Source organism: Hippopotamus amphibius, chromosome 7, assembly GCF_030028045.1.
Source record: "Hippopotamus amphibius kiboko isolate mHipAmp2 chromosome 7, mHipAmp2.hap2, whole genome shotgun sequence".
Taxonomy (NCBI): domain Eukaryota; kingdom Metazoa; phylum Chordata; class Mammalia; order Artiodactyla; family Hippopotamidae; genus Hippopotamus; species Hippopotamus amphibius.
In genome coordinates this window covers 148735130-148804713 of record NC_080192.1, presented here as the reverse complement: position 1 = coordinate 148804713, position 69584 = coordinate 148735130, and the positions used below count along the sequence as shown (strand labels likewise).

The window sequence follows — 69584 nt, the reverse complement described above, 5'->3', positions numbered from 1 at the left end:
TTCTTCTGGGCGTGTCTGGGAAGGTGCTGGGCTGAGAGGAGGGTGGAGATCAGCAGGCTGCCCTCCGGACGTGCTGGGCCTCGTGCTGTCAGCTGAAGGCCTGAGTGAACAAGAGGGCTGACCCTCCCCTGAGCAGAGAGAACCCCTCGTGCCTGGGGGCCTGGAGCTGGGAGTGGGCTTTTCTCTGCCTCCAGACTCGGCTCTCGGGGTCTCCAGCCTGCCGACCCGCCCGGCCCATCTCGGGGCTCTCGGCCCCCACGGTCGTGGGATCCAAACCCTCACAGTCACTCTCTCTCGCTACGTGTGGACACATCCCCTTGGCTCTGTTTCTCTGGAGAACCTGCCAGGACAGACGCTGTGCCCGGCAGAGAAAAGGGCCCCGCTGGGGGAGAGGAAACGGACAGCACACCGCACTGCTCACCCTGGACTGGGTCTGACTCACTGTCCACGCGTGCACTTGGACGCCTGCCCAGGGCCCACTCTGCTCCGGAGCTGTGTCATCCGGGGTTAAGGCGGGCTTCGGAGAATCCAGGTGTGGGCTCTCTCTGCGAGGGGTGGGGTGTCGGGGCTGTACAGCTCGGGTGAGAAATGTGACACACAGAAGCCTTGAGTAAGCAGGGGTTTGTTATTAATGATCTTCAAGGAGCTCATGACATCCACAAGAAACTTCTACACAAAATCCCCCAAAGCCCCTGAAACGGGTGGTGAAGAGGAGGTCCCTTCCCTCCTGCTGGGCCTGTGGCTCAGCGCTGGGTGATGCCCTGAGGGGACCAGCAGGGTCAGGCCGCCACTTTACCTGTGAGACGTCTCTGCCCGGCTCCCCAGGGACACCTGGAAAACTCAGCCGTGGCCTCGGGAAGCCGGGGGGGAACAGCCAGAGCCTCACTGCTCAGTGGGGACAAGTGGGACTTGGGGCGGTTGGCCAAGCAGAGTCCCCATATCGAATGACAGATGCATTTCCCTCAAAGAGATGACAGAGGAAGCCGTCACGAGAGTGGCCGTTCAGGATTCAGTGTTTCTGTGGCGAGAGTTGGATGCTCCCAGTTAGGGGATCAACCGACAGGAAGCAGAGACCCCCCCCCAGGCTGTGTCAGAAGTCCGACTCTCAGAATTCGGTGGCCTGTAAATGGCAAGATCTACCGCGAGGTGAGACAGAGGAACTGGGTGAATCTTAAGGTGCCCTCGCGTGTGAACACCTCCCCTGGGCCTTGTGAGGCACCAAAAAGAGCTGAAATGGAAAGACGGAGCAAGAAGCAGGTTTTAGAGACGTTTGTGTATTTAAGTCCTTTTTGCTTTCATTTAAACTTTCACAAAAGCCACTGGTTTCTCTTTCAGCCAAAACTCTTTGAATATTCCCCCACATCAGCCTTCCCACTCGTGACTCGGCCGCGAACTCCCGCAGGCCGCGCGCCGAGATGCCAAGACGACATGCGTCCCGGTGGAGCAGCTCTTCTAAACGGGCCTGATGCGCGTGCAAATGCAGCACTCAGGTGCGCACCTGACACAGCCACTCCTGAATCTGTAATGTCCTGTCCACTGCTAAGTGCTCCCAGGGCTAGAACACCGGGGCCTCCCGTGGCCAGGTGGGGCGGGTCCCTCTTCTCCAAGGGAGGGGACAGCACACCTGAGGGGAGGCAGATGGGGGCTGGGAACTGGGTAGATGCCAAACACAGCATTTCCCCCCACGTTCATTCTTCCCCCAATGAAATGACAACTTTTAAGCAAAGTGCACACACATTCTAGAGAGGCAGCACCACGGAATCTGCCCCTTAAAATGCGGAGGGGCTGGCCCCGCAAATCCCTAAAAAATATGGGATGCCGTGTAAGAGATACCTCAAGCTGGTTAACAGAATACAAAAATGTGAATCCGTTTTCATTTCATTGGAAACGCTCTCTGATACTTTTCCTCATTTTCACTCAGCATGTTGCAAGAGTGTAAAACAAACACAAGTTAAAGAAATGGGGACATTTTCTCTTTGGGACTAAAAGCCTTTCCGCAGCAACTCAATTACAGATCCAAACGTAGTATTAACTTCTGGGGTCTCCTGTGCCACCCAGGCAACGAGAGAGACATTGGCATTTCTGGTCCCTATGCAATGGGGGTTCTTACCTCCATGGAGGAGGGTGTTATTGTCCTGTTTTAAAAAGTATTGTATCAAAGCTCAAGGAATTTAAATAACTCAATCGACTCACCCACAGCACCTATACTTTCTAATATTGGGGCAGGTGTGGGTGTAGGTGAGTCATCACGAAGCAACATCACGTGACGGGACGTCCAAGGTGAATCAGAACCCACGGAAGGTGAGTCAGGACCACAGGAGCTGGGCTAGGACCACGGAAGGTGAGTTAGGATCACAGCAAGTGGATTAGGACCACAGGAGGTGAGTTAGGACCACAGAGGTGAGCTAGGACCACAGGAGGTGAGTTAGGACCCACAAAAGGTGATTTAGGACCATGGAAGGTGAGTCAGGACCACGGGAGCTGGGCTAGGACCACGGAAGGTGAATTAGGACCACGGGAGGTGAGTTAGGACCCACAAAAGGTGAGTTAGGACCATGGAAGGTGAGTTAGGACCACAGGAGGTGAGTTAGGACCATGGAAAATGAGTTAGGACCACGGGAGGTGAGTTAGGGCCACAGGAGGTGAATTAGGACCATGCAAGGTGAGTTAGGACCACAGGAGGTGAGTTAGGACCACGGGAGGTGAGTTAGGACCACAGGCAGATGGACAGTTTTGTGCAGCAGCTGAGTGCTTTCATTTGGATGCGCTGATGGATGAAGTTTCCAGAACAGGTAAGTGTTGAACCGAGGGGATTGGGGGTTTGAAAAATCCCTTCCGGCCGTGGTTCTGTGAATGGGAGTTGATACGAGTCTTGGCCCCTTCACTTTCAGGATCTGAACCTCCCTCTGAAACAAACCTTCCAGACATCAGTACAGAGGCCCCATGAGGATCAGCTGTGGGTTAGATGGTGGCAGATGCATTAAAGCCGAGAGCCAGAGAGAAATCCCACCAACTCTGCCCAACCGAGAGCCCTGTGGTGACGTGTGCCGCTCCCCACCAGAGTACAACCAGTTATGAACCAGCCTGCTGGGGAACAACAGAACCTGCCCTCCCAAGATCCCTCCCCAGACAGCGGGTCCTCCTGACCCACGTGGTAGGCAGCGTCACATACTCCAGGGAAAACGTGGACTGATACAACGTCTATTCAAAAATACAGTTTCTTATAAAATAGAGTAACATCTTTGACCTGAAAAAGTCCTGTGAAGAGGTTTTATCAAACCACACTTTGTGGTAACTTCACACCAAGGGGAGATTCTACTCAAACAGGTCCCACTGTTGCTTTAAGAAGAAATGGCCACGTCAAAAAGATGTGTTCGCTTGCTCTTGTCTGCTGAGGAATAAATAGATGCACTTTCCTTCCACTGTGACTGCACCGAGCTTACAAAGGAGTAAGAAATTGGATCTTTTGCATGATGCTGAATGACCACATCCTTCCCTCGGAGCCCAGAGATCTGAGCACCCGACTCTGAGTCATCCCAGCTGAGCGCAGTCTCGCGTCTCCACTGCGCTGAGTCACGGCCACCGCTCCGGAAGCACTTCTCAGGATAGCCTGTCCAACAGGAGAGAAAAACTGTCGACGTCTTCAGTAACTATAACAGAGGCTCAAGTGACGCTTCCATCTGTAGCGCTGATTTGATGGGACGAGGTCCGATGCTCTCAGGGGGTTGTAGTTTTAATCCAAGAAGCCAAAATGCTCTGACTTTCTCATTGAGGCTGGTTAAGTGTGGGCTACTTAGCAAGTTACATTATCTGTTGAATGACAGCATTTCTCTCTTAGCTTCTGCTATGCTCATTTAAAACCACCTCAGTGAGGACAAAGATCATGCCTGCTCTGACGGTGTTGTGTCTCAAGGTGAAAGTATGGTGTGAACGTTTAATATTTATTTGTGAACAAACTAATGAATGAATTGACATGTAGTCAGTGTGCTCTTGGGGTGTCAACTCACTGATTTACCCAAATTCTGTTCTCTACATTCTTGTTCTAGTTAGTATTCCATGTTGTGACCAATGCTTCTGATAAAATAATGGTAACAACTGACACTTATTTAGCAACCCAGAGTGTACCAAGTGCTTTACACCATCACACTGTATCTGCATAAACCCCGTGAGACAGAGATCAGCATTATACTCACTTCTAATTGGTGAACTGAGGCTCCAGGAGCTTAAAGGTTTCAATGCAACCTATATAATTTAGTAGCATGTAATGTTCCTATTTTTTCTTGGTGCTACTCTGTTTAATACTATGTTTAAATACATGGTTTCAACAGGACAGCACTCCACACCTGTTAGAATGGCCAAAATCCAGACACTGACGCCAGGATGTGTGTGGACCAGCAGGAGCTCTCATCATTGCAGGTAGGGAAGCAAAATGGTGCAGCCACTTTGGAAGACAGCTGGGTGGTTTCTTACAAAATAAGCATACGCTTACCACAGAATCCAACAATCGTGCTCTGTGGTATTTACCCAAAGCTGCTGAAAAGTGATGTTCACACAGAAACCTGCACATGAGGTTTACTGCAGTTTTCGTCACAGCTGCCAAAACCTGGATGCAACCAAGATGTCCTTCAGTAGGTGAACGGATGGATAAACGGCTACATCCGGACGTCATAACGGAATGTTATTCAGCACTAACGAGAAATGAGCTATCTACCCAGGAAAGGCATGGAGGAACCGTAAATGTATCCAAGGGAAAGAAGCCAATCTGAAAGGGGTATGATTCCAACTCTACGACATTCTGGAAAAGACAGAACAGTGGAGACAGTGAAAAGATCCGTGGGCGCCAAGGGCTGAGGGCAGGGAGGAACGGGTAGAGCACAGAGGACGCTCGGGGCAGGACACTACCCTACGAGCTACGCCTGCCAGGATACATGCGTCCAGACCCACAGCACGTCACCGCCGAGCGCGAGCCCTGGGGTGACCCGCGGGCTCCGGGTGCCCACGTGTCGGGGCAGGAGCATCAGCGGCCGTGAGCGCACCTCCCGGGGAGGGCGCTGGCAGCCGGGGGGGCCGAGCTGGCGGGGCAGGGGCTGCATGGGACCTCTCTGTACCGCTCTCCTCACTGTCTGTGACTCTGAAACCGCTGTGGAAGCCGACGTCTAAGATAACGGTGCGCTGCACGAGAACGGATGACTTCCTACGCGTCACGCATGCACATACCTGTATCTTATCATTACATAAATCCATGACGGCGCGGACACACGCACACAGACGAGCGCAGCCGCCGGCGGAGACGCGACACCGCGGCGGAGCCCCTGAGGCCGCCGCCGGGCCCCCTTCCTCCGCGGCTCCGCCGCCACGCGCCGCCCGTCTGCTGCGGGGCGGCACGATCCCCGGGTACGTCTCCTTCAAAAGGAAACCCCGCGTCTCGCCAGCTGCGCGCCGGGGCGGGGGGCCAGCCGGCCGGCCCGCGGCTCCGAGGGGCGCGTCTCGGCGCCGCCACCGGAGCGCAGGCTGGGCTTCCGGGCCCGCGTCACGTGGCGTCGCGCCCGCGTCACGTGGCGTCACGCCCGATTCACGTAGCGTCACGTGGCGTCACGCCGGCGGACGCCCGTTTCCCGCGCTTGGCCCGCGGGCACGCTGCTGGCCCCCGGCGTCCGCCCGCCTGGGCGTGGGAAGCCGGGGCGGGGAGGTCGCCGGCGCGGGCGCGGCCGCTGGGCGGTCCCGGTCCCGGGAGCTGCGCGCCGGTTCCGCCCCGGGGAGGACAGCGCGGCCCGGCGGCGGCGGCGGCTGCGCGCGGCCCGCGGAGACGGAGACGGAGGCCCCGCGGGGGCGCCCCGACCGCCCTCCTCCCGCGACCGGAGGCGGGGCGGCGGCCTCGGCTTCCCCAGCTGGGCCTCACCTGTTCCGGCATCCTGGGCAGACAGCGCGCCTCCACGGGGCCTGCTCGTGGATGGCTTGGCTTTCCCTCCTGCTGCTCTGCTGGCCGCTTTTGATCTGGGGCACAGGGACACGCACGCCGGCATCCCCGCGGACCAGACGCGGCCTCACGCCCAGACCGTTGCTGGGATCAGGCCGGCCTCGGGGAGGAATAGACTGTGCAGGCTCTACCTGATTTCTGCCCCGGGGTCAGTGACCCAAGGTGCCTTGTTGAACACGTCTCTGCTGCTAACAAGGCCATCTTTCTTTTCTTTCCAGTTTTTTGATTGTAGCAGAATACACACAGAACTTACCATCTTGACCATGTTTAGGTGTACGGCTCCGTTGGTGGGAATATAAATGGTGTGACCACTTTGGAAAGCAGTGTGGAGGTTCCTTAAAAAGTTAAAAGCAGAGCTACCTTATGTTCCAGCAACCCCGCTCCTGGGTGGGTATCCAGAGGAAATAAAAACACTATCTTGAAGAGATACCTGCACCCGGTGTTCACCGCAGCATTGCTCCTAGCAGCCGAGATGGGATAACAACCCACGTGTCTGCGGTGGGTACGAACATGTTACGTACGTAAAACATTACATAGCGATGTTACCCACCCTTAAAAGTAGGGAAACCCTGCCACCTGCAGCAACATGTGTGGCCCCAGTTACGCTACGTGAAAAAAGCTAAGTGAAATTTCATAATCTCACCTCTAAGAGACCATCCTTACCTGCTTCCGTGGTGGAAAACGCATCACATATTCATTGACAAAGTGAAAGAACGGAATTTATAGGGACATTTAATTTAAATTCCACGAACGTCTCCTGTGCTTCTCTGAGTTTCTACCGAAGACAATGACGTCATCCATGCGTGTTAGCATTGCTAAGCAGTTCTTGTCACAGGCGCTCTGAGATGCCCTATTAGATTTTTTCTAGTTAATCAAACCCCAGCAGAGAGTCCAAAGGGTGCTTCTCCTGGTCCCCACCAGCCACGAGTCCCTTATAGCCACCCTCCCCCCCTCACCGAGAAAGTGACCTGGCAGGTGAGCATGGTTCAGTTCAGTCTCTAGGACTTCCCTGGTGGCACAGGGGTTAAGAATCCACCTGCCAATGCAGGGGGCCAGGGTTCGAGCCCTGGTCCGGGAAGATGCCACATGCTGTGGAGCTACTGAGCAACTAAGCCTTTGTGCCACAACTACTGAGCCCGTGCGCCACAACTACTGAAGCCCATGCACCTAGAGCCCGTGCTCCGCAACAAGAGAAGCCACTGCACTGAGAAGCCCATGCACCACAGCGAAGGGTAGTCCCGCTCACCCAATGAGAGAAAGCCTGTGCGCAGCAACCAAAACCCAATACAGCCAATAAATAAATAAAGTGATTAATTAAAAAAGTTTAGTCTCTCTTATCACAAGCATAGAATCAGCAGGACGGCAGGATTTACGAGTTGTTTACCGACGGGCCTTCCGTGTAGACCCTAGGTCATTAGTTCCTGACACAGCAGTCCTCCCTGGATTGTCTGACAATGGACTTGAGTGATTGTAACTTAAACTCTTCCCTGAGGCTTGAGCCTGTCCCATGAGGAGGGGAGCAGCCACCTCCCGTCCGCAGCTGTCACCTGGGCCAAGGGGCTCTGCTGCCGCCACTGCTAGCCGGCCGGACCCCCCAGGACGCGCCCAAGTCCTGCAGCCCCTCTGCCCTCCGTGGTGGGTGTGGACCTGCCTGTCTGGGTTCATTTCCTCTTAGTCTTCAGCAGCATCAGTGCTTCGCTTTCTCACAAGCAGATGCCCCGGGAGGGTGGCTGCGTGGGCCTGGACTCTTGTTCTGGACCCCCCAGGCCACCCTGTGTGACCACGTGGGGATCTTTCTTTCACTCTGCTGCACGCTTTCAAGCCCTGACCCGTTCTGGGGAGAGACTGTGGGTGCTGCGTTGGCCGTGCGTTATTTCTGCACGTTTCCTGTGCTACAGGGCAGTTCCCCCGGCAGCTGTGAATACGCTTCCCGTTCCTCATGGTGAGAGAGGCATGAAGGTGATATGAAACACACACATACACACACTCAGTACAGTCACACGCATGTACACACACAGAGTCACACACACACACAGCCACATAGCCACACACATACACACGCTCACACACACGCGTCCTGCAGCCTGGAACAGCTGTGTCCCTGAAATGCACGTGGACGACCCTGCAGTTGGGAATTCCCTGGGCCCTTTACCCCAGCCTCAGGCCAGAGCACCATCGCCTTCCTTTCTCAGATGCAAAAACCGATTGTTGTTTTATTCTAAGCATTTAACTGCCACTTTGGTCTCCTGGCCCCAAACAACACTGTGCACCCAACGTCTTCTATTCCAAGTGGCTCTTATAGCACTTTCCTCAGCAAAGGCATCCTTATCCTTGCTGTTCTTATGAAAGGAACACAATATCCAGTAGAAGTGTAAGAAAGGGCTTACTATCCCTAGATTTCCAAAAATTAAAATTAAAACAACAATCGTCTGCTCTTCCTTTTCCAGTCAAATTGGCCAGAACCAAAGACAGTGCAGTCCTCTGGCTGTGAAGACAGGGAAAGGACCCCTTTCTGCGTGTCCATCGATGGAATATCGGGGTGAGCTTTTAGAAAATGCGTGCTAATAATTTAAAAAATATGTACAACAGTGCAGAAAATTCTTGTAAGGAGCAAAATTAGGAGCAAGCATATGTGTATGTTTAAAGATAATTTTTGCAGTAGTGTTTATAAAAAAAATCCTGGAAACAAAATAAATCTCAATTAGTAAAAGAGTAGCAAAGGAAATCACGATAAATCCGCACAGTAGAATTCTATGAGAACCAAAAATCATAATTACAGGTTGACTTGGGAAAATGCTGACAATATACTGTTAGGTGAAAAAAAAAGTTTACAAAATAGTAAATACAACAGTATCTTATTTTTGAAAACTATAATACATACAAATTGACAGAATCTGGAAGAACTCAGGCTAAAATGTTAAGAACAATTATTTCTGGGTGATGAGATATGGATGATTTAATTCTGGTTTTGTTCACTTTTATTTACTTTCTTATAGTCTATAATGAATATAAATTACTTTTATAAGAAGAAAAAGTATTTTTCCCTTAAAGATCTAAACACACATTGCAGCATGGTGCACTAATTTTAACATATTGTATCCATTTTTCCGACATTAGAACAAATATCAGAACAATCTGAGTCCTCCCCTCAACATGAGAATTTTCTCCTATTTTGTCTAAAAGAATAAAGGTAGGCGTCACGTTTTAGGAGAGGCCAGTGTGCGTTAACTCCCCACTTCCTTTCGTATTTGAGTTTAGGTTCAGAGCGTCGCGCTGTAGCTCTGCAGCCTTCCCAGGGATTTGAATTTGCCAGAAACCAGGATTCCAGGTTCAATCGTCTTCCGTGAAGTGGGTTTCCAGCATCACCTCAAAATTTCCCCACGACGCGCAACGCTTGGCCTCTGCAGAGACGCCACTCTACCGTGTCCCGTGTCCCGCCTCCCTTCAGTCGCTGCGCCGTCTGCCTCCACAAGGATTAAATCACAGGCGCTGCTGCCACCACGGACCTTCCACACCCCCGAAAGGAGTGCAGGGCTGAGATCAGGCGTGAGGCACTCTGTGCTCTGGGAAACACTGGCAGAACAGGTCCTCAGATAGTTAGATATTTTTAGGAGATGATCGTATGAGCCCAGTTCTTGCATCTGCTTCTATATAGAAAAGCACTGCAGTCCTTCATGGTGACGTCCGCTCCTCGTGACCGGCAGTGCCTTCTGCAGAAAAACATGGGCTCGACTGCGTGTGCCGCCTTCACCAACATCACATGCGCACTGACCTTCCCTGCCTCTCTGGAGGGGGCTGTCTCCCAGGCTGGAGTCCTCATTTTGCCCCAAATAAAACTTAACTCACAACTCTCACATTGTGCATTTTTTTTCAGTCGACAGTTGGGTGTCTGTAGGGATTCACTCATTCCCTTTCAGTGGCCATTTTTTGAGCAATTTCGTGTCTAGGACGAGGCCACAGCTGCAGACACGGCCAAGAGGCAGTCCTGCCCCTGGAGGAGCTCCGCCTGGCGGGGAAGACAGACAATCACACGTCCTCAGGCTGCGATCCGTAGGCAGTTCGGGGGAGACGGAAAAACACCCACATCTGCCGGGAGCTGCGGGTGGAGGGCGGGGTGTCCAGGAGACGTCCGTGGGGTCCGGCACCTAGACGCGGGGGAGGGGCTGCTGTCCCAGGACCCCACGTCCTGGGGGCTCCAGGTGAGAAGAGGCGGCATCGCCCAGGGGGCAGGAGTCTGACTCCACTTTGCTGCACCTGCCGGCCCACGAGGGGAGACTCAGCCCTGGGGTCTGGGGGCCAGAGGCTCGGCCCCGACCCTGGGCAGAGGGCCTGTGGGACCCCACCCACAGAGGAGAGACCGCTGCTCACTCTTTTCTGTTTCTTTCTTTCCTTTCTTTCTTTCCCTCTCTCCCTTTCTTTCTTTCTTTCTTTCTTTCTTTCTTTCTTTCTTCCTTTCTTTCTTTCTCTTTCTTTCTTTCTTTCTTTCTTTCTTTCTTTCTCTTTCTTTCTTTCTTCTTTTTCTTTCTCCTTTTTCTTTCTTCCTTTTCTCTTTTCTTTTTTATTTTTTAAATAGGTTTCCCTCTGTGCCAAGAAAACTAGAGCCTGGGGTTCTGGAAATAATCACCATGGGCACTTTTAAGGTCTGCGCTTTGTCAAGCCTGTTACGTTTGCTTTCATGAAAACTATTAGAAATTTTGCATTTGATGAAAGGTTTAAAAAATCACTTTACATGGAAGCTTTTAAATTCACATAATATTTAGACGTGGAGCCTTTCCTGTAAATTATGGATGGAATGTGGGAAGATTATGGTCTTTTCGGTTTTATAGAATATTCTTCACTCTTTTGAAACAAGGGGAATTCAGAATCTTCCCTTTCAATAGTTTTCAGTATTCTGTGATTCCAGGTGCAGGCGATGAGGCAGATGAGGCTGTGCTTCTGCCCACGGGCCCCCGCGCCCCCAGGTCTCTGGCCTCAGATGCTGGAAGGTCAGGGCTGTGCTTTAGCGTAGTAAACCAAACATTGTTCCTGAATGTCTGCTCTGCCCAGATCCCTCTGGTGTCAAAGGTTGCCTTGCAATATATGCAGATCTGTAAAAATTGAGTTTTTATAAAACGTTTGGCAAAATGTGGATTTCTTGCAAAAGTTCTGGAAAGGTTACCACGACAAGGGAAAGGCATTCAACTCCCTTGCTGACTTGTTTTGTTTTGTTTATTTTTTGAGCATTTTGAAACTTGTTTGGGAGGATGGGTTCTGTTTGTTATGTCAGGACACACCCGTGAGAAGCTGGTCATTGGCTGGTGTCCTGCATCGGGGACGTGGAGAGGGTTGGGGTTCGTGGCACGCCTGTGACGGCAGAACCACCTCCAGCCAAGGTGTCTGGCGGAGGGGTGTCGGCCGTGGGCCGGTGGGCGGCGGGCCTGGCATCGTGGCTCCGTGGCCAGCAGCGCCCAGGCAGGTGACCTCTGTTGACAGGGCCCCTGCTGTCCCTCTAAGTCTTAAGGCTCAGCTTCCTTCGCTCTCTTTTAGGTGTTTGAATATTGTTGTCATGCAACGCCCTGTCCGCCTCTTGTCTGAAATGGTGCAGAAGCCGCAGGTGAGGAAGGCGGGGTCAGGACCCGTTTAAAATTGGAGCCACCAGGATGCAGCGAGGCCCTGAGCCCGCATGGGCAGGGGGTCGGTGAGGACGCGTCACCAGACCCCTGCAGACGGGTGGTGGCGCCACCAGGGAGGCCAGCCCTCACGCTGCGTCTGCTGTCAAGGGTGCAAAGGGACCTGGTCAGCTTCTTCCTGAAGGTTCTCACCTGGTGGAGACAGGCGTGTCTGCCGAACCTGGATGGGGGGGGAACCAGCCCCGACGCGGACACGTGGGTCTATGCGCCTCTCACATCCACACGGCACCTTCATAAGGACCTGACTGGCATTTTCTTCTCTCAATACCTCTGTTCTGTTTAAAAGTAAACGTTCTGGTTCACGGAGAGGAATATTAAATATAAACTCTGTGCGTTAAGTAGGTATTAATGTTTGCTACATATACACAGAGGCTCGGGCTGTGCTTTATTTACTGTAACTCTATTTGATTGTTCTCAACTCCAGTGGCTACTCGAGCAATTGGGTGTGTGGCCTGAAGAGACAGAAAAGCGTCTCTTCTCAGGGTCACGATTGTGCTAATGAAAGTGACCTCCCCCACCACCCGGTGATTTATCCCTTCATGAAGAACAAATTAGAACTGCCGAAGCCAAGCTACTAGCAAGTCAAAGCAAGGCGTTTATGTCTCTTTATCCCTTGGGGCCTGGATGCTCTCACGCCTGCTGAATGTCAGGCCTCCCGGCCAGGACTCTGACAGGCAGGTCCCCTCTCAGCCAGGAAGGCTGGAGCATCGCTGATTAGAGCTGGGGAAGAAAGCTGAAGGCGGGAAGCTCTGAGGAACTGCAGAAAGCAGCGAGCCCCTCTTTCTGCACTTCCTAATCTGTGTGTTTTCTTTGAAAGACGCCAAGAAAGACACAGCTGCATCCTCTTAAGACATTTACGTCCATGGAAATGAGGGGGCTTTCAAAGTTTAATTATGGAACGAGATGCAGACACATCTAAATAAGGGGAAATGAGTCTTCTAAAAAAGACCTTCTTTAAAAGGTTGTACAAATGCAAAAAAACTGTGTTCTTCAGACACAGGAAGGCTGAGGTCTGAGTCAGGTGCGTGTGGACCACAGCTCCTCATCGGTGATCCAGGAAGGAGGCAGGTCCTGACTGCCAGGTGGAGTCAGGTGCAAGTGCGACCATCGGTGTGGACTCCGGCGGTTACTGGACGTTGTAAACTACCCCCCCCCAACGTGCAGCTGCAGTACCACCTTCAAGCATCAGCAGAGGAATGAACAACAAAGTGTTTTAAAGGGCACTTGATAGAGTTGCCATCGCTCTGCTGCGTGTCAGTGGTTTTCTTGCCCCTGATTTCTCCCAGGGAGACTCTGGGCTCCATCACCACTGCCCTGGGCAGGAGAGGCCAGGCAGCCTTCCACACACCACCCTCCTCACGCCTCACCAGGCTCTGTCCAGGGGCAGCACACAGCCCGGAAGCACGCTGGACGCAGGGAGGTAGGTCCTTTCACAGTAAAGGCACGTGGGTAACCAATGCATTGACCCCACTCAGAGCACAGAGTCCCAGAAGCCAGGGTCCTCCGAGAGCCCCTTCCAGAGACTGAAGCTGCCCAGCAACCCCACGTGTGCCCACAGGGGCCACTCCTCCGAGTTCCTCGGGGGTGGGGCAGGGCCCTACTTGCTGTTAACCCCAGTTACCGGCCTCAGTCGGGCAGAGACAGGCGTGCGGCAACCGCTCGATAAACCCAGCAAGGGCTGCTTCATGCTCAGGACTGCACGTCGCGAGGCTACAGGGCTGTTGGCCGCCGGCCTGCTGGCCTGGCATCGTCCCGCCTCCACAGAGGCAGCAGCGGCATCTTTCTTCGCTGGCTGAGCAGGCAGGGCTGCAGGCGTCCTGGATCCTGAGGGAGGACCTCAGCAGGTGACCTCCTAAAGGAGGTGCAAATATCAGAGCAGGAACTGATGGAATTGAAAATATCTGTGATGATTCGTATATGCTAGAATTTATAAAATAAACATTTTTAGAAGAGGATTGGAAGATTGAAAAGGCTATTGGAAATTCTAGAATTAACATTTCAATAGCTGAAATCAATAACTCAATAAACTAGAAGTGGTAATTAGCGACGTAGATGTTTAAGAGGTAATACTCAGAACAAAGCTCAGCGAGAACCCAGGAGAGACTCCATACGAACAAGAAGCATCAGAGGTCGTGGAGCAAAGCGCAAGGCCTGCTGTGTTTGTGATCTGAGTTCCGGAAGGACCGGAGGGATGAATGGAGAGAAGAGAGCACTGAAAAGATGAAAATTCCTCCAAACTGATGAAAGACATCAAGCCCCAGATTCAAGAATCCTATAAATCCCCATCAGAATAAGCATCAAAGAACCAACAAAAAAGAAGGCCCATCAAAATAATATTCCAAAAAATAAAGATAAAAAGACAAGCAGAAGATCTTAAAAACAGCCTGGGAAAGAAAAGACCTATTCTATTTTATAAAAGCAGAAACTGCCACTGAGAGTTAGCTTTTTAATAGGACAAAGGAAACCAGAAGACCATAAGGGTGTCTTCAAAAATAATACAAGCAAATAAATGTGGGTACAAATTCCACAGGCAGTGAATACATATCTCGAAAATAAAGGATAGAATAGTAAACGTATTTAAAAATGGGGAGGGGTGTGGAATTGAAGGAGAATACGAAAAGTTAGAAAAAACTTGTCCGTTGTCTGAGAGACACTGAATCTGGTTGAAGGCTGTTACTTCAAATTAAATGCTGGGAAGGAGCGGGGAGAAACAGCCTTCCGAGTGAGAGGATCGGAGGGTGTTTGGTGAAAGCACTGGGGTGAAGCTAACACTGCAACAGAAACGCAAGCCTCTCTGTGGACCAGACGACACAGCTTCAGTGGGGAGGACAGAGAGAGATGGTCTCAAAGCCCGGTGGACACACAAGTACAGCACAGATCAGGGGGCAAAACTGAGATTAAAATACCAGGATCGTAAATGTCAAGGTGCTCAATGCACTTATTGTAAGATTTTAAATTGACTAACAGAGCAACATTCAGCCCTGCTTTGTATGTGAGACACTCCTGAACTGAAAGATTCAAAAGGCAGCAACGAAAGGAAGAGTGGGAGCAGAGCAGGCGTGTCAGTAGCAGCTGGTTCCAGCTTCAGGTTTTTCCACATCCCCAGAACCAGCCCGAGCCGGCCCGGGTACACCAGCACCTGCCACAGGCGTGGCCGCCTCAGGGGACTGGGTCCCTGTCTCTAAGGCCCCAGCGTCATCCCCCCGTCCTCCCATCCCTCGGGTCGTGTCTGCTTCCTGCGGCCACTGCCTCTGACAGCTCACCATCTGCTTTTCTACTTGTCGAATGTGATTGAGCCAATACCTTATATTACATTTTTCTCTCCTAAAATAAAAAAGGAAGCACAAGTCAGGAATAAGGTAAGATTGAGGAGGAAATTAGTGAATCACAACACAAAGAGCAGAAGAAATCAGAAACACATCTTTGTGAAAAATCAACAAAATACACAAAAATTACAAGCTAACAATCAAGAAAATAGGAGAAAGACAAATAAATTAGAAATGATAGCAGAAAAATAACCATAAATCAGAAGAAAATTTAAAATTCCAAGATAACACTTTGTGCAACTTTATACATACACAATGTAAAATTCAAAATTTCACCTTATAGTTTTACAAATTTGACCACAGTAGAGTCATAAAGTTGAAACCAATAGCCTCAAAAGAAATTGAGTTAATAAAGAACCGTCCTATAGAGAGCAAAACATCCAGATAATCTACCAGGCAAACCCCATAAAATGTTATAAACTTGATTATGCCAGTGCTACCTAAGTTATTTTTGGAGCACAGGAAAAAAGGAAAACCTCCAAATTGGTTTTATTAGGAGTAAAACATTGATTCCAAGAACAAAGAATGAAACAAAATGTCTACAAATCACTTTCATTTAGCAATAATGATGCAAAAAATTAAATAAAATATTTGCAAAAAAAAAGTAAATACACATTAAAAATACAATATTTCTTTAACACAATAACTTTGAATAGAGTGGTCCCCAAATTGCAGGGCTCTATCCAAGGGTTCCGAGGTCCTGAGACACTTTTAAGGGATTCTTGAGGCCAAACTATTTTCTACATAGTATTTGCATATGTTTTTTTCTACTGTGTTGATATTCACATTGATAGTGAAACAAAAACAAAAACAAGCAAAAACCAAGCACACACAAGTCAGCGTGGGTAGAATGGCAGGTGCCTTAGTGCCAAGGAGGCAGCGGCCCCACACCGTGCTGGACGTGGGAAGCCCTGTGGACCAGCTCAGGTGAGGGTGGCCCTGATGAGGCAGTTGCCTCGTTAAGTGTACGCCACAGACCTCGAGTGCAGTGTACGTGACACGGACAGAAGACATGCGTCTTTCACACTCTGGGATGTTGATGGGCAGGAAGGAAGAGGAGGGGAGGGGAGTCGGAGCCGAGGGAAGAGAGACTCCAGAGCCTTGAGGCGCACGGAGCAGGGACGGTGCCGGGCCCGGAACCGAGGGGGTGTGAGCCCCGGCTCTGCCCTTGGGTACCACTCGGCAAACACGGCACCAGTAAACCACAGGGCAGGACAGAAACGGGCAGTAGCTCTCAGTTTTTACCAAAAGTAGTTTAAAAGCTATTTTTCATCCTTGTTGCTGCTCATTAACTTGCGTAGTTTTAGTTCTGATGTTGTTGAGCCAACACTATTTAGCACCACGGGATGTTACTTTATAATAAATACCCGGTAAGTGGAGTGGCAACGTTACATACCCCAATGACCAAATTCAAAGTATTTTTATGGATTACAAAGGTTTATTTTTAGATGTTTGTGTTTTACACTTCCCTCTACCTCCTGAGGTCACAATTTTTACACAGGGAAGAGTTTTGTTTTTGTTTAATTTTGGTAACATACTGTCCTTACAGGATGCTGAGATGCAGGCGTGAGGTTCCACTGATGGGCTGGCCCTCTGGGGGACCTTCCACTCCAGCCAAACACCGGACTTTTATCAGAGGTTCTGTGCTGGCCGCTGAGTGGTGGGCGCTGCCAGCTGCACAGGAAGCTGGAGGCTGAGAAGCCGGTGCCCCCCACTCCCACTCTGTCCCGAGATGCCCTCTGAGCCGGCAACTGTCCTGGAGGAAAGGCAGCTCCCTTCGCTGACTGCAGGAAAGCACAAAGAGCTGAGGGTGCAGCGATGTAGCCCTTGCCTTTAGCAAACTTTCTTCCTTCCTACAAATTAAAATAAATAGATAAATGAAGAATTAAATCCTGTGAAGTTCCCGTGCTCAGGGAAACAGAATTTCCAAGAAGTGTGTCCAAGGGGAAATAGCGTGTGTGTCCGTCACCTGGCCATGATGCTGCCCACTCCTTGGAAGGGAGAGAACTCACTGGAAGACAGAATCTGGAGAGTTGATAAATGGAGATACTCTGAGTCGAGGACATCTGCCCAGAGGTGCCCCAGGAGTCGGGTTTAGTGCCTCCGAAGAGTCTTAATCGAGTTATTAATGATCTGAAAAAGGTGGTTATCAGCCCACTAACTGGGATTTCAGCAGGGCTGGCATTCCGAGGAGTCAGGGGCCTGTGAAAAGGGCGAGGAAATAAATGGTTCAGGAAAATATAATCATTCAACCGTGAAATTACAAAGAAACTGTGGAAAAGCAAAACAGGAGCTCCCTGTAAAATAAATAGCTCTAGACAGCTTACGAAATGAATTGCTAGTTTATCTTAAAAACCTTGATCGTCATCAGAGATTTAAGCATCCGTGTTTACAAGGGGAAAACAAACAAGCAAACAGACATGAGTAGCTCTATTTGTTTTCCCTCCTGACTCAGAGAAAAATGAAAAGTACAGCAGATTACCTTTTCTAAACGTTAGTGCCATGGGGCTAGCCTGGCCGCCCAGAGCCTTCTAGACAGCTGCGTGTGGACCTTCCCAGCTCCCCAGCTCTTTGGGATACAGCCTTCCCTAAGTGACAACCGGGGCCTCACTGGCCAGTGCCCTGGGGACCAAACAGATGCCTGGGTTGAGGGTCTTCTACGCCTGCAGGAAAATACTGTTGAGACAGAAGGAAGGACCCAGTTTGGCTGGATTTTCCCTGTGGTCCCAGTGTAATTATTAGTAGTGTCCTATTTTACTCTCAAGGTTTTCCTTATTTGAGTGGAAATTATATTATTATCCTAAACTGGGAAGTCAGGGTTAAGACCCTGGACCCTAGACCAACTTCCCGGCTCCTTTGCCTACTCGCTGTGTAACGGGGGTGAGTTCTTTTCCCTCCCTGTGCCTTTCCCACGTCTGCACACTGGGTGAGACAGTGCCCTCCTGCCGGCCGCTGCGGGCACCACACCTCCCACCCCCGGCGCTGTGCAGTGAGTGCCCTGCAAACACTCTCATCCCGGGAGCAGATGAGCCCTGTGCCCCCCTTTGTCTCTGCCAGGGGCCCCCTCCTCCTGGGCAGCACCCCCTCCTATGGGAAACTGCTCCCATCCACGGAGACTCGTGGAGACTGTGCCCCACTGACCCCTCCCCGCCAGCTGCAGGGTCTGCCACGTGGACCCACGGGAACCTCCATGGCCTTTGACACGGACACGACCGGGGTGCCTGTGCCCCTCGGGCGTGCACACGCATCGAGAGGGAACCTCTCTCTCTTAGTTTGGTACTTAGTTTGGTGACACAAACGTGGAGATGGTGACAGAGAAAAGGGCTTTTGTTGGGAGAGAGCTGGGCCAGAGCAGAGCGAGAGGAGAGTCCCCGAATAGACCCTTTCCTTTCCAGCAAATAAAATAAAACCGCTTAATTATTCTGCCACCAGAAACCAAAAGAACATCCTGCAGGACCGTTTTTTTCCCAAGTTAGGAGAACAGCACTGTGGAGTAATATAGTCTCCAGAAATTGCATTTGTGGGATCGTTTGGAGGTGTCCGGAGAGAGAGGAAAAGATGGTCCCTGAGGACAAGCAGGAGTCCAGCTTTCCCACCGTCCACGCGTCAGGCCGGACAGGACGGGGTGGTGAGAGCAGCCACGTGATGTGCAGGTCAGAGGGCGACGGAGGGGGCTCCCCGGACGCCCGGAGCGTCACTGCCAGAGAACCAGCAGACTGGGTTCCACCTGCAGAGCCTGGAGGTTCTCGGGGGTTCCTGTTCTAAGGCTACGGGCACACAGGACACAACCTGCCTCCCTCATGTGGCCGTCACCCACTGTGCCATTAAAACAATTGTTGTGTTTTATTGTAAATGATTAAAACCTTGATGTAAACACACCACTGTGTATCCCCAGGCACCAACATAAACGCCACTGTGTATTCACGGTGCTTTCTCAAATCCTTCCATGTGCAAACATTTCCATTTCCACAGCATAAACGATCCAAGTGCAGGAGCAGCTAATCCCCTCTGTGAAGAGATGGTATACTTTCTTAAACGGTGGACGTCTTTTATTTGCTATTAGAGTAAGGCAAGATTGTAAAAAGCACTTCATCCCTTCGAAACGAAGAGCAGCGTTCGCTGCAAACAAAAACTCAATTTGCTTGGCCTCTCTCTGAGTCTCACAGCATTAATCTGCCTCTTTTCACAAGAATGTAGCCACCACGCATCATCAGCGCTACTTCGGTGTCCGTCTTGTCCCTGAACGGCTGCTAGCAAAACAGCGACCGCATCCTGCAGGTCATCAGGAACAGGCTTGCAGGTGGTACGGGGCACGGCAAGGGTCTGGTCCTTAACGGGCTGCTCAGTCCTCCCGGCGGCGCGGGAAGAGGGCTGGCTTCCTGGAGGACGTGCGACCCAGGCGTCACGCAGGCCGGGCCTTGCCTGTCCCTCACCGGAGCCACCCACAGAAGCTGTTGGGGGCTTGGGGCCTGTGTGCATCTGAGGCTAAAATGAAAATAAAATCTATGTTCTCTTCTGTGCTGCTCCCTTCTAAAGTCTCTCTTCATTAGATCTGGGATTTGCATCGATGGCCCCATGAAAGGTCATTTTCTTGTCCCAACCTTCACCATTGCTTATTCGCATTGTTTCAGACAAAAACAAACTAGAAATAAGTTGGAGGGGAAATGCATTATGATTCTTTAACAACATTACATAATAAGATCAATCCTGGGTTGTATTTTATTCATTTATACAGAGTCAACTCATCTATAAAGGTCAAATGACATTAACTCGATAGAGACATACCCGACAGGAATAGCTGATAAAATGATGTCTTTTCACAATTGGGCTAAGTCATATTTAAAGTGAAAGACGGTATTTTGCCTAGTTCTAATACTGGTAGCTTTGGGAATAAGAGCATGCCTGCAGACATGAAAAATACACACATTTTAAAAACATGAAATAAACCGAAGCTGGTGTTGGAGAGCGTTTCTGAGCCGTGCACTGTGTGGCCTTGGCGACAACGTCCTCATGAACACGGTCAGACCCCACGGTCGTTCCCACGGAGGAAACTGAGGCCAGAGACGCTGCCCCACTGCTCCGACTCACTGCTCCTCCAGACCCACGCCTGCCTCCCCCCGCTGCCCCTGCGGGAAACGCGGGCTCCGGGGAAGCGTCTGCTCCGTCCAGGATGGACGAGGACCCGCCCTGCAGGAGCCTGGGTGCTCGCCCGGGGCCGCGTGCCTCCCTCCAGCCCTCCCAGCGCAGTCGCTGGGCAGGGGCAAACGCTAGTCACTGCGGCCTCTGTTCTGGGAACGGGCCTCACTTCGCGGTGAAATCCCTCAGCCCCCTGCTCCACGCGGCCGGTGTCCACACCCGCCTGTCGTGGGCGGATGCCGGTGACACGGGAATGTCTGCGTCGCTGTCACGGGACCTGGGGGCTTTTGGTGTCGACTGAAGGGACGAGGGGGGCTTCCAGCAGGTTCCTCAGCCAAGGGCGCCCCTCCTCCTACAGGTCTTGGGGGTGGGGGAGTAACCCGAGCTTGTAAACAACAGGAATCCTGCTCAAGGCTAAATTCCTTGTTTGTTTCCTCTTCCCAGGAAGGGGCATTTATCAGATGGTACTTGGGTCTGTCTCTCCCTACCAATGACGCTGTCATCGGGGGAAGCAGCCTCCACCTCCCGAAGAAAGAGGTGGCGGGTTTGGAGGCTGGGGGCCTCCTGTCCCTGGACCGGCGTCAGGTGCGCCGTCTGAAGCACCCGACTCCCTCAGCATCCTCACCTGCAGATGGACAGAGGCGCCAGGATGGGGGAGGTCCCGGCCGAGTTCTCAGAGGGATGCAGGAGGCCCTGCTGTTCTCACAGCCATAGAGCTCACAGTTCCATCCCCTACGGCACAGTTACCTGTACTTGTGGTTTTCCCGTTGGCCTGGGGGTAGAAAGATGAGTTCTAGGATTTAGACAATAAATCCTGCCACAAGACTCCCACAATTCATTTTGTTTGTTTATTTTTTAATTTCATTCGGTGACTTTTACATGTTCACATCACAAATCCTAAATAGCACAGGAAATAGAATTGGGTTTGCACAAAAGCACAGAGAACAGTGGAAATCGAGTTTTCCCAAGCCCTCTAGAGTATTAATTACATTTAGTTATTTTCCAGCTAGACGCTGACGGTCGGTTAGTGATGAGAGAGACTAATCGTGCTGTCAGAGGTCCTGGTAATTGTGTTGCAGTGACGGGGTTACACCTGAAGTCCCACACGTCGCCTCACGTGAACCTGCCCCTCGGCCCCAGCAGTGCGTCCTGGGAGATGTCAGAGACGACGGCGGGGGGACCAGCGGGTGGCGGGGGCGGCGGCCCTGCCCCGCCTCCTTCTCTGTGCACCAGCCCCGGGTCGCAGAGCGCCTCCGGTGATCTCCCCACCACGCTCCACGCGGGACTCAGTGCCCCCCACCCTCGTGTGTCCAGGTTGGAGCTCTTGGCTGCCGTTACCCCGAAACGTTCCTTCCAGACGTCCCCGTATTGCATTCTGTGACCCTGCCGCACACCAGACTCCTCTCTTTCCTCACACCCACACGGAGCTTCCTAAGCCCTGGTAGCTCCCTCTCCGGAGCGGATTTCAGATCCACCCGCCTCCTCTCTCGGCCGCCTCCCAGGGCCAAGTCAGTATCGAACTCGGGGGAACCGTGCTGGAGCTGCGGGGCCTGGCGAGTCCCGCTGCCCGTCCACACTCTGCTCTGCCCCCCAGGCTGGAGTAACCACCCAAACACAGCCTAGATGACATCCTCCTCGCGGTGCCCGCCGAGCAGGGGAGAAGCCGGGGCTTCGCCTCTCACTCAGCTCGCAGGCCCTGCCTGGGCTGCTCTGTGCGCGTCCCTTTACCGCATCCCCGCCCCGTCCGCCCCGACCACACGGCCCCCCTCCCGCTCCTGGCTCGGAAGTCCTTGCCTCCGTGAGGCTTTTCTGTTTCTTGCCTCTTGTGCCAGGATGCTCCCCCGCCCCGCCCCGCAGACTTGGCTGACCCCCAGCCTGCCGTCCTAAGTGGGGTGCCGCCCCATCGCAAGGGACTTTCTCGACCACCCGACCCAGTCACACGCTCCCGAGGGGTTCTCCACGTCCAAGACCATTCTACATCCAGCAGTCAGTCGTGACCTTGGTTACCTCTGTGTCACTGCGTTTAGAGTAAAAGACAGTGAACGTGTTTTCCACCTCTGAATTCTTAGTGCACAAAGTGGCATTTAGTAAGCGTATGTTTGGTGAAAAAATTACCCAAGGAGGAGGGTGGGTGTGAAGGTGAGACAGGAAACGCAGAGCCGAGGGCCGGAGGGCAGAAAGCGCTGGACTCTTCTCAGCCTTTCCCACCGCCTGATACATCCTCACTTCCGTTTTCCCTCTTCTCTGGGTCGTTCATTCATTCACCTAGCTTCCTGTCCCCACTGGAGGCGAGGCCCTCGGTCGGGACTCTCCCCGTGTGGGTCGTGGCCGGTCGCCCACTGGGCACACCGCCAATTCCTGAAGACACTCAGCAGGGTCAGGTGGGCTCAGGTCGGCCTCTCCCCCCCCCACGCCGCCTCCTCTGAGCAGGTCAGCTGGCTAGGAGAAGAGGCCGCGCTCACTTAGAGGGGGTTCCATCCCCACAGCCCAGTTTTGTGGAGCCAAAACAGAGCCACCAGCCGTCAGCGTTCGGTCAAGGGCGCAGGCTGACCTTGGGTGTGACCTTCTGCTTTTGCAAGACCTGGGGAAACCGAGGGTGAGGCAGCCACCCACCAACCGTGGGTCCACACGGACGGCAGCGTCGTGTAAAAGGACATATAGAATATAACTAGATACAATACTATAATTTACGTGATGTTTCTTTTTAACTCGTAGAAGGAATATATCATATATTTTATTTTTATGTGTTTTATACTTAATATAGCATATTAAATATACAATAGATAAAATAACTTTTTGTACCACATACGTTGTGTATCCTAATTTCTCTGTCTCTTACGGCCCGCGTTCACGCTCGCCAGGGTCAGATGCTAGCGTGTGTGCCTGCGGTCAGTCCACGTGGGTCCACACAGGGACTCACCGGATGAGTGAATCTGCCGGGCTTTGCAAACTTCTCGAATCTGTGTCTACAGTTTCCTGGAGAAAAGATGCCTCCGGAGGGGGACCCGCTTCTCAGGACAGAGGCTGCGACATGGGGACGCCGCACGAGGCGCGTCGGGGGACGTGGGCAGCAGCACAGACGTCCCCTCAGAGCACCTGCCCCCGTCGCCCCCGCCGCACCAACACTGCCATCCTGAGGGTGCCGTGTGGCCCGAGAAGGCATCTTCCTGCCCACCAGGCGGTTTCCCCAGGAGCCTCAGGCGGTCGTGTGGGCGACTCACCCCTCAGGACCCGCCGTGAAGGGCGCCCCCCGTCCGCGTGTCCGAGGGACGCGGCGGGTCTGCCCCCCACCCCCCGACCTCGCCGTTAAGGGCGCGTGCGCCGCTCTCAGTGAGGGTGCATGTGCACACGCGCTATGGTGAAAATCACCCCCTTTCGAATTTTATTATTCCACATAAACGTATGGTTATTTTATAGATGTGATCCTAGTAAAATGAACTCAGACATTCTTCAAAGTTAGATAACACTGATGAGTGTTTGGTGAATAGGAGTGTCCACGTGGTATGCACGTCCCCGAGAAGGACCACGGGACCCTGTGTGTTTAAGAACAGTGTCTCTTCAATGCTGGTTTTACGTTGGCTTAAACCACTTCACTCAAAGCATTTAACGCAATCATCAGTTAAGTTTTCGATGTAGTGTTTAGATGTAGGAAAAGCACAGGTGTGATTAAGGCAGATTTTTTGTTTCTTTGAACCAACTTTTTTGTATGACCTGGAGCAAAGGACTCGAAAAGAACTTTAATAAAATATTAAAGAAGGAACAGAATTTTAATATTGCCTAAACAAAATTCCAATTTTGTAGGAAAGAAAACTGAAGCTCAGGAGGAAAAGTGGCCTCCCGGGGAGAGAGTCATGAAAACATTTTCGGTTGTGAGCAAGGCCGCAGCCGTGCAGCACAACACAATGGAAACTGTCTCTAAAAGCCCCGACTCGTGAGGACTGGGACGCGTGAAAGCGTCTTCTCGCGTCTGGAGGCTCTGCTTGGGCCGAGCCGCCCCGCCTGCAGCCCCTGCTCCCGCTCTCTGTGAAAGGCAGACATTGTGGTTGTCGGAAGGCATCCTGTTCCTGGTCTCTCTGGGATCAAGAGTGTCATTTTTTTTGGCTTTCAGCCCAAAAGTAAGGGGAAGTGAACGGCCCTGGCAGGTGTCTGTCCTGTCCCCGATGCGTGTCACCACTTCATCGGATCGGGAACCTTCTGACTCCGACCAGGAAGCTGTAGCCCGTGGGAACTGGGACAGTTCAGAGGAGAAACAGCCAACACAGGGCACACACTCCAGGCCGCAGTCTTCTCGTGACCCTCACGTCTTGAAATCCACCCACTTGTATTAATTATGCTTTACTGACCCTCTATTATAAAGAGTTTATATCATGCTGGGAAATGGATTATTAATGGTTATTAAATAAAGCAAATAAAGCATTGTCGGTAAGCATGGAATGTCTAAATACTATGACTGTAAGCGTTTGGGTTATTAACTAAGACAACAGGGGTTTTATTCTTGAGTTTCGAATTCTTGAATGAAAACATCTTGTTACAGTGAATACTCCCTGTGAAGGCTTCGAGGACACCTGCACAGGAGTCTCTGGGGCGGCAGCAGCAGGGGTCATGGGGAGGACGCAGGTGACGCCTCGCCCTCACGCCACGCGACACCCATCTGCTCAGGGCTCCGCTGTTTCTAAGTTTTGCCCATCGTTCCCCGGAGTCTCAGCTGACCTGCAGCACAGGGCCTGGTTTGCCTGGCAGGGATGGTCGGGTTACTTGCACACGTTTTTCCTGATAAACGGTTCCAGAGAAATGACATGTCACCACCGTAGAGCAGGTCTAACACCCAGAACAGGCACCGAGCTGCACATCCCGAATCCCAGCTCTTTGCTGCCACCAGTTTTGCTGGTAAAACACAAGCAAAGCAGACACGGAATTCCAAAAGGCAAGAGACGGACACGTGAGGGGCAGATAAGTCGTGAGTCTTCATCGCTTGCTTTATCCCGCGAGGCGCTTAAAATAAACAAACACAAGCTTTTTAAGGTCCTTTGCTAGTGGGACTCACGCGGTGCAGTAAAATTCAGGAGCCCAAACTGCTTTCACACGTGCAGCTGCGAGTGACCAGCCGTCCACTGAACACCCCCAGACGGTTCTGTGAGGAAGCTCCTTACAGCAGGGAGACCAGGGCAGGGGGCTGTGCCAGCTTGGACACTTTGGGTGATTTAAGCACACATGGTGCTTTATTGACTGACTGACTGATTGATTGATTGGCTGTGTTGGGTCTTTGTTGCTGCACGCAGGCTTTCTTTAGCTGCCACAGGCGGAGACTACTCTTCATTGTGGTTCGTGGGCTTCTCATTGCGGTGGCTTTTCTTGTTGTGGAGCAAGGGCTCTAGAGCGCAGGCTCAGTCGTTGCGGCGCACGGGCTTCGTTGCTCTGTGGCACGTGGGATCTTCCCGGGCCAGGGATCAGACCCATGTCCCCTGCATTGGCAGACGGATTCTTAACCACCACACCACCGGGGAAGTCCCCACACATTGTGTTTTGAATACAACTTTAAAGTATTTTGTTACTGATCGTGTAAATATTGAGCACAGGTTACTTTTGCTAATACTGGTAACTACAGAAAATTTACTAAAAAGTAATACATACAGAGAGGATTGATATCTATAATATATAAAGGTGCTCTGCAAGTCAATAAGAAGACATGACAGAAAGAAAGGCAGAGGGTATGCTCTGGGAATTCACAAGGAAGAGTATGAGTAATGATTAGCAAACACTCTGGGGTCTGGGCCTGAGCTTATCAGCTCTGGGCCGGGGGGAGAACCTCCCCGCCCTACCCCACCCCCCCACCGGCTGAGAAAGCAGTCTTCCCCCTGTGTTCTGACTCGGATGCCTGGGGACCACGTTTAGGACAGTCTCTTCCGGGGATGCTGACGTCTGGACAGGTTTGGGAGGGGCTGACATATACTAAATGCCGCTAAATACTAATACCTTTAAAAATATCAGTCAACTGGATACGTTTATGAAAAATACAACTGGCCAAAAATCATTTAACATTTTTTACAGGCTAGATAACTATCCAATATAGAAAACTGTAAACTCATGAACAGCCCTCAACAGCGGTTCTGGGGAGCCCGTGAGCTCTGGCCCCTGGAAACCCGCATGAATGCTCCGGAGCCCTGGCAGGACCAAGCCGCCCCCCAGCCCCGGCTGTAGAGATGCCAGCACAGCTGCCACCACGGCCGGCAGACGGGCCGCGGGGGGACTCCGCGGGCACACGCACCGTGGGCCATCCGCAGAATCCAGACGGCGCGCCCGCCTCCCTCACAAGGGGCTTCCGTGTCAGGCGCCAAGCCCTGCGCGGCAGGACAGCACCCGCGCAAGCGAGAGGATTGATCGGATCATCTTACAGATCCCAAAGAACACTAAACCTTACGCCCATTTCCGACAGAACGCCCACTGTGGATATCCCATTCAGAGGAAGGCCCCCTAGCAACTGCACACAACCACAATGACCTGTAAAACACGCTCTGGACGCTCTGATCGCTCCCATCAGACAGGAGACAGAGGTTCCTGTCTGCCTTTCAAACTCCTTCCGCGCATAGACGTTCCACACACGCGCTAAACACAGAACAACGGAAAAGACGAAGCAGCGCTGCGCTGAGCCGCACGGCTGCGGGACGGAGCGCCCGGCGCCGCTCGCTCGGGGCGGCCCGCGTCCTGCGCGGCCCACGCGTGAAGGGCCTCGGCCACGGCCACGGCCACGGCCGGGGCTGCTCCCTGCGGAGATCGCGCCGTGGGCGCCCGCACGGGCTCGTCCCACCCGCACCGCGGCCCCTGCGCCGGGCGGCTGAGGAACTCGCGGCCGAGGAGGCAGGGCAGCCCGGGGCGGCCGCGCGGGCCCAGGCCAGGCTGCAGGCGCGCAGCGTCGCAAAGGGTCCGGCCGAGGCCACGGGGCCGGGCGACCTCAGCGCCCCCAGGGCCCCGCGTCTGGGAGCCGCCGCCAAGGCCGCGGTCAGGCCGGCGACGCGGGGGTCGGAGGGGAGCAGCACCCCAGGTCGCGCGGCCGAGGGAGGATGCTGTCGGCCTGTCGCACCCGCGCACGGGCACACGGGCACACGGGCACGCACCCCCGCACGGACACAGTCCCGGCCACCCTCCCGGGGCTGCTTTCCCAAGTCCCGTCGCCGGCCCGCGCAGCGGAGCTCCCCAAACCGGCAGGAACATAAAAGACAACACGAAGGAGCTTGGAAGTCACAGTGCAGTTACAGGGCGTGTCCTTCGAATGAGCCACCTTTAAGGTGCTAAGATACAAATATATTCTAAAAATTTTAATTCACGTGCAAATTTTAAAGTCATTCGAATCTCCCAAGGTTACAAAAACCATGTAATTTTCAAAGTTGTTGGAATTTGTATGTTGTGAATATTCTCAGAAAAAATATATAACTAGAGTCACTTTTTTAATTACTGCAAAATCGACCACAGTAAGAGAGTATCGTAATTTTATAGCCCAGCGCTCCCAGGGGTAATTTCAGGAATGAGTGAAACATGAAGGTACATACAGAGGGTTTCCTTTAATGAAACATTTTCCAAGTATCTTATGCCTTAAATAAAGTAAAAATGTTCTAAAACTGTAATGACTATTTATGCTTAAGTTTGTACATAGCTTTAAAATTCTAGGAACTATGCAATATATTGTATCTTTCATCTATCAAATACATATTTTATACATTTTAAATATATATTGACCATATTTTTGGTATAGCTGTCATTCTGCATCTCTGCTCCCCTTAACAATAAACTCTCCTAAGAAAATGTGCTTACCCGCCCACCTATGGGCTTCTAGGATTAGTGTAAAATAATATTGTAACGCCTTTGCATATCGCGTTTCTTTGACCAAGAGCAGATTGTTTTCAATACACCCCTTGTCTATACACAAATCATTTTCCATTATCACCAGGAAAGAAAATAAAGAATAATGATCAGGAAAGAAATCCAGCCAACTTTTCTTTTATTGAACTTCATATGTATAATTATGCCACTAAATTCATGTTTAATTAATAAATAATATGGACATAAGAGGGAAAATAATGCATTAAATATTCAATTATGTTGGCATCTTTCTGAAGAAAAGTTAAAATGTATAGTAAACACTGGCCTGTCGCAGCAGTGAGTAGCCACATCGCAGGTCCTGGTTTTGAGGATCCGTCCACAGATACGGGAGCATCAGTGCTCTTCCCTGCAGGGCCGCAGTTCTTGGACGTAAAGCCCAAAGCTGCCAGTCTTCCCCCAAGGATCAAAAGCACATTTCAGTCATTTAATTAGGATTTTTTTGTGTGCATGAAGGAACAGATATACATGTAGATAGGAAATGTCTTAAGTATTAAAATAATTTTGGTCAAGATTCATACATATCCCATTTCACAATAAATTCCAGATATTTCAGCCCTGCCCACGTCACTGTTTCTCTGGGATCGACTCTAGATCTTTCAGCATCTCCAGAGTTAAGACATTTCCACTAATATGCCTTCAACAGAAAATTGGTCAAATTTTTCTGATATGTTCCATAAACCACCACTTTTTCACCTTCTCATGAATCGGAGAAAGTGGCTGAATGACATTATTCGATCCATCACTTGGAAGAAGCGTCCACTGTTTGTAGAACCTGCTGGAAGGGTTGAGCCCGTGGCATGTGATTCCTTGGGAGTCTCCTACTGTCTCTCTTGGCTTCACAGGCACAGAACTGACTCCTGTGTTGTCCTTTGTCCTCGCGGTTGTTCTACCGTCACGGGTGGTTTCAGATCTACTGTTTAAACTCAGGCACCTGGCAATGCCGAAGGATCCAGGGCCCCTGGGCACGTGCCCCCCAGGAGGGTGTGCCAGCTGACTCAGCGGGTGGCTCACCCAGGAGTTCTCTGAAGCAGGTCGTTGTTGCATTCAACAGCTATGAAAGCAGAAGGCATGCACATGGGGGATTTGAAGCTGCCCTGGATAATTATCAAACCAAAGCAATTATTAGAACATAGATCAATAAAACATTTCTGCCGGGTAGAGCATGTTATCACTTAAATTGTTTACAGTTGCAGGCTTTAGAAAAGCAATGCCTTTTGGTGACTTCTATTACTGTGTTGAGTTCTGGGCAGATGTGCCCCATGGTGCCCTTCACACAGCCCTGCTGGGTACCCACCACACAAGAGAAGGAAGAACATCGGCCTAACGTTCAGGCTGCTGTCGGTCCCCTGGCAGCAACCTCTGTCCTCAGGTTGGTATTTGCCTCTCTCTTCTGTATGCGTGTTACATATGTGAACCCGTTAACACAGGGATTGGCTGCTTGCTACGCAGAGCGTCTGCTGGGTTCTGGTTCCATGGCTCTTGTGAGGGGCTTCCATGCTAATACGTGCAGTCGTAGGAGTTCATTTACCTGCTGTAAACAAATCCAGGAATGCTTATTTCCCTACTATGTGCCAGTGGGACTCCTGTGATAAGGAAAACAGGCAGAGTTCTTGCACTCCTGGTACTTAGTCTCCTAGGAAGACAAACCCATCAGCGATTAAATATGACCTGTCTGATTATGACTATACAGAATTATATTTATACTAATAATTAAAACATTTATCGTCAAATCATGCTGGAAGCTTCTACTAAAAATAAATATCGCTGATTATTGTAAATATAATTCATATGGTATATGGTTGTCAAATAAAATTCAGGAAAATGACTTCCTATTTAAAGAGTTGCAACTCCCAGATTCAGAAGTGGCAAAAAACAAACAAACAAAAAAACCCCCAAAATCCCACAAAACTTGGTCTAGAAAAGATATGTTTTAGAATAGCACTCCATTAAAACTAAGGTATAGAGAAATAGAGAAATAATTAGACAATAAACACAAATAAACCCAGAAAAAAATTGTAAAAACTTGATAAAAGAGAAAGATACGTATTGCTTAAAAGAAAACTATGGAAAAATGATTGCTTAAGTGTGAAAGTTGCAGCGATACCTCTGCTTCTGTAATTCATGATACTTGCGTTAAGGGTTTTTACTTTTGGGTTTTTTTCCCAGTGAAAGAGTGGAGTGCACCCTGACTGTGGTAGAAGATGTGATCTCTGAAGATGAGAGCATCACGGACTTTAGTGTTGAGTCAGTATCACTTGAATACCCACGGTCTCTTTCCGTGAAGAATGTGTACAGACAAACCTGCTGAACCACTGTTTAAAAGCGGGAAGGTGCTGCAGAGCACAGGGAGATCAGCTCGGTGCTTTGTGATAACCTAAGGGGTGGGATGGGGACAGTGGGAGGGAGGCTCAAGAGGGAGGGGATATGGGGATATATGTATACGTATAGCTGATTCACTTTGTTGAAACTAACACAACACTGTAAAGCAATTATACTCCAATAAAGACCTGAAGAAAAAATAAACAAACAAACAAATAAATAAATAACAGTTTGGGCCCCACCGTGGGTCCAGGATCACTGATAAGAAATGATAAAAATCCCTTGATATTTATTCCGAGTAGGCGACCTAGTTTAAAATGCTAGATTTTCTTACTTCAAATGCTATGTAATAGGAATATTGGTTTGGTTTTGTTTGCTTGGATTTCAAGAAAATTGAAAGCATAGGGAATATCTTTACTTCATTTCCTAACTGTAGAGTGTGTGGGTGGGTGGGAGAGAAGAAAAGGAAAAAATCAATTTACGAGGAAAATGCATAAAACAAATACTTTTATTAGGAGCAGGATTTTGAGTTATAATAATTTGATATCTTGAAATCTTGAAGAATTCAATTAGGATAACTTAATTTCTTTAAGAAAAAATCCTACCTAACTGGTAATAAAATATTACGGCTGTCTGCAAAGGACATAATGCAATGTATTTTCCCATTCTCCCGTAATGGTCACTGACATTTCCAGTGTTTCTCCCTTATAAATAATGTTGCCATGAAGATGATTTCATGTCTCCTTGGGATTTGTGACAGATTCCTCAAGGTGCAGACATGGGGGAGGGTACACACATGCAAATCCCCCACTGACCTTGCAATTTTTAAATGGGAGTCATTTACACTCTGCGCAGCCCTTCAGGATCTCATGTGACTTAGATGCTCACCAGAATGTGGCACTTCTGGATGTGAATATTTTTAACCACCTGGTGAGTGTAAAGTGGCATCTCGGAGTTTTATATTGCAACACCTTATTCTCAGTGAGGTTATCCGTATTTCAGTTTACTTATTATTCGAGATTTCCCATCTGTGCATAGATTTTTTTGTATCTTCTGCCCATTTTTATATTGGGTTTTTGACATTTTTGTATTTTTTATAGCATTTCTCCATACTGTAGAAGCTAATTCTTTGTAGACCGTAGGAGCTCACTACAGCTTTCTAATACATCTTGATATGTAGTAGGAAAAGTCACCATTCCATTTTTATTTTATCTTGTTTACATAAATTTTAAGTGCCATTTTCAAGGTCCATATAAAAACCTCTTGGGATTTTTATTAGAACCATGGAGAATTTACAGAAAGAAGCGTCTTTCCGATAACCGGTGTTCCTGTCCATGAATACAGTGTATGAATCCCTGACTGTTCTCCAATTTTGTTCAATAAAAACTGGTAATTTTCTTTATTATAGTCTCTTGGTTTTACTGAGTAAACAAATATATCATCTTCAAATACTAACAGGGTTTTTAAAAATCTTTACAGGTTTTATTTGTCTTCTTGGACTATTATCTAAGAATATTACCTAGACTATGGTGCTGAGTAAAAATGCTGTTAGTGGTCATCTCTGCCTCTCTTCTTATTAACTATAATATTTGCTCTCTTTTCTGGCAAATAACCTTCATTAATTTTCTAGAATGTTTAGTTCTTTTGGCTTCCTGAGTTATTTTTAAAAATAGTAAATGGGTGTTTACTTTGTTCAAATGCTATTTTTTCTATATTAGGAAGAAGATATGGTTTCTCATTTTAGTTTGTTAAATTTTTTACACATTAATATATTTGTATTATTAAAACTACTTCTTTCTGGGATCATCATAAGTTTGTCTTGATGTATTGTTTTGTTGTGTGTGTTGTGTTTATATTTTGCTACAGATGATTTGAGTAACAAATTTAACAATCTTGACCTAACAGATATAAAAATTTACCCTCAAGTCTTGGGTATGTTCTCCTAAAGCACATGTGGAACACTCAAGAGCTGACTGTGTACCAGTCTGTAAAACAAGTTGATATCATTACAAAAACTCAGTGTAAGAGATAAAACTTTCTTGACCACAGTAACACTGTCAGAAATAAAAGGTAAAATGCTATTTTAACATACAACAGCATACACTTGTAAAGTAAATTAAATCCACATATTACAGATGAAAGAAGTACCAAATGAAGTTTGAAAATATGTACAGATGAATAATAAAAAATACCATATTAAATCTTTAGGAGACAGCTAAAACAGTATATAGAGGACAATTTTTAGCCACAGGTACTCAAAACACAGATTTTTTTATATACTGAAAAATATTAAATTATAAGTAAATGTTCATGGCATTAAGCTAAGCAAATGAGCAGTTTAAAATATACTTACAAACATACTAGCAGACTCAAAAGTTTTATATTACATCAATGCATCAAAGGAGAGATAATTCCAAATTTTACAAACTATTTAGAGTATAAATGAGGGAATATTCTTAAAATGCCTATTTTTTAAATTTTTGATGAGTCACTTGTAAGCAAATTTGATTATCTGCATCTTTTTAATAATCAACTTGACGACCATTTGAATTTGACTGTGCATGTTTCACCCATTTTCATCTATTTTGATGAGAGAGATGTTTGTATTCATGTCTATTATCTTATTTCACAGTTATACTGCCCTGGTCATTAACAGTGGCTCATCTTCTCTAATGACCGCTTTTGAATTGCGTGATTTATTCTATAATTGTCCATGTCTAGTAATTCCAAAGTTATTTATTGACTTTCAGTTTTTTTTAGTAGCCATCACTGAGATTTTGACGTGTGTCTAAACACTCTCTAAAGGTAAGAAGTCCTAAAGTGCTGTTTTGGCGGGAAGATTTTTACTTCTAAATTCTATTTTAATGTTTATAGGGAAATCATGTTAAGTTCATTTTAATAAGCTATATTTTCCTAAGAATTTATTAATGTACTGTAATAATTTTATATTATTTATACTTTAATCAGCAGTTTATAGAGCTAGATGTCCTTTTTATTCTTGATACTGGCATTTCTGAATTATTTCCTAAACTAGGATCTGTAGAGATTTGTCAGTTTTATTAATTTTTTTTTGGGGGGGTACACCAGGTTATTAATATTTTTATAGATCTATTTTTTATCTTTAGGCTTTCTATCATATGATGTTTTCTATTTCACTAATTACCCCTCTTATCTTGAATACTCTTTCCTTCTCTGGGTTTTTTGGCTGTTATTTTTCTAACTTCTTGGGATGATGACAACGTTCAGTCTTTCTTCTTTGCTATTCACTTTAATGCTGCAGGTCACCCTCCAGCTCTGCCGAGATGGGTCCCGGGTGTTGGCAGGTGGCTGTCATCTCTCACTCTGGCACCACATCACCGTCTGCCCTTGAAAAACAAGCTGCAGGGGTCGTTTTGAAACAAGGGTGTCCTGTCCCTCTGCAGTCCTTCCAGGATTTCTCCAAGCAGGTAGACTGCACTCCACTCCGTGGGGCCCACATGACCCTCCTTTACTTCCTCCCCACGTCATCTGAAGCCATGCCGGCCTTACCAGTGGCATGGCTCTTCTGTAGGTCCTCGTGCCTGGAGTGTTTCCCACACTCGCCATCGGATCCCATCTCAAGGAGCTGTCCCTCCTCCCCGCGGCGCCATCCCAGCAGCAGCCTGTCTTCCAGTCTGCGGTGATCCGTTTTATTCTGTGCGGTTTTTTAAAAATTTAATTTCTTTCTAGAGTGAGTCGGCTCTGAGAGGAGGAAAACTTCCTTTTAAATACTTCCCTATTTCCAGAACTTACCCGCGAGGAGGGAACCAGGTAAAGCGCGTCACTGAGCAGCCTGGTGTGAGGGGCTGGGTGTCCCCAGCTGAGCTGCAGTCCGGGTTCTCACCCACCTGCCCCGTCGCCCTTCAGGGCTGTGTTCCCTACTCTGTCACCAGTGAGTTTACAGATCTCACCTTTAGGTGGACGTCTGCTGATCACGTCACCAGAACTGGAGGTGCACTAAGTCAGGCCCCTGCGATTTTCAGAGCTCATCCCTGCATTGGGGCCCTGTCCCTGAGCTGCAGGAGCCCCGAGACCAGAGCCACAGACGGGGCTGCAGAAGCATCAGAGGTCAGACCTGGGAGACCTGGGCAGGAGGTAAGGCCGGCCTCCAGGAGCCAGGGGAGGAGCCACTTGACTGGATAGGAGAGGGCCTACCTACACATTTACTTCTATTTATAGGTGCTTCTGTATTTCTTCACTTTCCATTCAAATGCCAAAAAGTTCAAAAGCGAATCTTAGCCAAGATATTCTACCAACTTCCCTTAATGTGTGGCTCTAAGCAACTTGCTTGCTGACGGCCTTTCACTGTCAGGTGCCTGAGTTCCTTCTAGGAGACAGTGAGACGGGGTGAGAGTGGAAGACGAGGGGAGGAGGGAAGAACGGAGCTGAGGACGTGGTTCCAGCCAGCCTGCCTTTGGCTTGTCCACTACTCAGTGCCCTGCAGTCGAGTTTCAGATCTCCGCATTTTCCCACTATGCTTCACATCGATATCCTCAAGATACTTTAGCTCGCTTCATTTATTTTAATTCCACTCTGCTTTGGGGGCCTGACCTGGAGATCCTATTGCATGCCTGTTCCAAGCTTTGAGTCTTTCCGTTTGTTTCCACTCAGAGTTTTAGAACCTGCTGAATTAATTACCAAGCTACTTGCCTCTGTCTCCGCCTCAGTGTTATGTGAACGAGTCCGTTTTCCGGCAAGCGTGGTGTGAGGTACCTCGGCCTTAATTAAGGAATAATGATGCCCTGATCGCACACATCTGGGTCGTAACCAGCTCCCGCGCCCTCCTTGTTCCTCCCGTCCCTTCCTGAGGGGTCCTGGTCTCCCGTAATATACGAGGTGGTCCTGAACATTTATTACAACAAGAACAAAATGCACACCACACACCTCACTATTTATAATAACTGCAAAAGGCTGAGACTACCTATTTGGATGGAAAGACCATAAAACATTACATTTAAAGTCAATTATGTCTGTATTACTAAGACTTTAAATCTACTACCTTAAATATCTGTCACTGACACACTAACTGTGCTATTGTAAGTGAACTGAATTTCTGAAAATCAAGACTTTACGTTTATCATGAAAACGAGTCTTAATTACTTTGTGAATAAAAAGAGCTGTATAATCCTATTCTTAAATGGCATGTTTACCTTACTATTTAAAATAATTTTAGCTGTAGATGTTTGTATTTTGCTTCATGAAACTAAGGAACTTAGAAATATTACCTCGTTTTGACCACTTCTTTGGTCTTTACACACTGCATGTGTGTGTATTTGTGTAGCACTGGTGCATCGTGCAATGTGTACACATGTATTTAGCGATGAAACCAAAATCACACTTTCCTAGCAGCTGTTACTAGTTTCCAAACCTTTCAGCTTCATGGGGCATTTTTCACAATTGAAGTTACAGTCGGGGTTAAAGCTCGAGGGTCTCACGAACTGATGGCTGAAGAGTCTGAGAGACAGAAGGTGTGCAGTGAAACGTGGCTGGTTGTGTGTTTCTAGAAAAGGCCGGCTCCTCTGTTCTGGAACTGAGGTGAGACGCTGGCCCCGCACGGCCCCCGGAGTTTCCAGGTGCCCCGTGCCCCGTGGGACCCGACCGTTCGGCAGGAGTGAACGCGACGAGAGACGCGGGGGCTTCGGGGCACGGGCGGTGAGCACACGGGTCACCTGGGGTCTGACCCGGGGCCCGGCTGGGCTGGGTTCTGGAAGCTTCGGGCGCCCGGGAGCCGCTGCCCTGGGGACCACCCCGGGTCAGGCATCCGCACGCAGGGCGTCGGCCTCCCCCGACCTCTCGGGGAAGCCCTCCACGCTGGGGGCGTGTGCCCTCGGAGGAGGTGGGACGGCAGGACTCCCAGGTCCCTGCAGGTGCACAGTTCTGGGGCTCGGCTGCCGGCGGGGCGGCGAGAGGCACCGGGTCTCAGCGGCACCCAGCAGCTCCGCCGCCACCTCTGCATCCCTGGCCCGAAGCCTCCCCTCCCCGCGGGCTTCGCGTTCTCGCGGAGACGCGCCTCCCGGGAGGGGAGGGGGCGTCCTCCCTCCCTCTCTCCACACGAGACGCGGTGGCCGCCGTGCCCCGCAGGCTCTCCCGACGGCAGGAGGGAGCCCTGAGCTGAGGCAGCGTCGCCTCAGGCGCACGTCTCCGAGGGCGCCCTTCGCCTGAGCAACGCCCGCGGGCGAGGCTGGAGGCCGGCAGCGACCCGGCGGTGCCGTCGGGGGCCTGGTCCGAGGCGCAGCGCGAGGCGCCCGGGGGCTCCTGGAGGCGGCGGCGGCGGCGACGGGGGGGGGGGGGGGGCTCCCAGGGGCCGCAGGCGCGGAGGCAAGGGAGGCCCGCGGCTCGGCCCGGGAGGAGACCCACGTGCGGCTGGAGGGGCGGCGGGCGAGGCCGGCTGGCGGCCGGCCTTCCTCCGCCGCGCGTCCGCGCTCTCACGGCGCTGCGCCTGCGCCCGTGACCGTCCCCGCTCCCCCGCGGGGTCAGGCCAGGGCCCTCCCCGGAGGCGACCGGCCGGGAGAGGCGGGGACCACGCGGCAGAGCAGCGGAGGCCGCAGGACCTGCGGCGTCGAAGGCGGCTGCAGGGACCCGGGGGCCGCCTCCGCCGCCGAGGAGAACGTGCCCCCCGGGCGGGCGCGAGGAGACGCTCTCCGCGCCGCGGCCGCGACCCCACGGGGCTCAGCAGCGAGCGCCACGCCGCCCGCGTGCTTCCGCGACCCGCCCGCCCCGTCGGGCTGCAACGCGGGCCCGGCGCCTCGCGGGGAGGGCGGCGGGGAGAGGAGGGGCCCGGCCTGGCCCTGCGGGCGCGCGGCGGGCCCGGCGGAGAGAGGCCCGGCGGCGCCACCTGCTGCCGGAGCCCCGGGCGAGCCAGGCGCGGCCTCCGCGGGCGGCGAGAGGGCTGCGGGGGGGCGGGGCCCCTCCCGGCGCGCGAACCCCGCTTGCACCGAGAACCCTCCCTCGCGGGGGCCTCCTGTCCGAGGAGGCGCGGGCAGGACCGGGCCCCGCAGGGAGCGGCCCCCTCGGGAGAGCCCCCCGCAGGCCTCCGAGCCCTCTGTGGGGCCGGGCGCCCTCCGGCGGAGCCACGCCCGCGGCCCGCGGCCCGCGGCCCGCCCTCCCCTCGCGCGCGCGTGAGGGGCCCCGTGGAGTGCCCGCAGGTGCGTTCGGCGCCCGCGCGCCCCTGCGCCCCTGCGCCCGGCCGGCCACGGGGAAACGCCCCGCCTCGGCGGCCGCGGCGCGCTTCTGGGGCCCGAGGCGCGACGGTCCGGGCGCGCGCGGGCGAGAAGGCTCCGGGGTGGGGCCGCTCCCGCCGGACCGCCCGCGGCGCCCACGGGCCGTCCCGCACCCGGCTGCCTCCTCCCTCCCTGAGTCCCCCGACCTCCTGCGGGGGCCGACCTGGAAGGGCAGGGCCGCTTTCTGGGGTGCCTGGGAGAGGGCCCGGGACCGTCTACCCGCCCGCGCTGGCGAGGGCTCGCGCGTGGGCCCGTGTGGGGACGTGGGCCCGTGTGGGGACGTGGGCCCCGAGGCGAGGACATGGGCTCCGCTGTGGGGACGTGCGCGGGGGCCCCGTGTGAACACGTGCGCGGGGGCCCGGCCCCTCCTCGTTCTTCGCTTTGTTCCGCGGTTGCTCCCGGCGGGGCGGGCTGCTCGCTGCGACCCGTTCAGACCCGGAGTGGGGTGAGCGCAGCAGCCGGCGCTTGGGGCGGAACTGGGTCTCCCGGACCCAGACGTGGCTCAGGATCCGGAGGAGCCGGGCGTGGCCACGTCCAGGAGACAAGCTGAGTCTGGGAGGTGGCTTTTCTCAAACCGAGGTGAGGTACGGACCCTTCAAGAGTGGGGAAGTTCCCCAAATTAACTAGTTTGAGAACTACTGCCTAAAAAACCAGAATGTATTTAATTAACTCTGTTAACTATTAAGTATCGCTGCAAGATAGCCTTTGAAACTTGTAAAGTCAAGGCAGAGATTATCATGAAAATGGAACCGCGGGATTGGAACCTCGGCTTGTTCCAGACCCGACTCCTGACATCCTTGGCCCCAGCCTAGCAGAGGCGCACGCAGATCTGGGGACGGGGCGGGTGCGCCCGGCGGAGAAGAGAGGAAGCCAAGAGTCCGGGTTGCCCGCGGGCGTCCGTAGGCCGCAGGGGGCAGGGGACGCGCGACCGGTGCCAGACGTGGAGGTGGGCAGCTGACATCTGCTGGCCGCTGGGCGCAGACGGCTCCGCTCTAACTGGGGGGCGGATCGGGGCGCGCCCTGTGCGCACCCAGAGCCCGAATGAGCGCCGGGCCGGGGGCTGTCGGGCTGCGTGTGTGCCGGCCGGGTGAGGTTCTACCCGCGGCAGCGTCATGTGTTCAAGGCACAGCCTGATCCTTCGGGGGAGAAGAGTGGCCCCTGCGGCCTTGTGTGGACGGTCTCTGCCAGATGGCTCTCGGGCAGCGGACACTCCCGCCCGCCTGGAACCCCGGACGTGCGGAGGTTCATTTCCCGGGTGGCTGGCCCCCCTCAAGCCCTTCAGGTGAGTCTCAGCCGAATCCGAGAGTGACTCGGGCCCATACACCCGCCGGAGCATCCCAGCACCGCCCGAGGCGGAGGGGGCGTAGGGGGAGCCCCGTGAGAACCAGCGCTTCAAAACCCACCAAAAAACAGGCCCTTATCTGGGCCCATCGAGTCTTGCATCGTCACACCTGCAGTTAAGATAGGGAAACAGACTGAGCCTCCAAACAAGGCAGGACCGGAGGTCTGAGGAGCAGGAGCCCTGGGGCAGAGCCGCACGCCTCAGGCTGGCTTCCCTGCCCCTGGCACGTCTGCAGGGGGCCTGCTGCCCCCGACGGCACGGCTGGGAGACCTCACGGTCCCCACCGTCGGCTCCCATTACAGGGTTAGACGAGTGTTTATTTTTATGTGTGGTTTGTGTGAAAGTGAGTTTCAATATGTCATTTCCAAACCTGATTTTAGAGAAACAGGTCTCAATATCTGGCAGCTCCCAGCAGCGAATGCCATGCTTGGAGTCAGTGGACTGATCGGGTTTCACCCTGAGAGCACTGGGGTCACCAGGTCTGGGCTCCCTTGTTGCCAGCAATCACAGATGACTGACATACACGCTATTTTAGCACGAAAAGTGTGCACGTAGGAATCACAGCAGTTTCAAAGATGAAACTGTGAAACAGCTCAATGAACTTTTTTACCCCACCAAACCTCTTTTTAAATTTCTCACACACTGGCTCTCTTTTTTTTCCCCAGAAACACAAGCTGTCCTATTTTTTTTCCCTGCACTGGACCATGGCCTCCGGCCTCATGCAGCAGCTCACTGAGGACAGAGACCTCACCTGCTCTGTCCACTCTCTGGGCCAGCGTCTTCGTGTGTCTCTGCACCCAGTGACGGCACAGCGGTGACTATTGAGTGAACGTGTGAAGAGCTAAATGGGATAAAACAAGTTTAATTTCTGTTTCCAATTCTGACACCAAATTTCAAGGGGTGGGGCTGTCCCTCACACGAAGTAACTCTGCGAGGCCAGCTGGGTGTCCTACTGTTCAGCTCATTCTGACGCTGGCTGCCTGGAGATGGCATCTGCGGGGATGAAGGGCTCAGCCCTAGAAGGCTGCACCCCCCTCAGCTGCCAGTGGGGCCTCCAGGTCGTGCTTGTGACCGACCGGCAGGGCTCTGGCTCCAGTGGGGCCTTCACAAGGCGCCCGACTCGGGTCAGTAATTGAACTCACCCTCCTGGAGGTCAGGGGAGGGACTGAAAGTTCCAACCTCTAATCCCTGGGTGGGACCCTGGCTCCCAGCCCCCATCCTTAGGGGCTTTTCAAACTTCATCTCATTCACATAATGAAAACACCCAAGGCTCTCCTCACAGGAAATTCCAGGGGCTTAAGGAGTGGGACTTTAATCAAATATATATTTCTTATAAATTGCAATATCAAAATGTTATACCAGGTCCTCGCAGTTTTAAAGATAACTATAACTGGGAAATTTTGATCACTGTATACGTGAATGAAAAATGTTGCTGCCGTATCAGTAAACAAAGGATGCTGCGGCCATCAAGCCCCCCCAGGACAGCCGCCCCGATGGCGAGCCCCGGGGGGACTCAGGATGGAGGCAGGATGCCCGCCATCACCATCAAGCCCTCAGCCACGGCAGCCGCCCCCGTGGTGCACCCCGAGGGGACTCAGGATGGGAGCGCACAGGGCACGGACCCCAGGCAGGTAGCTGAGGTGCAGATCAAAGGAATGATCTCAGTGAGCCCAGACTTTGCATCTTCCCATACACAGAAAAGCGCTAAATTGCTTAACTTGGGATGTCTGGTTTTTTTTAAGTAACAATAATCTTTGGACGTTCTGACTCCCTGGTCTTTGTTGCAAAACTCATATATATCCTGGCTCCCCCCTTGCCTCTTGGGAGCAGAACCTCAGAGGGACCTGAGAGGCTGCGTCCCGGGCTTCGGCCCTCAGTTTTATTCCCCAAATAAAACATCATTCTCAACGTGTAGCTTGTGCATTTTTTTCAGTTGACATATGTATGTATGTATTTGTATATTTTTATAGTACATATTAACACATATATATTTTACAAATATGATTTTGCCAAAAGAAAAATCACCTGGCTCAGCTGACACGTGCTTACACACACAGTGCGTGTCTCCCTAGGAACCTCAGACACGAGCCACACGTGTACCGAAGTCACTGTGCTCAGCGCTGCACCGGGCTCTTCTCTGGGGTGTGTCCCCACCCCTGCTCCCAGGGGGGCTCACGCAGGGATTCTGGCCAATGAAACCAGACAGACACCAGCACCCCTGGGCCCACCCCCAACTCCTCACAGACCCTGCAGTTCCCTCCCTCGGATACAGAGCCAGGACAGAGCCTCCTTGCGTGAGGACACGGGACTGGGGGGAGTCGGTTAGAGCAGCTCACAGGCACGGGAGCTGTCCTCCCAGAGGCTCAGCACAGCACAGGGGAGTGGACCAAATGGCTTAACTCTGCGTTAACTTCTCAACAAAGAACCAGGCTGCTCCAGACGGTGAGGAAGCTTCCTCAGCCCTGAAGCTCAGAGCACTGATGTGAAGTGTGTGCATGCTGAACGTGAATGATTAGAGACAATCAAGGTGCAGCAGTATTCACATTTTGTTCATAATTTTTAAAAACATGAAGACATTTCTATTCCTCGAGCAGATCTGTGCTATAGCCTGGAAGTGCGGGAGATAATTTTGTCCCAGATGTTCACAGAGGTGGCATTCCAGGTTTTCAGAACAGTCACGTTTTCCTTTTGCAAAGCAGTCACAGCTGCCTGAGCCACCTCCCTGTGCTCTCATCAGTCTCAGAAAAGCTACGTTTGAGAAAAGTGAAATTCTCCAGTTTGCCTCCAATGCATCCTTTAGAAAAACCAAAACACAAATTTAAGTATTTAGAATATTTTTCTCTATGTGAAAATTATAGCCAAATAGAATAAAATATCTATGTGTTTACAAATACAGATTTACAAACTATAACTGTGGTGGTCTTTTCTAATATAGATTTGGCCAAAAAAGAGGGAAAAAAGGGACTCTGAGCTGAGCTGGGGGACCAGGTGGTCACAGATGAGCTCATGGCTGTTCTTACTCAAAATGCCAGTCTGCCCCGGGGCTCAGGGGAAGTTGCAGGAGCCACAGGTGCCGCTTGAGTCTTACTGACCAGGTGGGTTCATGACTGTGCAGGTCACACTTCCTGGCAGCCCTTTGCTCACATCAATGAGGTAATATTTTCAAAATGACTCTGAAATGCATCTTTAATGAATTAAGTACAACACACCTGCAGATGATTGAAGTAACGCATACCTTTAGGTGCAGTCTCGAGCTCTCAAAAACCACACGATTGTTATGGGAATCAATACCATGGTCGTTTTGTATTCCTGAAATATGGGCCTTGCGCCAAGCACATCTGTCTTTGTGGAAAGAAAATCATTTTTTTCCAATTTTCATGCCAATGCATTTGCTAAAATACCCTTTTGAATTTATAGTTCAGTGCAAACATCTTATTTTTTTCCCTGTAGATTTCATGCTTCTATAGAACTATCCAGAAAAGCAATTGGAAGAATTACTTTAATTCTTCAGTAAATATTTACTGGACACGACTCCAGGTGCCACGGGGAGGACACAGAAATAAGGACACGAGCCTGGATCTTAAAGTAATAATTTTAAGCATTTTTTACTTGATTTTTTTGTATGATCTAGTCAATACCTTCATGGAAATTATTATCTAGCTAGATAACATTTAAGCATTGAAAGAGATGGTTAAAACCAAAATAACATCTGCTAGCCTTTGTGAAGAAATGTCAGTACTCTGGACCCCAAATAAAATGTCTATTTACCATGATTTTCCATAATTTTGTCAAAACACGGTGGGTAGTTATCAACCATACCTTTTTCCAACTGAAACTGAGACGCAGAGAGGTTGAGTGTTTTACCAAAACTTGAAAAAAGCAAACAGAGCTGAGATACAGAACGTGGGGAGGCAGGTGGGGTCTGGAAGCCCTCGGGGTGAACTTGGAGGATGAAACTGCCAGAAAGTTTGAGGTAGAAGCCAGACTGCCGCACATTGAAGTCATATGTCTTCATAACTTGGGTCCTTTCAAAAAATTGAAAGTAAAAACAAAATAAGTTTGCTCATAGTTGGTAGACTTTGGGCCATTTCCAGAAAGAAGAGGCCGCACAGCAAAAATCAACACTAAACCCCAGGATACTGGTGCCACCTCCCCCACCCCTACGGCCACCAGCCCGCCCCCACGTGTGGGAGGGCCGCCACAGGCTAGGCATAGAGGCCACTGTCACTGGTGGCGTGTTCTGGCCACAGATGAGCTGATGGCAGAGAAGCCACGGGTGGCAGTCAGGTCGTCACTGTGGGGTCTGCAGGGGCCCTGAGACAAGAGGCCACCTCACTGGGGGCCTTGGTGCCCCCGTCTGCAGGCTCACTGCCCTGGGGGTCGCTGCCCCAGCCCACGTCTCTGTGCTCGGGGTCCGGGCTCAGTGCATCCTCAGCTGCAGCCACAGGGCAGCTGGGACTGCGGTCACCAGTCATCCCAGCGATCGCTGGCGGGACTCAGTTCCTCGAGGACAGGTCAGGAGTCGGGGTCAGGGGTCATTCTCGGCTTCCCGCTACACTGGCCTCTCCAACCCGGCGGCTTGTTCCCCCAGAGCAGGAAAGGGTCACCGTCTTGGAGGTGACCCATGGCTCTGCAGTGGCCTTGTCTTTGGAGCCCTTCACTAGGTCCAGCCCACGCTCGAGGCAGCGGAATCGCACGTGGCCTGAGCCCTAGGAACTTCCTTAAAAGATGCCAACATGGTAGGGGGAGGAATAATTGGGTTAAGAAGGAATGAAATTTCCACCTAATCAAAGGACGGGATGTTCTCTAAAAATCAAAAGCACGGAGCCCTTGACATCTGGTGGGCCGAAAGCCAAGAGAAACAGCTGAGCTGACCTAGGACCGGTGGGGGGAGGGAAGCCCTCGAAGGAGGTGTGAGCACCCCAAGGCCGCGAGGACCCCAGAATCCACAGGGGCACCCCTTTCCCACGCCCACGTGAGGGCTCCGGTGGGGCTAGAATGCAGCTCTGTGCCCGGCTGGGGCCCTGGGAGCGTCTTCGAGTCCAAGCAAAGTCACCTTGAGCAACGGCCGGCTGCAGGACGAGCAGTGGTGATGGGGTGGGGGTGCGGGCATCCTCCCTCTAGATCACGGTCTGGAGACCATCCAGGGCAGCGACCGGACTCCCCTCCAGAGGCCAGCCTCTGCACCTGGGCTGTCGTCCGGCACAACCTGCCTGCTTCCTGTGGCCCGGAGCCGTCTCTGCTTCTGGTTGATGGCCATCCCAACGATGCGCTCCCAGGAGACCTGTGTCTTCCGGGGAACCATCTGCCGAGGCCACATGGAAGACGGCTTCCCAACACTGCTGATTACCGACCTTTCCTGCTACAAGCCCCATTAGGGGTTCATGTGATACCAAATCATGGGAAACTTATTAAGTATTCAGACTATTCTGTTTACTCGGGTGGATGCAATCAAATCAATAGCAGTTGTACCCAGAATCTGGGGAGTGATTTTCTGGAATGGATTCTAAAATATTTGCAGCTGGCGGGGTGGGCGTTGTCAGGCCGTGCGGTAAAGTGCGGGTCAATTACAGAGTGCAATGCTCTAAATTAATGCCACATGACGGCGTGTTCAGGCCGCTTAACAGACCGCGGTTTTTAAAGGGACTTGACAAATGGAACTTATGGACCTGTTTTCCTTCTGAGAGGCTGTGATAGAATTCCCCACACCTCTTCGCCTTGAGACGGAGATGAAAAGGTAGTTCTGCAGCGTCCAGGTTTAATAACCAGCTGCACTTTGGCCCTAGGACTGCAGTGGGTTTCGCGTCTCAGGGGTCTACTACCCCTCCATCAGGTACCCAGGGACCATGTGAGCTGGTTCTGTTCTCTCCAACAAAGAACCTGGCAGCATCTACAGAAAACCAGGGTTGAACTAAACAACGCTTTTCTTGGTCGAAGAAGCATCTCGGGGTCTGCCACGTGCTAGGTCTGCTGGACTCCACGGAATTTTACCTGAGCAGGATGAGAACAGCAAGAGGAATGTCACAGGGGGCCTGAGACTCGCTCCGGCCCCAATGTCCTGAGCTCCCCCCCACGAGCCTTTGCTGGTGAGACTTTTTCTACATGTGGAAGGAAAGGCTTTGCAGGTTGTTAAAGGGATTTCATGCAAAACGATATAAAACCAGGTGAAGTGAGAAGATGCTAGTGGAAGATGCAGACTTAGTGCTTGTGGGGTGCAGAGCCAGTTCACAGAGCTAGAACCTAGGGGCGATCAGGGCTCTGTCAACGCCCTGTGGGACCCCCGCGTGGGCAGCCTGTAAGAACCCGACCCACAAGCAGTGACAATGATGACAGCAGGAAATGGGGTCAGTGCCTTGTTTCTTCTCATGGGGACCCTCCAGGAGCCCCAGGCCATGCAGTCAGACCTGATCACAGCCCCACTCGGGGCGGGCTGGGGAACAGTGCTCTGCTCTTGAAGGTAGCGTCCTCACGAGGTGACCTCCGTGCTGAGCCTGGTGCCGCCAGGCGCCCTTGGCTGGGGTCACGCAGATTTGCGTGCAAACTGCCCCCCACCCACCTCCCGGGCAGGGACCATGCCTCCTCACGTGGCCTCTTTCCTGACACTGCTTCTCCCACCTGAGACCCCTCAGCACCTCCTTCTCGCCAGTGTCCGCCTTCTTACGGACACAGGCAGTATCCCACCTGGAGAGTGACCTCAGCCAGGAGCCCCTCGTTCTTCCACAACCTGGACGTGGGGGCCCTGAGCATCTGGGCTCCACAGGAGCAGCGGGCGCTGTGGGCTCCGTGCAGGTGCCCAGCTCGGGCACAGGCACTGGACAGGAGTGCGCCCACTTCAAGCATCCACATTTAGGAAATGCATGAAAAGAAATTATCTAAAGGGCTTATAGGCGTTTCCCTACAATTGTTCTAGTGCAAACCATAGTTTACTTAAGAGGGATTTTTTTCTTCACTTGAACTTGGCAGAAATGCACTAACGATGCTAGTTGCACTCCTAAGCACAGGGCACATTAAATACACTGAAGTCAAAGATGTTTCCAAGGAAACTGCCGTTTAATTTTCTGAAAAGCAAACCAAGTACAATGACAGTTATGACTTCCACTTCAGTTGGAGGAGGGTCAGCGGTGGGGGGGCCTGACACGACCCCAGGCCCCTTGCCCAACCTGGCCCACCGCCCTCAAGATCCAGCTGCATCAGCCTGTGAAGGGGTTTGCAGAATCCAGGACGGCTCCTGGTGGATCCAGGAGACACCCGGGGGGGGGCCTGACCTCATCAGGTGAGGCCTCAGGGAGCCCATGAATCTGTGACAGCCCTGTGCCCTCGCAGGGGACCCCCACGCCGCGGATGGGACACAGCCGGGCATCAACTTCAGCCTCGGGACCTGCGATGAGACCCAGGCACTGTCTTCAGCGGTTACACTGTGGTACTTGTTTTGCAGAGAAAACTAAGTTGCTAAAACTTGAATTATTTCCTGTGATGTCCCTGAAAAATTCTTCACAGCTGTTGCTGTACAAGTGAGAGCTGTGTGTTGGCTGAGCTGTGTCACGGGCGGATGGCTGCGCGGCTCGGAGATGGCACCCGTGTCCCGGGGACGGCCTCAGAGCACAGGCCTCTGACGCATCCCCTCGCCTGGGCCGCGCCCTCCGGATTCTCGGATGCCTCAGCCTGGAGGCTGGGAGGCGCGTGGGTTCCAGCCGGGCTACGAGAGGAAGCGGACTGGAAAACTGTAAAGGCCCGTAGCTCAGCTGCTGAGGCCCCGAGGCTGCAGAACGTGGTGCCTCGCGAGAGCGAGGCGTGGGGAGAAGGACGGGGCGGGCGCCAGCGTCCCGAGGACGTGACGCCGCGCGGCTGGAGCAGGCCGCGCCAGGACGGTGCTCACCCCGCTGAGGGCAAGCGGCTCCCGAGATGCGGGCGCACCTCCGGGGGAACGGTCCTTGGCTAGGACAAGCCCCGGGCAGGGCAACGGAGGCTTCTGAGGATCACGGCCCGGGGGGGGGGTGTGTGTGTGGGGGGGGTGGATCCTGGTTGTGACGGCTCGGGACGCCCGGGGGCCCCCGCAGCCCTGGTGGAGGGCAGACAGGCCCGGAGGCCGCAGGGGGCTGGCCCGGCGCGGCGGCCCTGGGGACGTGGCACAGAGGCCCCCACTCCGAGCTCCGCGGGGCCCCTGAGAGCGCAGCGCCCAGGGCTGCGGGCCACGCGGCTGGCGGCCCGCGGGGGAGAGGGGCTCCGCACCCAGGCCGCGCTGCACACCCGCAGGCGTGCGGCGCAGACGCGGGGAAGGCAGCTGCTGCTGGGAACCAGGCTTCCCGCCGCGCCCGCCCCGGATCAGCGCCGCCGCGGGGCCCACAGGCCGCCTGCACGGGCGGGGCAGCGCCCGCCGCCCCAGGAACGGGTGCAGACGGCTTCTCGAAAACCGTGGTTTTCAACAGAGCCCCCGAGACAAGGGAACACACACAAGCGGGCCAACACGTGAGCAAAAGCAACATCAAGCCAACCTTTCTCTCGTCCTCATGGAAAAGCACCGTTTCCTCCTCACACTGCAGCTGGGTGGTTACCTACATCCATCTACACGTACACCCCGAATTTCCAGCCCTTTTACTGTGACACCAACCACGAAGGCAACCTTCACCTTATTTTGTTTTTGAGGCTGAATCTTGGGAAAACGGCAGATCTGCGTAGTTTTTTAGGCCGGCTCACCAGTGCACGGACCTGTCAGCGCTGTGACAACTCTGGCATCTGGGGGGGGGGGGTCCCTGCGGCCCCGGCGACCACGGCCTGAGCCCCGGGGCCTCTCCCGAATTCCCGCGCGCCCACCTGCACCGCGACCCGGGCGCCGCGCGGCACCCCGTCCGACGGGACAGGCGGCCGGCCTGCCTTCCCGCCTGCCTGCAGAAGACGCCGAGGGCGCGTCGGCGCGGGGAGCCGCGCTCTGACGCACAGCCGCGGGGCTCACCCGCGGACACCGCCGCTGCCTCCGCGGGAACGCGCGGGCCGGGCCGGGCCGCGTCCTCGCCGCGTCGTCCCCGCCCCCTCCGCGGCCCCGCCGTCCACACGGCGCCGCGGCCCGCGCGCGGGGCTCGGGGAGAGCGAGGCGCAGCCCGGGACGGGAGCCCACAGCCGCCGCCGCCGCCGCCGCGGGGTCGGGAGCCGGCAGCCTCAGGCTCCCCGGGTGCAGCCCGCGGCCCCGTCCCGACGCGGCCTGCGCCGGAGGCGAGAGGACACGCGACGGGCAAACGCGCTCGCCGGTGCCCGAGCGCGGCCGGGGGCGGGGGGCTCGTGTGGAGGCGGCTCTCGCGGAGGCGGGCGCGCCCCTGCTCTCCGGGCGCCGGGCCTGCGCGCTGTGCGCGTGCGCCTGTGTGCGCGCCTGCGCGCGGTGTGCACGGCGCGCCTGAGTGCGCCTGCGCGTCTGCTCCAGCCGACAACGCAGGCTCACGGCAGCACGCGGGCGCCCCCCTCCGGGCGGCTGGGCGCGGCGCCGGGCGGCGGACGAGGCGCGCCGGCGCCCCCGCAGGCGGCGAGGGCGAGCGCGCGCGGAGGCCGAGAAGCGCATCCAGCCGCGGGGGCAGCGCCTCCTGGCCCCGCGGCCCCTCGTCCGCGCGCTCCTGGCCGGGCGCCCGGCGCGCGCGAGGGCCCGCGCGGCCCCGAGGTGGGGCTACGCGCCCCGCCAAGCCCGGCCCGGCGGAGCCACGCGGAGACGAGCCTGCGCCCCGCGCCCCGCGCCCCGCCGCGGCCTCCCCGGTGCCCGAGGCGCGCCGCGCAGCTCCTCCGCGGGAGCCCGAGCGCCTCGGCGGCCGGGCCGGCGCCACAGAGCCGCAGTTCCAGGCAGCTTCCGCCCGCACGGGCCCCGCGTCGCCCGCGCCCCCGGGGCTACCTCGCGCGCGCCGCCGGCCGGAGCCGCTCCGCCGGGATGGGGCTCAGGAGGCGCCGCAGCTCCAAGGGCGCCTCCGCGGGCCTGGACCCTCCTCCCGCAGCACCTGCGAGCCGCGAGCAGCATTCTAACTTGAGCACACCGGGCATCCCTAAGTCCGCACCCCTCGCTCCCCCACTGCACAAGCAGGACGTCCTGCCCCCAGGTGCTCAGCCCACGCAGTACTTTAACTACTTTTAGCCATGTTTTCTGTTACATTCTCAAGGCTTCAAAAAAACATCTGAATATTTTCCCACAATTTATAACCATTCACAAACTAATTTTTCAAACCTGAATCAGGAACCAACAGCATCCTCTTTACTGAACATGTGTGTTGAGACAGCTGCTCTGCTCACCTTTCTTCCTCCAGCTGCAGCTCCAGATGTGACAGGAGCCACGAGCGTCCTGCTCACAAGTCAGTTTACAGAGCAGACGTCACAGAGGAATGGTGCATCTGCTCCAATAAACCGGCAGCACCATGTCCCAGGGCTCCCAGGGTAAAAAGGAGGTGAAACACGGGCATCTAATCAATCCTTGTATTTGCCATAAAGATCTGTTAGTTGAAACAGGTAAATATTGACCGTCTTTACTTGTGACTCTCCTTCCTGAAAACAACTCACAGGGCCCCTCCAGCCACCGCTTCCGTGGATCCCGACCTCCGGCCCCCAGGAGTCCAGACGTCTTAACTGGACAGAAGGTGTGATCTGTCCAGGGCTGCACCACTTGGAGAGGCCACCACTGTGCAGACCAGACCCGAGTGACGGAGGTGACAGGGGCTGTGATGGGGGCGGCAGGGGTGAAGCGGGCTGACGGGGGTATGAAGGTGACAGAGGTGAGAGGGGATGACGGGGGGTTGTGGAGGTGACGGGGAGTAATGAGGGTGACAGGTTGACGAGGGGGTGAGAGTGACATGATGGGGGTGAAGGGGGTGACAGAGGTAACGGGGTTATGGACTTGACAGAGGTGATGGGGGGTGATGGAGGTGACGGGGTGACGGAGGTGCCCACGCATGGGTGGCACTGTCCATCACTCAGTCACCGTCTCCACGTGGACGGGATGTCTGGTAACACACCAGTCACAGGAGTGCTGTGGACGTGTGGTGATGGGCACAGCTTTATCTGTTTACAGTTTCACTGGAGAGAATCAGGACCCCGTGCAGGCCCGGCAAGTGCCCTGGTGGATGTTAGGCAAACTCCATCCTTCTAAGTGCCTCCCAGGAGCGGACGGGGTCTGAGAAGATGCTCACGTGGGGAGGCAGCCCGCCCGGAGCCTGGAGCCGGGAGTGCAGCCGTCACTCCGCCTTGGGCCTCCTCCTGGCCCTCCTCCTCTCCTGCAGGCTCCTCAGGTCGGTCATCACGTGCAGGGTCTTGCGCACCCACAGGATCTGGAAAGAACCGAGCAGAGCGTGGTCAGAGCTGGCCGCGCGGCCCGTCAGGAGGCCGGAGGCAGGACGCTGGGCCACGCACGTACCACGATGAGCAGGGCATTGAGCAGCAGCGGCGTGGAGAACACCATGGAGATGAACATGCCCCTTGAGTCGAAATACTGGTATTTTGAGAATAACCTGTTTTAAGAAAAATTTAAATATTACTGGGCATCACAAAACGGCGTTCTCATGATACTCTCTGTTCCACGGTGTCTCGGTGAGCCCGTCCCTCACTGCAGGCAGGACAGTGCCCCCGAGACCAGAGCTACCCGGGGTCTCTCGGGGTCTCTGCTCCGCCATCCAGGCCACACTGCCCGGAACCCTGCAGGAGCCCCTCTGCCCAGGGGGATGAGGTGGGGGCAGAGTCCCCTGTTACGACGTGACCTTCTTCACCCCGTGGAGGGACGACCCCCAGACCCTCTAGAGGGGCGAGAGCAGCTGCCTCTACCCCGTGGCCTCCAGGAGGAGCCTCCCCAGGAGCTGCGATGAGGACGCAGTGTGGCCGGGCTGCCCTGCAGTGTCCCTCTCAGTGGCCAGCGCAGGACAAGTACCTCATGTCACTGACTCAGTGATGGCCATCACGCTGGGGCCACAGTGGACAGAGCCCTGCAGAGGGCAGGGGCCCAGCCCACTGACGGGCAGTCAGGATGTGCGTCCAGATTAGAGCTGGAGGAGACAGAGCGGGGAGGGTGGGGCGTGTGGGGGCGAGGGCAAGCTCCTGACCCGACAAGAGGGGCCTGAAGAGCCAGGAGGGCACAGCGGGCGGGAAGCAGCTATAACCTGCTCTGAGGCCCGTGGGGTCAGGGTGCCAAGGGCAGACCTGGGAAGCAGGGCACTAGCCGGGCTCCCTGTCACCCCCAGGGGCTGGGACAGGGAGAAGGTTGTGTTCCCTCCCCTGCCCTTTCCAACCTCCTGAGGATTTCTGACCTGTGAGGTCCCTGTCCTGAGAAGCCAGAAGCAGCTGTGGCCCCTGAGGGAGCAGAAGACTTGGGGTGGTGGGGGGTTCGATGGAGGGAAGTGGGGGGGGGGTTAGAGGGGGAGGACGCCTGGTCCTGTGACATCAGAGGACACTGGATGGTGACCACCGTCCAAGTCTTATCGTGAAGGAGCCTGGGGTGCGGGCAGGGCTGGGGGATGTGTATAAATGAGCATGGGACGCTTCATGAGCGTGTTCTGCAGCTGATGGGAACGCTTTCAGACACGGTCCATGAGTTGGGTCGTTTACCTCCAGTTCATTGCTGCCACTTCATTGATGTACTCAGCACAGTAGACCAGGGTCACTGAGAAGAAAGAAACGCCGCGTGAGAAGTCGGAGGACGGGTCAACCACTACAGCCTTATCCTTCACGACAGGATGCTTAGTATAAACGTAACAGAATAATGCCACGTTTGATGAGACACGTAACTTCTACTTCAGCTATAATGCAAGGCAACATTACACAGAAAGGAAAACCCAGGTGAACACCTATGAGTCCAATGGCCTCAGTCAAACCAGGCCACCCCAAGTCACGGGCCACCCCAAGTCACAGGGCACGTGCAAGACTGGCAGCGGAACCCAAGGGCTCTGAGACCAGAGCTGAAGGCCACCTGCCTCCACCCTCCAGCTGCCCAGGCCCCCGCAGCCGCAGCGGTGCTGACGGCAAAGACACGGAGGGAGGGGTGGCTGACCTGAGGGGACAGGAGCAGCAGGAACAGTCCCGCCCAGAGCGTGGGGGGCACTGGGGGCGGGAGGGCTGGCGGGGAGGGGCAGGCCACCCCGGGCAGGAAGACCAAAGGCTGGCCTGGCACCACGTGCTGCTCAGGGCCTGCAGGGGGTGGAGGAGGGGGAGGACAGCCACCAGGAATCTCAGCCTCAAAAAATGTGCAAACCCTCTGGTTCCTGGGGTATAAGGGCTGGGGGGGAATCTCCTGACCCCTCCCTCCACGACTGGACCCCAAGACGCACGTCAAGGAAGCGGAAGAAAGGAGACGAGAGGAGAAGACAGGCCTGCGCACAGGAGGGGCCGCCTCCCCGGCGGGCGACGTGATGCACCGGCCGTGCCCCCGCCACAGGAGCTGGGGGCACAGTGAGCCAGCCTGTGCTCCATTTGTAAACATGCAGCAAAAGCATCCAAAACGTGTGTGGGTTTGAGAATTAAACGGGCCATCAGATGTGTGAACGCACTTAGACCAGCGTCTGTCATCCTCAAGCTGAAACAGTCACCCTGTTCCTCCTAGAAAACCACAAACCCACACGCAGCTCCCAGGCTCACAAAGCTGTTCAAGAATGGGCTCCCTGGATGAGGCCACCACCACCTTTTTTGTGGGTCCTGCCCTGTCCTAAGATGACCTCTTGTTTGCCCAAGGCCAACTGAAAAATCACATTTAAGATGAGTTTTTGCATTTTGTTTAACTATCAAGCAAAATCTTCAGCGTCTTCCCAACATCTACAAGATTAAGAGTCCAGCCTAGCCTCTGAGGCCCTAGCCCACCCTTCCTGTCCGAACATATTTCTAACTAGTCAGCATCAGAAATGCGGTTTCTCTGACCCCTGACCCACCCTTCCCATCCACTGTCGCCCCTGTGCTCTCACCGGGTGCCTCCGCCCCAGATGCCAAGCCTGGGCCACATGCCCACTCCTTATGTCACCTGAGAAAGAGATTTCACTCACTCTTTACACACACCCCTACCATTTTACTTTCTCTGCAGAATCTTTCTCAGTGATTCCACACAACTCTGTTCCTTCTCTAAACCCCTGTAGACTTTACCTTTAAAGCTGACCTGAGCAATGTGCTGTTTTACGCACAGCACTTTCCCTCCCACTTTGCACCCCCCCCAGAGCAGGCAGAGCGGCCAAGCCCCTAGAGGAGAGCCTCCTGTGCAGAGTCAGCGTTTGGTCAAACCCAACTCTTGTGTGGGTAACTGGGAGTCAGCATTCAGCACCATCCCGAGACCACAACAAGTGCTTGAGACTCCTTTCAAATCTAACACCCAGAGTGTACTTTATAGTACCCGAGAGTGAACTCTGGGAGTAGCCTGTGAGCAAAGCAGAGCAGAAGGCAGGAGGCTCGGGAGGCCACAGAGAGAACACGCACAGCTGGATCCCACAGCGGTCTGGGCCGCAGACTGTGGATGCCACTCACCCAGGCACAGGAAGTGCCCCACCTGCAGCTGATACCGCTGGGATGAGAAGCAGGTGAGCAGCAGGCAGAGCACGTGGAAGACAGCCAACCCCACGAGCCAGGGCTCCGTCCAGTCCGTCTGCTGGAGGACACACAGCAGAAACTCCTCAGGGTCCACGCGCACTGGGCCAGGCCTCACAGGACGCGGGGAGGGGAGGGAACAGGAACCCCCACTGCACCCACGTCCAGGGAATGTCAGCAGGCTGTCCCTGGCTGGCCCTCCACACAGAGCTTTACTGTCTATCGAGCAGAATCGCACTTCAGGCTGGGGGCACCTAAGGACCCTCCTTCAGGGGGAGATGAGAAAGAGGTGCCTGGTTCCCGATACACTCGGCCACCCCCGGAGGTAAAGCTACAGCTCCTGTTTCCAGCTCCGTGGACTAGTGATTAAAGCTTCGGAAATCTGGGCCACCCTAACTCGCAAGATCTGGTTTTCTCCCGCTTTTCTGCCACACACCCAGCTCTCCGAACAGTGCCGCGAGCTCAGGTCTGCTCAACTCTAGGAGTGGACACCCCTACAGTCGGACCGCCTCCCTGAGGCTCAGGTCCCCCGGGGACACGGGGGCCGGGACAGCGGCCTGCGCCCGGACACTCTGCCCGCAGGAGGTCCACCCGGCCGGGACCTCCCAGCCCAGCCCAGGACGGTCCACCTCCCCGCGCCCTGCACCTCAGCATCCCCGCCGGGTCCTGAAGGTCCTCCAATCTCCTCCCATCCCACACCCCCAACCCACCGCCCGGGCCCCGCCCCCGACACGCCTCGCCCCCACCAACCAGGCCCCGCCCCGACACGCCTCGCCCCCACTGCCTAGGCCCCGCCCCCGACACGCCCCGGCCCACCGCCCAGGCCCCGCCCCCCGACACGCCCCGGCCCACCACGCAGGCCCCGCCCCCGACACGCCCCGCCCACGCGTCCCGGCCGGCGCTGCCGGCGTCGCAGGTGCAGGCTGGGAAATTCGGACCGGCCCTAGCCGCTAGCAGCCGAATTGACAGCCAAGGAGGCAGCGAGTTACCGTGATCACGGCGGGGATGCTGACGGGGAACTTGCTGACTGAGAATGCGGACGGCATCGCCCCCAGAAAGGCCCAGCCTCACCACCACCTTTTCGTCTTCCCTGCCCCGCCCCGCCCCGATAGGAAAAGGAAGGCCTCTGGCGTCCTCTCGCGATCTCTCCACTTGTCGCGAGGCCTGCTGTGTCCGGAAGCGAGAGGGAGAGAGACTGGCGGGCTGGCACCCTGCTGTCTCGCGATATCTTCAGTGCCTGGTACCGGGTCCAAATCTCGCGGGATTCCGCGGCGTTCAAATACATATAAGGGAATTACAGGTAGACTCCAGGGTGATTTTTTTCAAGAGCTGCTGCGAGCGGGTCTTCTTAGTTGTCTCCACGTGGTGGGCGCTTATAGATGGCAGCTCGGGGGGCTGCGGGCCGTTGGGCATCCCCGCCTGCTCCCCACGCACCTCCCAGGGCTGCAGGGGGCGGGAGGGGACGGCGTACCGCTCGCGAGAGCGACCTGGACGCCGAGGGGAGGCAGGGACCTGGACGCCGGTGGCGGGAGGGGGACGGGGGACGGGGCCCCGCGCCTCTGCGACGTCGGGCTCTGCAGGCGCCCCTGCGCTCGGCCGCAGGAGAGGGTGCCGGCCGCACGGAGCTTAAACACGGAGCAGCCAGGAAGCTTACCAGCACACTGGCTTTGTTCGGGAACAGAAAGGAACTGCAATCTGGGACACGTAACCTATGGGGAAAAGAAAGAAGGGCGGCAACGTGTTATTTTATAGCGGAAAGGCGGGAGTGGGAAGAGCGGCTTTGAAGGAAAGTTCCTTAGAGAAAAGCGAGCGTGACGGGCGGTGAGGCGTTCAGTTGGCCGGGCGGCGGAGGCCCCTCATTGGCTGGACGACGGCGGCCTCTCATTGGCTGGGCGGTGGCGGCCTCTCATTGGCCGGGCGGCGGCGGCCTCTCATTGGCCGGGCGGCGGCGGCCTCTCATTGGCCGGGCGGCGGCGGCCTCTCATTGGCCGGGCGACGGCGGCCTCTCATTGGCGGACGGTGGCGGCCCCGCATTGGCTGGGCTGTTGCCGGGCCGGGAGAAAATCTTCCCTCCCCGGCTGGTAGTCCGACGGGCCGAGCGGTGGCCGCCGGAGGGCTCGCCCTTCTGCCGAGGGAGGTCCCTTTATAAATCAGGGGACTCCGGCCGCTCCGCTGACTGGAGGCGCCCGCGCGCGGCACCCTGCCCGGGGGCGCCGAGGCCGGGGGAGAGGCGGCCGGGGAGCGTGGGGGCGGAAGGCCTGCCGCCCCCGCCCCCCGAGGGCCCTGGGCGCGCGCGGACTCGGCCTCTGGCCTCCCGGGCGGGCGACGGAGCCGGAGTCGGGGGCCCGGCCGCCCTCCCGAAGCCCGGCTCCCGGCGGCGTCTCCCCGTCTGCGCCGCAGGCACGGCCGCCCCGAGACGTGACGCGGGTGCGGCTGTTTGCTCGGATGCGTCTTGGCGCGTTGGTCGCGGTGGGACTGCGGTTCTCATCCGCGCTCTTCACGTTGGGCGGGGTGAGCTGCTCCCGGAGGCGCGGAGCCGCCGAGTCTGTTGTCGCTGGCAGCGTTTTGGTGGGTGGCCTTACACACTCACAGTGGTTTAGAAATGTGCTTGTGGAAAGCCGGTAACGACGGGTAATAGACGCTTCACAGACAGAATCCCCCGTGCTTTCCCGCGCCGCGTGCCCGCGGAGGCGGCGGGGCGCGCGCGCGCGTCCCAGGCGGGCCTTCCCGCTCCGCCCAGAGCAGGAGACGCGCGCCCACGGGGCTTCCTCACCCTGGCGACGGCGTGCGCGTCGCTGGACTCACTGGGACATTTCTGAGGGGAACTCGGGGCTTCCAGGCCTGGGTCGCACGTGTGCCCTCGGGCTGCCGGGCCGTGCGCTCGGCCGGCCGGGGGCTCCGCCGCGGGGCCGGGGGGCGGGAACCGAGGCGGTGCCGCCGGACGAGAGCCGCCCAGCCGGGGCTCGACTCCACGCACGCCTTAGGGGCGGGCCTTGTGACCCGAGGGCCGCTTGCTTTGGCCTCTGCGGGGCGGCTCCAGCCGGAAGGGCGGTTTCAGGCCCCGCAGACGGCGCCGCCCGCCGCGCCCCATTCCGCGGGCAGGGCCGGGCAGCGAAGCCTGCAGCCCTGGACTGTCCGGCCACGCGCGGGTCCCGCCTCCCGCCCCCGGCCGCCTCCAGGCTGAACAGGCCCGTGGGGCCGTCTCCGGGGCCTCGCCCGCTGCACAGCCAGCTCTGCGGTGGTCCCGGGGCGGCCCTGACAGGACGCCGGCCTGGAGCTTAAGGCAGCAGGAGTCATTCCCTCTCGGGCTGGAGGCCGGAGGTCCAGAGTCAGGGCGGCAGCGGGGCCGCGCACCCTCGAAGTGGGGTGGGGGAGCCCCTCCTGCCTCGTCCAGCTTTGGGGGGAGGATGGCAAGCCCTACGTTCCGTCGCCACATGTGCCTCCGTCGTCTCTTCTCGTCTCGGCACCAGTCACTGGGGCAGGGTCCGCTCTCCTCCAGTGGAGCCTCACCCTAGCTTGACCACATCTGCGAAGACCCTGTTTCCAGTAGGGTCCCGTTCACGGGGACTGGGACTTGAACGTATCTTCGGGGGACACAGCTGTCCCACAACCTGTGTCACAGGGAGCTCTGCCGTACCCGAGGGTGCCTGCTCGGGAAACGGACACAGCAAGTGGGAGGAAGGGCTTCCGAGCACAGCAGACGGGAGGCGAAGAAGGAAACCTCAGTAAGGGCTCAGCGAGGCAGGTTTCAATTGCCACTGTCTCAGGGAGGAAGTCACGTGTGTCCTCCCCTCCCCAGGGATATAATCCCTGTGTCACGGAGCTCAGGCCCAGCTGCTTTTGCTCAGAACTCAATATTCAGAAGGTGAGTTTTGGTAGAAGTGGAGAACGTTGCTTTTAACCAGAAAGCTGGCCATCTGGGGAGAAGGCAGACTGGGTGTCCCCAGAACCAACTGCGAAGATTCTGCTCAGCCATGAACATGTTTAAAGGGAGAAAAGGGGACGTAATTTCGGTTGATCACGGAGGTCGGAGATCAGACTGGTTGCCTTCCTCCGCTGGGCAGCCTTCCTTCCTGGTCGCAGGCTGTCGGCTCCTTTGGTCTTTCTTCAGATGCCCCCTTGTTCACTGTTTGTTCACGAGACTCCTGAAAGGGGAAGCTGGGAAAAGATCTGGTCATCTGTTAATTACTTATTCTTCATTTTTATTTCTTTGATCTACGGCAAGGACCAACCGGTTAGGAAAGGCTTTGTGTGACCAAGAGATTTGAAAGGTGTGCTTGGGCTGGAGCTAAGCAGAGTGTGGGCTGCCTGGTGTAAGGTCAGTGACAAGACACAGGGGCCTCCTGCAGAGAGCTCTCTCCTGCCCAAAGCTGTTCGCACCTGCATAACCTCAAAATCAGCTTCCTTCGGGGACCTTCTCTTAACTGGCTTCAGCCCCGCTTCACAGGCCACAGCCTCCTTACCTGGAAGAGGTTGACGTGATGGGGACACAGTCGACCCTTACCAGCAGCAGAAACCCCTGTGTTGACCTGTTACTTAAATGCTGAACTACTCAGTGGGGTGGACGTTATGGACTCACTTTGCAGCCAGGAAACTGAGACGCAGGGATGCAGATACACTGCCCAGCGTGACAGCTGGGGAGGGGTCAGGCCCCGGGCCAGACTCAGCGGATTCCAGAGACGGTGCCTCTTCCATCCCCGTCGGCCTCCTCCTAGGTGGCCCCCCTCTAATTAGAAAGTGCTTCTTTACATAGCTATTTCCTAGAGTCGAACACCCAGATACAGCCTAGTCTTGGAATTCATTTCTCCAGCAATTCTGCAGACCAGTGGTCTGCCTTCTTGAGAAGACATTTGGGTCTTAGGTCAGGTTCAGCTGTTCTCTCAGGTGAAGCTGGAGTTGTGGGCTGAGGGCCAGAAATGCTGCGATGGTCCACCCATCCATCCGGGTGAGGATCCGGTTAGAGTTCAGAGCTGTTTGGGAGTGAGAGCCTGGCACCCTGCAGTGACTGCTCTCGATGCTGCTGTTGGGTGCTGGTCCTCGGTGTGTACTCCCTGACCCGCCAGGGCGATGGGCTGCAGAAATCAGAGACTTCAGAGGCCGATTTTCTCCTCGCTGATAGTGGCTTCTCACACTAGGGCATAAACGGCAGGCTTCCCGGCTTCCTGCCAGCGCCGGCTCCTTGGAGAACGGCCGAGGTAGAGTAGTCGACTGTGTCTAACGCAGGGCAGGTCGGATGCCTTTAGCAACTGCCTCTCATTCCTCCTGTTCCTGTGACAACCCGCCTCTCCCGGGAAGTGACTGGGTCAGCGCTCTGGGCTCCTGGCCCCCAGGGCGATAATTGCCTTCACAGCAGCCACTGCTGAGTTTCTCTAAGAGTCCAGATCAGTGGAGAAGGCGTCAACTGAAAACTAGTGCATGACCTGAAAGTTGAGAATGATGTTTTATTTGGGGGACAAAGCAGGACTGAAGCCCAGGACGCAGCCTCTCAGGTCCCTCTGAGGTTCTGCTCCCGAGTGGTAAGGGGAGAGCCAGGATATAGAGGGGTTTTTCCCACAAAGACCAGGTAGCTTGAACATCAAAATATTACTATTAATTAAAGGAAACCAGACGTCCCAAGTTAAGGAATTTAGCGTTTTTCTGTGTATGGGAAGATGCAAAGTCTGGGCTCACTGAGATCATTCCTTTGATCTGCACTTCAGCTAGCTGCCTGGGGTCAGTGCCCTGTGAGCTCCCATCCTGAGTCCCCTCAGGGTGCACCATGGGGGCGGCTGCCGTGGCTGAGGGTTTAATGGTGATGGCGGGCATCCTGCCTCCATCCTGAGTCCCCCCGGGGCTCGTCTTCGTCTTCGGGGCGGCTGTCCTGTGGGGGCTTGATGGCCGCAGCACCCTTTGTTTACTGATACGGCAGCAACATTTTTCATTCACATGGGCTTTCCTGTGCTGGGGCCGTGGGGTTTATCATCTCACTTATTTTTAAGACACTCAAGACAACTAAGATATTAATTTTAAAAGCAGTTGTTAAATACAAGGAAATTTCCACCTCTGCTTCAAGCCATCAGTGGTTCATTCTTACCAAATTAATGGGCCAAAGACATTCTGTTGAGTATCTTTCACCTTATTCATTTAGGGGCAACTGCTGTTGTCCTGGTGCCACAGAAAGACAACAGCTGCAAAGCAGGGAGGGTGCAGCTGCAAAGGCCTGCTGGTGACTTCCAGCGGAAACCGGCAGGTGGTCGTTTCTGGGCTTTTGGTATGCAGATAAGCCTCTGGGGTTCCTGGACCCTTAGGGCCGGTGCTCTGACCGGGAGAGGGGTGTTGCTGGCAGGGTTCCCTGAAGGTTACATCCTTCTCAGTGGTGTAAAATCACAGTGTGGCCCGTGGTGGTCCATCCACGTTGCTGTCTCCCGGGACCTGTAGAGAGGCTGAGGACAGCCTTCACTGGGGCATCTTCGTCCTTCTGTGCGAGCTGCCAGATGATTTTCTGGAGAACGTTCTGCATGGGCTGCCATAACTAGGTACCACAGACCGGGCGGGTTAAAGGATGGAAATTCACTACCCTACTGTCCTGGAGACTGCAAGTCTGAGATCACAGTGTCCACAGGTTGGCTCCTCCGAGGCCTCTCCTTGGCTTGGAGCCCTCTCTCTTCTCCCTGTGTCCTCCCGCGGTCGTCCGTCTGTGCCTGTCTGCGTTCCAAGCTGCTCCTCTTTTGAGGGCGTACGTCGTGTTGGACTACAGCCCTCCCGTGCGATCTCACTTTACTAAAGGCTGCATCTCCAAACATCATCACGTTCTGAGGTACTAGGGGGTGGGACCCCAACCCATGAATTTGGGGGGGGGACACAACTCAGCCCATAACAAGGGGACCATTCAGTGCAGAGAGAGGGCCTTTCATGTCCTTTTCCCTAGTTTGATAAGCACTGGGAATGGTGGAGAGAGGTGGACATTAGACCAAAGAAAAGGGTTTGAATATGAACTCTTTCCCTTACTGGCTGCATGAGTTGGGACTGTTAACCTTTGAATTATCTGAGCGCCACGTCACGCGTGTAAGTGAGTATGGCGAGCCCTTTCTGGTGGGCTGCTTTGAGGCCAGTGACGGTGCCTTCCCCGCCTTGCGTTGTGCCGGGTGTACGTTGTCTGCCTCCTGGATGACAGCTGTGACTCTTCCTCTACTGTGTTATCCCAGCTCTCCCCAGGGCATCTTCTTTTCAACTTTCTTTTAATGCGTAAGATGGATATTCTGTCTGCTTCCAGCTCTCCTCTGCGTGTGGGGGACGCGGTGCAGGTGGAGGTGGAGGGAGTGCGTTGGCTGCTCCGTTGTGACAGCGCTGTTTCTTTTATTTTGGGGACAGTTGTTCTAAATAGAACATGGTACTTTATTTGCTTCTTTGAACTCCAATCCACATTGAATATTGCCTCTTGGGAGAGGTTTAAAGGTCAGAAACATTTTTTCTGAGACTCTGCAGCCAATTCACATCCAACCAGCGTAACCCTGTAATTCAAATATGGCTCCTACTGTAATATTCCTGCACTCATTAAACATAAGGTGCTGACACATCTACTCTGAGGCTGGAGGTCGAGGTTGCCTAATAAACAGGTCTCTTACTGAAGATGTGAGCAGCGACTATCTCTGCCTCCTTGATTTTTTAACTTGGCCAGGTTCATGTTTGTCTCTGTCCTAAACTGCTTCTAGTGTGTTCCAGAATGCAGGATGTGCGGTTACTCCCTGGAAGGAGGCAGACACATCTGACCAGGTGCATGAGGCAGGCATGGGTTAGGCTCTTATCAAACCCCTTTCTCTTCTTCCCAGGCTCGAAGCTCCTCCCCGCCTCCGCGAGGCCAATGGCAGTGTTAACAAGGACTTCAGCCCAAAAGGGAAAAGGATGTCGACTCAAAAAAAAAAACATGTGCACAACCTGAGAGTTTCGAGTTTAGTTTTATTTGGGGCAAAATGAGGACTGCAGCCCGGGGCCGCGTTTCAGACAGCTCTGAGAAACGTCTCCCAGCAGGACGAGAGCAGCCAGGATATACAGGAGTTTTGCAACACAGGACAGATAGTCAGGAACGTCAAGAGATTATTGTTAATTGAAGAAAACCAGACATCCCAAGGTTAGGAATTTAGCACTTTTCTATGTATGGAAAGATGCGCGCTCTGGGCTCACTGAGATCATTCCTTTGATCTGTACCTTAGCTCTCTGGGGCTGGTAGCCTGTATTTTCACATCCTGTTTCCTCAGGGCTCACCGCGGGGGCTGGCTGCAGTCTGACAGCTGCTAGATGCAGCTACTCTTTTCAGCCCTGAGTTTCCTCTGCTCACCGGCACAGGCTGGAGGGCTGCAGTCATTGATGACGGTGACATCCTTTGTTTATTGATATGGCAGGAAATATTCCACTTATACATATTCTATTTATTGAGGAACTGATCGATTAAAGGTCAAACTGGGTGTGCACAAACCTTGGAAAGAAGGCTGCACTCTGGGTTCTCGTCTGTCATTTGGCGACACCTGGCGTCGTGTTGGGGTCTGTCTGCGTTGTCCTCTGTCACCCTCTCCTCCAGCTTCTGCTCTGGAAACTCCAGGCAGCTCTGCAAGGGATGGGGGGTGGGAGGGGGGCCAGCAGGAGTCAGGAGCTGGAGGCCCCCCTCGGGGCGTCTTCCTTACACCCGACCTCCGGGGCCTGTTGGTGGCTTGCAGGTTGCTATATGTGTGCGTGGTCGTTTTAACTGTTCTTCAGTTATTGCTTTAAAATCATGTAATTGCCAAGAAACATGACTTTTTTGTTATCACAAACTTTGTGATTAGAGCTGCTGAATTTCAGTACATTTTAAGGAATATGGTAAGAAGATGAATGCATTGTCTAAACTAGAATACAAATTTACAGTGGGCAGAAATAGCTTGTTTTTCATCACAGATCTCCCTCCACACACAAATCCACGTGTGACTGTGCTGGGTGCCTCGGAATGGTTAGCTGTGGCCTGTGTGAAGTGATGTAGTGAGGACACACGTTTTCCTTTGACAGCAGGTGAATTTAATTATTGAGAAGCAGGAAAAATTCACCACATACTTGGATGAATTGCTCATCTAATGAAAAGCCAACTGGATACATCTTTTCCTTTTTGACAAAATCAAGGTTTCTGAAGCAGATCCATGGTGGCCTCAGTAGATCCAATCTGTTTACATGTGCTTTTTCTCAGAAGGTGTCTAAATCTTTAGTTAAATTCTCAAAGGGTCCATGGCACCTAGGGAAGGAGAAAATCTAGTCCATCTTCTGGTTCCCAGAGCTCACGCATCCTGGACCTGTCTGCTGTGCTCTTTCTGCTGTGGTGCACCTGCCAGTGTGATGTGAGCTGGAGGCTTTCCCGGGCACACGTCCCCACACCCATAGAGCAGCTGAAGGGCCTGTGGGAGGTGACGAGAAGAAGGTCAGCCCACTCAAGGCGGAGGGGGGTGTCCGTGTCTGGGCGTGAGAGGGAGCTGGAGCCACCACGAGGCGCTCGACGATCCCCAGTGAGGGACAGCCGTGGCCACGGCGCCTCCTGGCTGGGAAGGCCTGGATCACACATTTCTTCATAGGACCATCAACAGCAGCCCCTTTTGAGTTCAGAATCATCCAGTTTTGGATGATAATTGTGCAGTCATTCTAATAACCAGGAACGTGATGGGATTGGTGAATCCAACATGGCTTTACTTTTTGCTGTAAATGAGTTATTTTGTCAGAAGTGACGTTTCCTGTGACCCTATGGATGGTGAGGAAGTCGTGTAGACGCCCGCAGGTGGCATCAGTGGCCCCAGCACCAGGTGGGGGGTTCCGTGCCCCTGCCCACCAGGGCTCTGCGGCCTGTGCCCTCAGCCTGGGAGCGTGTGAAGTGACGTGGCAGGGGCAGGTCACAGAGGGGACAGGGAGTGGCCGAGCACAGCTGGAGGGACCGTGCTGACTGAAGTTCACAGGGTGGGTCCACGTCCTCTGACAAGGCCTCTCTGCAGAAGGTGTTGCCGAGCAAAGTCTGGCCGCTGTTCACCGATGCTGAGTAGGAACACGGAGACGAGCTCTGGAGGAGCAGAAAGGGGTCGCTATATTACTCTGCCAGGCAAAGGGGGAACACAGTGGCAAGTGCCTCAGGAACTGTGCCCCCTCCCTGGGGAAGAGAAAGAGGTCTCATAGGCGGGGCTCGTGGTCAGGGGTGGGCGATAAGGATGAAGGCAGTAGCCGTCTTACATCTTCTGACAGGTGGGTGGTGAGGGAAGTAGGAGTCCGCGTCCTCCACCTTCAGGTCCAGCTGGTCTGGCGTCTGCAGGCTTGTGGGCAGCACAACATCATTCATCATTCACTTCTCCCACCTGGAGGGGGTTTCAACTTCTGCAAAACAGCTCAAAGATACTGTCGTGTGTATCGTTGCTGGGGAAACAGGACCTCCCCCAAGGCTGCTCTTGACTTGTTTCTCCCAGGTCTGGCATCCCCTCCCTTCACGAATTCACACCTGCTTGACTCTGCCCGCTGGAGCTCAGGGAAGGTCCTGGAGGCTGTTTCCTATATTCAGAGAAATGGGGGACACAGGAAGACTCTGTGCTCAAGAGCTCCACAGGGTCCTGCTCGGTATCAAAGGGACCACCTGGCATGTCAGCCTGTCCTTTATAGATTAACATAAATCTTCCTAAAACCTCACTTTCACTAATTCTCCATTTTATTCTCCAAATCTCTGTCCATCTGACCACAGGACGTGCTTGCAAATCCATGTCCATCTCTGCCTCCAGCCGTCTCTCCCATGAGTGTCCTATTGAGGCAGAATCTCCTTGCGGTCCCCATGGAAAAAGCAGCAATAGGGTAATGTATTTTCAACCCTGTCAGGAGTCAGCTGTCAGCAAATAGACGGGTTTGGAGATAAAGACTGTGGCTAAACACATCGTGTGCAAACACTGACTCGTTCCAAAGAAAATCTGCAGGTGGTGCTTAAAGGTCTCTTCCTTTCCTTTAACTATTACTAAGTGATGCTTCCTTAGCACGTGCCCATGGGCTAGGTCCTGGTGTTAAAAAGACACAGAACTTGCTTTTTGTTCTGTTCACTGCTTTCTTGGTCTTTGAATTAGACCTACCCAGTCAGTTAATGTTTCATTGGTAAAAGGATCGAATTAAAACAGGCCAGGTTCCTTTGCTTGAGAATGTGCTGTTCTAAGTCTGCTCTGTTCTGGGCTGAAAGATGTGTTGTCCTCCCTGGAGACTTCTGAAATGACGTGTCAAAAAATAAACAACGTGAAACGCTTGCATGAAACTCAACCATCCATAAATCTACTCCAAACCGTGTGTGATAGTTTGACATTTTAAGCAGTCTTTGTTAAATAATTCTTTTATTAATCATCTGTTATTTTCCAGCGGCTGATGTAGAGAATGCTTTTACTTTTTTATCATGTTATATTTTATTTACAAGATGTTGAATGTAAATGAGTGTTAATACTCACCTTTTCCAAGAGACTCTGAAACTGAGCAGCTCAGACCTGAGAATGTTAAGAACTCGTCTTTCTCTTGATTTTAAAATTACTCTGTCTCATGTGACTTACAAGAGCTTATTTTTATTTTCTTTATCCGCTATAAATTTACACTGAACTCAGTTTCTTCATTTTAAGAGTGCAGCCTATCCTAATACTATCTTGCACACCCAGCCATGGAGCGTATTTATAAAAAAGGATGCATTAAACCGTTCTATGAAGCTTTACCTGCCACAATAGCCTTAAATCACATTTTCCTTTCCTGCTGGAGGGCGATGGCTTTCTCCTTCTATTTGCAGGAGATGGCTTTCTCGACAACCTCCCCATTTATTTTAAGGGAGGATCCAAGCTTCTTTTCCCTCTATAGTCTATTATGTCTTAGTTTGTAATGGAATTCAAATTATTTATGCAACAGAAGTACTTACTGCACTTCATTTACATACTTAATTTTCACTGAGGAGTATAAGTGAACTGGGGTTTATATACCAGTTTTAAATCCACTCTGGCATAACAGGAGGTTAATTTAGAATTTTGACAGGTCCTTAGGTCAGATCTTCCCTCTTGCCAGGCCCAATCTTCTCATATAGTTCCCATTTTCCCCTTGGAAATCTATCACAAAAAATCCTCATCCATTTTTATAGATTGCCATTTTCTAGCAGTCAGAGGGTGGAAAGGTGACACCAGGGCTCTGGCTTCTGAATTGTCTGGACCCCCCGTGACACTGCCGGCCGCTGCCCTCGAAGCTGTGCAGACTCGCTCTCTAGGTGACCTGGAGGCTCTTTGTCTCAGGTGGGCTGTGGTCACAGTGATTGGGGGGGTGCCTGCCCGGGTCCTCCAGGGTGGGGTGCAGATACCACTCTCTTCTCTGAGGACCTGGGGGAGGAGCAAGCAGCATGGAAACGCGGGCAGGATTCTGCGGGCCAGGCCCAGACGCCTCCACCCTACCGATTCCTGGTCAGGAAGCCACACTGAGCAGGACAGACGCAGGGCATCCAGGTCTCGGGTAGCACGTTCCCTCCTGGAGGGTCCAGCTGTGTAGCGCTGCTTGGAAAGTTAGTGCTCTGTTGGAAACAGCCGCGAGAAGCACGGAAATTATATATTGCTGGTGATTCTGGTTGTACTGGAAGAAGGAAAACAATGTCTTCATCGTAAGTAGAATTTCCAACACAGCCAGGAAACCTGTGGGCACTCTCTCTGGAGAGCAGACCACACTCTCTGCAGGCAACATTTCGGCCTTTGGAAAGCCAAGTTGTTAGGAGGTTAAGCTTACTTTTTTTCTCATATGTTTTACTTTTTTCCCTGAGGCCAAAACTGTTCTACTTCACATGCCTTTATGTCTTTAGGGAACCAGCACACACTGAGCACTTGGGGAAACGGCGGGGCCAGTGCTGACCCTCCCCTCCCCCACCCTGCCGGTAAAGCTCTGGACGCAGAGTCTGCCAGGACTGCTCCTCCTCCGAGAAACATCCTAACGACACAAGGTCACTACCGTCTGCCAGTTGCTTCTACGGCTTTCCTTACACCGCTGTTGAGAATGTTTCCCCATTTACAGCAAGTGTGAAACAAGGTGAAAGCTTTTCCTTCTGTCCAGTATGGATTCAGCCTGTCGTCTGAGGACTTATTTAAACCTTACACTCTCTCCCTCTCCTTTTCAAGCCACCTTCCAACTTGATTACCGTGTTGTGATGACCAAGGACACGTGCGTTCAGTCCTATTACAAGTCCTCCCGTCGTGCTGTCTCCCTGCCACTGGAACATCGGGAGAAACAAGGTCAAGTTTGTCACTTATGCCCGTAACCAATGTCCCATAACATGCAGTGGATCTGCTAATGACATTAATGATTATAAATGAGAGGAAACTGGGGATTAGGAGAGAGTAGGAAAAAGCAGACTGCAGAGCAGGTAGGATTCTCTTTTATTTGTCTTTGCAATGCAATCTTAGGAGAGAATAAATGCTGAAAATAGGAAAAGTGTACATAAACCTTGGACCTCTATTATGATATCTGTAAAACAGAGAAACAAATAAGCAGAAGAGAAGTCGGGAGCCGGGAGGGATGCTGTGCTCATCACCTGATCCCACCCAGCTGGCTGCGGAAGAAAGGGCGTAAGATGACGTCCTCCTGTCCCGCTGTGCCCCCCACAGGTGACCAGGGCCTTCTCCTTAGGCTGCACAGCGAGAGCGGGAGGAGGGGAAGGACGTCCGCTTCTAGCAGTGCTCGCTGAGGGCAGGTCGTTCCAATGAAAACCCCTGGAAGCAACCAGAAAATCGCACAAACACAATGGACACAGAGGAGGAAAGCATTAACGTCGTCAGAGACCCGGCAAGGCAGTGAGGAATCTGAGGATATGGTCCCGAGAAAGGCAGGAAAATGGGGAGGGGACCCCACGCTGGCACCCTCTTCCCTTCAGTGAATGTGTTGGTTCACAAGCAGCAGCTGAGACGTGGAGAAACCGACGAGAAAGAGGCTGGGAAATTCAGAAGATGCATTTTACATCTCACAGAACTAAAAGGACAGAAGTTTGAGTTCAGGGCCCACTATAGGAAGGGGCCCAAATGCACCCCCAGAGGTAAGGACGTAGAGTGGAGGCAGGGACCGTGGGGAACAGCATGGCCGGGACCCGCCTCCCCCCTCCTGGCCACCAGCCGGTCCACAGTGACCCCTCCCTGGGGAAAGACGGTGGCATCTGGAGGCCCAAACTACCTCTACAATGATCTGTGCACCCTGCCTGTTATCACTCAGATGTTTCCAGGCGCATGGAGACAATTTCAGCTGTGTAAATCAACAAGCTCGATCGTAGCTGTTCACTGGTCAACATTTTATAGGCATTTCTCATCAGTCAAATAAGCTAAATAAAATAAACGATAAGAATAAAATAAAAAAATACACGTGTCTCTACTTACAGATAAAATGTGTTTATGAAAGAAATATTCTATAAACTATTAAATTTAACAGATGAGTTAGGCTCACTGAACACAATGTCATTTCACAGAAAGCTATCCTATTCACCAGCAATTAACTAACAGAAAGTAAAATTTTTAAATGATACCATTTACCACAGCATAAAACTCATCAAGGTCCTAGGAAATGTGTAAATAAGTGTAAGGCCTCTATACCAAAGTTACTAAGATTATTGAGAGAAGGGAAAGAAAACCTAGATCAGTGAAGGACAGTGTTTTCTCCGGTTGGAGGAAGAAATATTCTGAGAATAAAAATTCTCCCTGAATCAGAGCAGGTATTTTTGTTTGTTTGTTTGTTTGTTTGCTTGTTTGGTGACGAGACTTGATCATCTAAAATCTAAAAGGAAACGGAAAGAACCAAGAATAGCAAAAGATCTTAGAGCCCAGAGGAGAATATACACTACCCAATGTCAAGATTTGTTGGAAAACTAAGTTAAGTAGAACAGGGCAGCTCTGGGGCAACAGAAGGAAAGAGATGGATGAAACAGAGTCTGGGAGAAATTCTGCCCCGAAAGTTGATGTAAAAGAAACGGGGAGGAGGAAAAAGATGGTGGTGAAGTAGAGGGACGTGGAATGCATCCCTCTCCACAGATGCATTGGGAATGCACCAAAGGATGCGATACTTCCCACAGAGAACCAGCTGAACACCCGCAGACGGCCTCAGACACCAGAAAGGACTGTGGGGAGCCCGACATGACCGGTAGGGAGGCATCTACGAGGGCTCAAAGAGGGGGAAGCGGCGGAGCTGCGGCAGACGGGAGGGAGGGAGATACACATGGAGGGTCCGCAGCGCAGCTCAGCGTTCCCGGACCCAGACGTCGATCCACAGCTAAACAGAGGGTCCGGGGGCGGGAGCGTGGGAACCGGAGAGCTGGTTCAGGGGGAGAAAGTGTTGCCAGTTAGGTGACGGACCGAGAGGACAGGAGGGAGGAGGTCCGCAGAGAGGAGCGCCCGTCCCTGAGCGCTGCCCGGCCATGACGGCGGCTGGAGGCTGCAGGCTCCCGGGCGGGGGGGGGGGGGGGGGGAGGAGCCGCGCGCATAGCCTCTCCCTCTCTTTCGGCGCCTCTGCAACAGGCAGTGGAGAGACGCCCTGCGGGCCACCTAAGGCGCTCAGGGAGAACAAGCACCCTCAGGCCCTCGGGCGGGGCTGGATGAAAACCCCTTGGAACGCCGGCAGCGGGGAGGCTGCCGAGAAAGAAAAAAATAAACCCGAGAGAGGCCCAACTCTGAGACTTTCTGTGTACACCTGAGCCACTGGTGCCCCTCTGCATCAGGCACCTCCAAGCCCGACTGAAGCAACAGTGCACCACTGCTCACTCACTCCCAGGGGAAGGAGCCACTATTGTACCCTCTCCCTCCCCACACACCCACGCTTACAGACGAACAATAAAGGAACCTCTGCTGGTCACAGAATAATGCAAAAAAACCCAAGGCGAGGAGAAGGACACTTACAGCTGAGACTCTAAGGAAACAGAAGTGAGAGAGTAGCACAGACATATATACACTACCAACTGCAAAATAGGTATCCAGTGGGAAGTTGCTGTATAACAAAGGGAGTTCAACTTGAGGATGGAAGATGCCTTAGAGGACTGGGACAGGGAGGGTGGGGGGGACTCGAGGGAGGGTGGGGGGGGAGTCGAGGGAGGGAGGGAATATGGGGATATGTGTATAAAAACAGATGACTGAACTTGTACTCCCCAAAAAATAATAAATAAATAAATAAAATTAAAAAAAATAGATCTAAAAAAAAAAGAAA

General features: G+C 53.5%; 2 protein-coding genes and 1 long non-coding RNA gene across 5 annotated transcripts; 2 read left to right on the top strand and 1 right to left on the bottom strand.

Annotated features, from left to right (window-relative positions):
• Positions 1 to 15822: 15822 nt before the first annotated feature.
• LOC130857702 (collagen alpha-1(I) chain-like) lies at positions 15823 to 37442 on the top strand. Its single transcript, XM_057743406.1, has 13 exons — positions 15823 to 15899; positions 18030 to 18189; positions 19227 to 19425; positions 20072 to 20350; positions 21188 to 21422; positions 23081 to 23247; positions 23337 to 23438; positions 26722 to 27104; positions 33853 to 33977; positions 34067 to 34212; positions 34343 to 34415; positions 35930 to 36156; positions 36484 to 37442. The coding sequence occupies exons 1-13, from the start codon at positions 15823 to 15825 to the stop codon at positions 37440 to 37442; spliced, it is 3132 nt and encodes a 1043-aa protein (XP_057599389.1).
• An 11640-nt stretch (positions 37443 to 49082) lies between these two features.
• Positions 49083 to 54538, bottom strand: TMEM18 (transmembrane protein 18). Of its 2 annotated transcripts, none has more exons than XM_057742174.1 (5): positions 54383 to 54538; positions 53334 to 53454; positions 51438 to 51492; positions 50257 to 50350; positions 49083 to 50170 (listed from the first exon to the last, which is right to left on the bottom strand). In XM_057742174.1, the coding sequence occupies exons 1-5, from the start codon at positions 54437 to 54439 to the stop codon at positions 50078 to 50080; spliced, it is 420 nt and encodes a 139-aa protein (XP_057598157.1). In that variant the 5' UTR covers positions 54440 to 54538; the 3' UTR covers positions 49083 to 50077. The 2 variants fall into 2 exon arrangements, with proteins under 2 accessions (XP_057598157.1, XP_057598159.1); XM_057742176.1 differs by having other exon boundaries at positions 53334 to 53451; positions 54383 to 54527.
• A 50-nt stretch (positions 54539 to 54588) lies between these two features.
• On the top strand, positions 54589 to 68001 carry LOC130857015 (uncharacterized). Of its 2 annotated transcripts, none has more exons than XR_009054736.1 (3): positions 54589 to 54693; positions 66214 to 66437; positions 66527 to 68001. It is a non-coding gene; the product is annotated as an uncharacterized LOC130857015 (long non-coding RNA). The 2 variants fall into 2 exon arrangements; XR_009054737.1 differs by lacking the exon at positions 54589 to 54693 and adding an exon at positions 63301 to 64211.
• Positions 68002 to 69584: the final 1583 nt, after the last annotated feature.

Bases quoted from the DNA above. Each gene is read 5' to 3' on its own strand.
- LOC130857702 (XM_057743406.1), top strand. From the start codon at position 15,823: ATGGCAGGTGCCTTAGTGCCAAGGAGGCAGCGGCCCCACACCGTGCTG. The intron at 21,423-23,080 runs GTTGGAGCTCTT...CTGTGTCTACAG, and splicing joins CCCCACCCTCGTGTGTCCAG to TTTCCTGGAGAAAAGATGCC. The intron at 34,213-34,342 runs GTGAGTTTACAG...CCTGAGCTGCAG, and splicing joins TGTTCCCTACTCTGTCACCA to GAGCCCCGAGACCAGAGCCA.
- TMEM18 (XM_057742174.1), bottom strand. From the start codon at position 54,439: ATGCCGTCCGCATTCTCAGTCAGCAAGTTCCCCGTCAGCATCCCCGCC. The intron at 53,455-54,382 runs GTAACTCGCTGC...TGTGTCCTCCAG, and splicing joins GCATCCCCGCCGTGATCACG to CAGACGGACTGGACGGAGCC. The intron at 50,171-50,256 runs GTACGTGCGTGG...GGTTCTTTCCAG, and splicing joins TCAATGCCCTGCTCATCGTG to ATCCTGTGGGTGCGCAAGAC.